We start from the raw sequence: 72,089 nt of genomic DNA on the forward strand, positions 1-72,089 counted from the left end.
GCTGGGCAGAATAGATGCCACGAGAATACGAAATCTGGGCAGATTGGGACTAGCAACAATAACACACAACTGACCAGAAATTGACGCGACCAAAAGACAAGAACTAACGGACAGAAATCTTTTTTTTTTTTTTTTTGACAAGCGACGCAAACAGAATTTTGTGACTAACAAAGGCGCAACAAGAACAAGAACTACGGACAGATTAGGCACAACTTTGACCAAGAATTGGTCACAACAATGACGTACTAAACAGCAGACAGATTTGCAACACAAGAAAACACACGAACAGAATTTTTTTTTTTTTGAGACAAGTGCAGCGGAAATAAGGAAAACTAAGACAAACTACGGATATAACGGAAGATACCTCCACCAAAGCTCTGAAGCCAACTGATACGTTCCTCGATCAACTTGTTTCGAGACACGTAGCACGTTTGCCCAAGGATCTAGCAAGGTTGTCCAACGCTTGGATTGCGGGACCTAGAATCAAACGGACGACACGATTTGATTTAGGTGGTAGACGACACTCCGATGAAGGTGAATACTCCAGGGGAATAGGTCGGATGAACAATCGAGGACAGGACGCAAGATTGCTCAATAACCCTTGCCAAAGCAAGTTAAAGTGCTCGAACTCTCTTCTTGGAAGAAGGAACGAATTAAACCAATTTTATTGATAAAACGACTACCCTAAAACCTTACAAAGCAAGCCTATTTATAGGCCAAAGTGACTAAGAAAACCTAAGGAAACAATGGCAAAGAGTTCGGCCATCTTGGTGTCCAAGATGGGCCGGCCCAATAAGCTATGAAGACAAATTAATCCAATCTATCAAATACTAAGGCTAAGGCCCTATAGGGCCGGTCCTCTTGAAGGCCCACTTGAGTCTTCGTGGGCTTGGATCATGGTGCAAATGGCTTGATTGTCTCTCTCTAAGCCCTCAATATCTTTGTGAACTCCATGTTGGTCTTGGACGACTCGAACCAGGGCTTGGAGTGATTCTTTGAAGAGCTTGGCCCGTACACGTGTGACTGGGCCCAATGGAACTCGGACTGGGTCATTGCGTGGGCCGAGACTCGTGCACACATCACCATCCGTTTGAGGATGACTAGAAGTAGAAAATAGCAGTTTGGTCCCCAACCTACCCCACAAGTCCTAGGTATGCCACAAATGAATAACTTTTTTAAAGAATAAATCAGCAATGTGCAAAGTATCATCCGTTTTATGACATGCAATAAAGTGACCCATCTTGGAGAATCTATCTACTACAATGAATATAGAATCATGTCCACGTTTAGATCGGGGTAAATCAAGTACAAAATCTATTGAGATGTCGACCCAAGGTTGGTTAGGCATGGGTAAGGGAGCATACAAACTATTTGGGATAACCCGTGACTTAGCCTTGTGGCACACTTCACATCTTCCAACAATCCGCTCCACGTCCCTATGCATGTGTGGCCAATAGAAGTGTTCCTGCAGCACAGCTAATGTCTTGGTGACACCAAAGTGTCCCATTAAACCACCACTATGTGACTCGTGAACTAGTAAGTCACGTATAGAATCTCGGAGAATGCATAACTTGGTAAGATAAAACAGGAAACCATCATGCATATAGAATTTTTCAAAGTCAGACTTTCCACAACTCATATAAGCATTCAAAAAATCCAAGTCATCTTCATACAACTCTTTTATAAGCTCAAATCCTAGCAGTTTAGCATCTAAGGCAGTAACCAAGGTATGTCTGTGAGATAAAGCATCAACCACTACATTAGACTTGTTTGTCTTGTATTTGATGACGTAGGAAAAGGACTCGATAAAGGCTACCCATCTGGCATGCCTTTTGCTCAATTTGTGTTGCCTCTTGAGGTGCTTGAAAGATTCGTGGTCCGTCTTGATGACAAACTCCCGCGCTCGCAGGTAGTGTTGTCATGTCTCCAATGCGCGCACTAAGGCATACATCTCCTTGTCATAGGTAGAGTAGTTGAGAGCTGCACCGTTTAACTTCTCACTAAATATGCGAGTAGTTTTCCTTCTTGCATAAGCACGGCTCCCACTCCTGCACTTGATACATCACATTCCACTTCAAAAGTGAGATCAAAGTTAGGTATTGCAAGAAGTGGTGTGTGTGTGAGTTTGTGTTTGAGCAATTGGAAGGCCTTATCTTGTGCTTCCCCCCAAAAGAATTTCTCATTCTTCTTCATGACCGCGGTGAGGGGTGCTGCGATGGTGCTAAAATCCTTCACAAAACGGCGGTAGAAGCTTGCTAATCCATGGAAGCTGCGTACATCACTAACAGAGGTAGGTGTCGGTCATTCTTGGATGGCTTTAACCTTCTCTTCATCTACATGAATACCCTGCGCACTAACAACATAACCTAGGAACACCACACGGTCAGTGCAAAAAGTGCACTTCTTAAGGTTAGCATATAGCCTCTCCCTTCGAAGTAATTCAAAAACAGATTTGAGGTGTTCAAGGTGCTCCTCTAAGCTTCTACTATAGAACAAAATATCGTCAAAATAAACCACAACAAATTTTTCAAGGAAAGGTCTCAAAACATGGTTGATTAAGCGCATAAAGGTACTAGGTGCATTAGTTAAACCAAAAGACATTACTAACCACTCATATAAACTATGTTTAATTTTGAAAGCGGTTTTCCACTCATCTCCTTCTTTCATTCTTATTTGGGGGTAACCACTTTTCAAGTCAATTTTGGTAAAAATAATGGTACCATGCAGTTCATCTAACATATCATCTAACCTAGGGATAAGGTGACGATATTTTACCGTAATAGCATTGACTGCCCTACAGTCGGTGCACATTCTCCAAGCTCCATCCTTCTTTGGCACGAGAATCACGGATACAACACATGGACTTAGACTTTCTCGAGCCCAGCCTTTCCTTAGCAATTCCTCCACTTGCCTTTGCAATTCCTTTGTTTCCTCAGGTCCTATCCGATAGGCGGGTTTGTTAGGTAGTGGGGCTCTCGGATTGAGGTCAATTTGGTGCTCAATTCCCCTTGAGGGTGGTAGTCCATTGGGCACGTCCTCCAGGAATATGACCCTCAAACTCCTGCAAGAGAGATAAAATATTGAAAGACAGAGAGTTAGTGGGTATGGATGAAACGACCAACTCTTCCTTACACACAAGTACGAGTAAGAGTTGGTTGGAAGACAAAACTCGCTTTACATCTTTGGCTTTTGCTAGCAAGCTCATCTTCCTTTTGTTGTCTTCTTTCATGGCCGACCCATTTGTTGCCTTTTTCTTCCCTAGGGGTTCGACCCTCTCCCTTTTCTTCCTCACTTTTCTCTCATTTTGTCCTCTCTAGTTCTAGCTCATACTCCTTTTGGAGTCTCATTTGATTTCTGTACACTTGTTTTGGGGTGAGAAGTACAAGAGTTACTTTTCTAATACAATGCATAAAGACATATTTGTTAGCTCTCCCTTTGAACTCGACGTCTCGATCATATTGCCACGGTCGCCCAAGGATAGGATGACTTGCTTGCATTGGCACAACATCGCGAGTGACTTCATCTTCATACTTGCCAATTCGAAAGGGAATCTTTACTTGCCGAAATACACGGACTTCCCCTTCGTTGTTCAACCATTGAAGGCGATAAGATTTTGGATGTTTGACAACTGAAAACCCTAGCTTTTCTACCATGAGTAAACTAGCTACATTGGCACAACTTCCACTATCGATAACAACATTACAGACCTTATCCTTGATATGATACCTTATGTAGAAAAGGTTGTCTCGTTACACCTCTATTTCCTCCTCCTTGGCTCACGCAGTAAGCACCTTTCGAACCACCAAACAACCGATCTCTTCATGCGTAGGTAACTCCTCACCTGAATCATCATCTTCCTCCTCAAGAGGCGGCATCCCTTTATACTCCTCCTCATCCGACACAAGCTTCCCATTCGGCAACAAGAGCATAGTTCGTTGGTTGGGGCATTGAGCGGCGATATGACCAAAGCCTTGACACTTAAAGCATTTAGTGTCTCGGCTTCGTGGCTTGGAAGTTTCATTGTGAGCCTTTGGTTCGGCCATTGCCTTCACCTTTGGAGGAAAGGCACTCGGCCTTTGAGGGTTAGAGGAAGCCGTAGCTTTCTCCTCCTTTTTTGGTTGAGAAGTGCGCCAACTTCCAGCTTGCTATGTAGTACCTTGTCGTGCACTACCCCTCCTCTTGAGACGCCGTTCCACAGTCACAGCCTTCTCCAGCATCTCATTCATATCGAGGTAGTGTTGGAACTCCACTACTTTGGCAATTTCAGGCCTCAGGCCATGCAAAAATCGAGCCATAGTGGCTTCTCCATCGTCACGTAAATCCGCCTTCATAATGACCATCTCCATTTCCTTGTAATAGTCCTCGACTGACATGGACCTTTGAGTGAGAGCTTGTAGCCGTTGGTGTAAATCTCAGCTATAGTAGCTTGGCATGAACTTTTTTCTCATTAGGCTCCTCATCTCTTCCCAAGTCTTCACGGGTCTCTCACGGTTTCTTCTTTGGCTAAGTCGAAGTTGGTCCCACCAAATAAAGGCGTAGTCTGTGAACTCCATGGCTGCAAGTTTCGCCTTTTTCTCCTCCGTGTAAGTGTGGCACTCGTAGACCAACTCGATCTTCCTTTCCCATTCCAAGTAAGTCTCGGGATCCGACTTGCCTTGGAAGGAAGGAATTTTGAGTTTGACATCCTTAATGACATCATCTCTTCGCCTTTATGTACGTTGATCAGTTTGGTATCTCCCCTCAAACGCTTCCTCCTCATCATTTGAGTATGCTGATTCTCTCCCCTTGCTCGAATTAGGTGGTAGCCTAGAGTTCTCCAATTGGTCAATCCTTTCATGCAAAGGTTCAATGGAACTCTTAAACATTCGCTTGAATTCCCCCATCATGGCCTCCATGTGTAGTTTAAGGTATATTGTAAATGGTCACCAACTCTGATGTGTGCACAGATGGCGAGATGGATGGCGGCCTTGACTCAAAACTTTAGGCTTGAAGGATGTTAATCAAGTTGCCTACACTTTGATTCAAGTCAATGAAGTTTAATGGAGTTGGCCGAATCGTTAGTCCTTTAGTCCTTTAGTCGTTTGTTATTAGTTGTTTGTTAGTTGGGCTTATCGAGTCATTAGTTGAATTGCTGGCTTAATTAGTAGTTTCATTTGGTTGTGCAAGTCGGCCCACTCTTGTCAAATTGTGGCCCGAATCTCCTTTTCTAGATTAAGTAGATGGGCCGCCAATCCTTGACCAAGATGGATTAGGTCCCTAGGTTTCTAGCCTATAAAAATGCTCATTTTGTACGAACTAAGGGTAGCCGTTTTATGATAATAAACACAGTTTTTGTTTCTCTTACATTTGAGAGTACAATTCCATTACTTGCATTGGCAAGGGTTCTAGAGCAATCCCATGATCGTCCTTGATTGTTCATCCGACCTATCCACTTGAGTATTCACCTCGATTGGAGTCGTCGTTCTACCACCTTCAACCAATTCATGTCATCCGTTTTGGTTTTTGGTCCCGCAATCTAAGCGTTGGACAACCTCGCTAGATCCTTGAGCAAACGTGCTAAGTGTCTCGAAAGGGTGTTGATCAAGGAGCGTATCAGTTGGTTTCAGAGCTTAGGTGGAGGTATCTTCCGTTATATCCATTGTCTTGTCTTTGTTGTCGTCTAGAAATTCCTTGTTTCCGCTGCCTTGTTTAAAGAAAAAAAAATTCTGTCCATTAGTTGTTTATTGTTGTCGCATAGTAATCTGTCCAAGTCGTGTTGCTTTCTTGTTGAAAATTCTGTCCGCACCTTTGTGTCCTTTGTTGCGTCCAATTTTTGGTCATAGTTGTGTCCCCAATCTATCCGTAGTTATTGTGTATTGTTGTCCGAAGTATTCTGTCCGCGTAGCCCTCTTTTGTTGTGTCAAATTTCTGGCCGTTTTGCATCACATCGTTGCTTCTAAATCTGTCTGTGTTTGTGTTGCTTGTTTTGGGTCACATCTGTCCGAAGTCTTGTTCCCTATTTTCGTGTCAATTCTGCCCGCGTTTGTGTGCACTTGTGGCGTGTGAAATTCTGTTAGAAGTCAACCAATCTGTCTCGCTAGTTGGGTGTCGTTTGGGCAGCAAGAAAGGTGACTTGGCGGCTGCTAGGGTTTCATTATTCCGCTAGGGTTTCTCGAGTTACAATCTGTCCAAGCTTGTTTGTGAGTCGTCCAAGTTGTTTGCTTGTCTTCCAAATCTGTTCAATCTCGTTCTTGAGTTATCCAACTTGTTTACTTGGTTTTCAAATCTGAATTTTGGTGAAACTTGTTGGCAATTTGTGAATCTTGGGAGAACCTACAAAAATCTTGAGATTCTTGAATTTCTTGACCACAATCTTGAAGTTCTTGAAGGTGTCTTGTGCGATTGAATTGGCCGAACATAAATCAGAAAAAATAATCCATTCGGTCAAAGCTTTGTGTTGTGTTTGTTAGTTATAAGTGAAAAAAAAGGGAACAAAACAGAAACAAAAAAAAAAGAGAAGGAATAATCGGTTGGCAAAACAAAACAAGAGAAAAAAAAAAGGAAGGCAACCGAATTGTGAAAAGGAAATTCTGATTTGCGCAATACTACTTGGAGTAGAATTTGGAACCTTCTAAAAGTTGTTGCAAGAAGGAAAGGGATTTTTTCCAAAAGGTTTCCTAAACCAATCAGATTTGCGCAATCCTTCTTGAAGGGAATTTGGAAGTTACTAAAAGTTGTTACAAGAAGAAAAAGGTTTTCTAAAGGTTTCCAAAAACTAACTTGTTTCCAAAATCAATTAGGAAACTAAGTGGACAGCTTGGGTAACTCTTTTATTTCCACTTGGACACATTCCTTCATTTTAGGAAGCTAGGGTTTCATTCTTCCTTTGTTCACACTAGCGCCTCTTCCATTGCTGCCCAGGGTTAAAAACCTTCTAAAATCGTGCATTACTCCACTCTTTTCGCATCCTCATTTGTGTCTTTACCTCTTGATTACTCTTGTGGAAAGTGTGGTGACAATTACTGGATTTTTGCGGCATTTCTCAATTACTCGGTCCAACTGGTAAGGAATTTTGGTAAGCTTATTTGAGTGCTTTGAGTGATACACGAGTGATGAGCACATACACGTGAGCTTGTGTGTCGTGAGGAATCTCTTTTTCTTTGCTAACCCTTTTGGCAGGTCACGTAATCATGCCTAGGGGAGTTGCCCCTTACTCATACAACCAAGAATTCCTGGTGAATGAGTCTCTCAAGAGGAGGGGTTCCAAGCGGCCTACTCCCAAGCACTCTAGTACCATGGACTCTAGTTCACAACATGAGTTTCGTTCACTCCGGGAAGAAATGGAACGTTACCGTGCTTCGTATGTATATGAAAGGTATAAACGAGATTGTGATGAGTATGAGAAGGAGCAAAGAAGTTTGCGCGGAGCATCTAAATCGAGGTCAACCGCAAGCAAACGAGATTCATCAAAGAAATACCTTGACAATCAAGACAAGGAGTTCGAGAATTCTCGAATTGAGTCAAAGCTTCGTGAAGCAAAGGATGAATTCCGAAGTCGGACTAAAGCATTGGTTGATTCTATGATGGAAAGACTTAGCCAAGTGTGGGATTCCCACTTGGAGCAACTTAATCATGTGTCGACCGGTGGTAATAAAGGGAAAATTCATCCTAGTCCCTCATTGATTGAAGAGCCATATATGAATGAGTTGCAGCCGCGCCATGCACATGAGCTAGACAATGAAAATCCGAACTCAAGTCCAATGAATGAACAAATGTCCAAGAAGAATGAAGTGGAAAAAGGCAAGAATAATTTGGCCTTATTGATGAGTAAAGAGGAGGATTTGGCAATGTTCGCAAAAGTTGAAAGTGTGGACGTTTTGTTTGCTAACAAGCTAACATGTGTTTTGTTTAGTACCTCTTCTTTTGTGCAGATTAAATAAAGTCAAGTAGAGTTGGTCATGGCATGTTCCATTCCCAAGTCACTTGGACACTTTGCGAGTTTCCATGGAGTTCGTCTTCTAGGAGCTAAATCTCTTTGGTCTCAATTCATGGAGCCATGTCAACTCAAACCTGTCCACACCATTGGAGGATTGATTCGAGCTCATCTTAAAAGAGAAATTCCAGATTCTACTGCTTGTTCTCTACCTATGGTTCATTCCTCACCTTTGCCGTATTTTGAGCATGTTACTAGCACTAACTCTTGTTGCTCTCATGTAGGTGTTGATGAGAAGTGTAAAGGACTAGCACTGGAATCTCAAGTTGAATCAATTGGTGGAAGGAATATTGAAGTGTCAAAGGGAGTTTTCTCATTTAAATCTTGTTCTACACCTTCTTACCATCTAGCTAATAATGTCCCGTTAGTTCTTTACCCGATTTCTGAATTGTTTCAAGTTAAAGGCTATTTTGTTTTTGTAAGTTGTAACGCTGTCCAAAATTTTCCAACTGTGATTAAAAACTTGCAACCCGATTTCGTGCTTATTCCTGCTAAAAGTGGTGCACGCTCGTGCTTCTTCACATGCCCAAAAGCTTATCACCACGAGCTTACTTTACCAACTCCAACTTGCACAAATTCATGCGATTCGTATGGAGTGCGTTTCACTTCATTGCTGCCACTTATGTCGGGTGATGCCCAGAAATGTGTCAATCAAGATCCGAATATTGGTCTTACCTCGCTGGTTCGTGCTTCTAGGGAAGTGCAACCCGATTGGTTCAATGTTCCACGTTCAGATAGGCAAGTTGTGCCACATCAGCGACAACAAAGTGACAATATGACAATCCATGGCCGAAGGCTGATTAGAGAGCTTTGGATTGCTACTTGGAATTTTCACGAGCCTTACACAAGCTCTTTCCTATCTTGGCGCATGTCCTTGTTTGACAGCCTCATGAAGCTGACCAAACAACATTTAACTTGGCTCGTGACCTTTCATTTGTTCCCAACGTGGCTGACCTCCAAGCGCACTGTCGATTTGAAGTGTCATACTACTAACTCTTGTTAGTATCATTCATCTCCATCCAGATTTGAGGACAAATCCTTGTCAAGAGGAGGGGACTGATGTGTGCACGGATGGCGAGATGGATGGCGGCCTTGACTCAAAACTTTAGGCTGAAGGACGTTAATCAAGTTGCCTACACTTTGTTTTAAGTCAATGAAGTTTAATGGAGTTGGCCGAATCGTTAGTCCTTTAGTCGTTTGTTATTAGTTGTTTGTTAGTTGGGCTTATCGAGTCATTAGTTGAATTGCTAGCTTAATTAGTAGTTTCATTTGGTTGTGCAAGTCGGCCCACTTTTGCCAAATTGTGGCCCGAATCTCCTTTTCTAGATTAAGTAGATGGGCCGCCAATCCGTGACCGAGATAGATTTGGTCCCTAGGTTTCTAGCCTATAAAAGGCTCCTTTTGTACGAACTAAGGGTAGTCGTTTTATGATAATAAACATAGTTTTTGTTTCTCTTACATTTGAGAGTACAATTCCATTACTTGCATTGGCAAGGGTTCTTGAGCAATCCCGTGATCGTCCTTGATTGTTCATCCGACCTATCCACTTGAGTATTCACCTCGATTGGAATCGTCGTTCTACCACCTTCAACCAATTCGTGTCATCCGTTTTGGCTTTTGGTCCTGCAATCCAAGCGTTGGACAACCTCGCTAGATCCTTGGGCAAACGTGTTACGTGTCTGGAAACGTGTTGATCGAGGAGTGTATCAAACTCCACTTGGCATGCTAAGTAAACCTGCAAAAAAACAAATAAAAGCAACTACCTCTCTTTTTTTTATCCAATATATAGATCACTCACGCTCGTGTTTAACTCACGCTCGCTGCTCTCTAATAATCTCACAAAGCAATTCCTTGGCTTGCTAGTTACTCGGGTTGAACAAACTAGGCGTCACCGTAAGGATAGTTCTTGACTAGTCAACAAGTGACACAAGATGGCAGCAATGAGTGGACAAGTATGAGGTGAACACGCTAACCAAGACTTAAATATTAAGACTAACGAACTGGACACAAGATGGACTAGCAACTCACGGCTGAAATTTTAAGAAAACCTAGACAAGACTCTAAGAAAGAGCGACTTATTGCTGGAAATCTGAGCTACGGTTTTCTTGATGTTTTTGGTCAAGACTTGCTGGGTTTTTGGTACTTTATGGTTGCTGTTTTGGTGTATAGGTCAGCCCTTAAAATTCAGTCAAATCGGATCACAATGCGCTGCTCAACCGATTCAAGAATACGGGCTGTTTTGGCTCACAAGGTGTGGCGGTTGGCTTTGGGTTTTGGAAACGGATTTGGGGTACAAGGTAGGCTGTTTTAGGTCGGTTGGAAGGGAACTTGGGCCTTTGGCCGATGGGTTCTTGGCTGCTTTTAATCCCAAAAGAATTAGGATTAGTTGGAGTCAAGGTGGAACTTGGTTCACAATTAGGAAACTAGAGCCAATATCTTTCTTTCCCTTTTTTCTGTCTTTTCTTTTTCATTTCTTTTCTTTCCCTTTTTTTTTTGGCTCAACAGATTCTTTCAAGTAATGTAATTCCAGTCCCAAAAGCTCCTTGAATTCGGATCTAAATTCAAGATTTGCCAAGACAAGATTGAAGATTGTTTCAAGTATCAAGAACCCCCACGGTTTGGAAGGAAGGTTTCAAGAACTGCCCCAAGGCAGTCTTTGGTGGTCCAAGAACTTCAAGAAATTCGTTCAAGAAACTCAAGAACTTCCCCAAATATGTTTTGGTGTTCAAGTTTTGGCAAGATGCAACACAAAAGTCCGAGAACAAGGACAAAACAGGTTCGGCAGTCCCAAAAACAATTTCCAGCAAACGACTCAAGGACAATGAGGTATGTGACACTTTTTTTTTTGACTTTTGTGGGGCTGTTTTCATGACCCAAACAACAACAATAATCAACAAGAATTATACCACAATCTAGACAAAACTAGCAGCAATTGATGAACAAGAAAATCTGGACAAATTGCAACACAAGAACAAATCAATCTTAAGGTGCGACAAGAAGAGGCCAAAACCCTAGTTGCCGCAATATTTTTTTTTTTGTTTTGTTTTGCAACTCCACAACTCTAACACAACTAGACCAGATTCATGGATGAACTGTGGACAGAATACTTGTGCAAACACGATTAAAGAAGCGGACAGCAACTAAGAAAACAAACACGACAACGACAATAAGCAAAACAGATTTCGGACTTGACAACAAGAAACCAACGACCCAACACAAACCCTAACACTGTAGCTACAAATTTTGGAGGACAAAAACATATGCAAAAACAAGAAAAAGGGATATACGTGATACCTCTAACTAGCTCTGATTACTAACTGATGTGATCCTTGATCTACAGGAACCAAGGAGACGACGCGCGGAAGCAAACCTTAGACCTTGGAGGACACGTTGCGAAGTTGATGGAATCGAACCCAAACTTGGACCACTCGAGAGCGGACTTGACGGTAGAGGATGCCACAATTAAGTGTGTGTGCATGATTGATAAGTCAAGAAACAACCTAGGATCAACTCTAGGGTGTTCAACTTAGCTTTCACAAGTTAAAGGAAAATTGCTTCAAGGAAGACAAAATTCTGGAATTTCGTTTATTCAATGTGAAAAACTGGATGTAAACATCAACTTGAGGCTATTTATAGCCTTGTCTAAACCGAATAAAACTTGGAAACTACTAAGGGAAACTCGGCCAGCCCTTGTTCTTTCCTTTGGTCGAAACTAACCTCCTTAACTAACAATTAACGGACTAACTAACGCATAATTTGGAACTAAGGCCCACATGGCCCACATGGCCGGCCCTATAAGCTCAACATGAGCTAAATAATCTCGGCCCAATTGTCAATTGAAGCTTGATCACTTGCACCTTCAATTGTAAGCAACATCTTGGTAGTCTTGCAAGGATCCTCCATGTCAATTCCGTCGATGCATGGTTTCTCTTGAGCTTGAACAACATGAACTAATGCTTGAAGCGACTCTTTGAACCTCTTAGCTCGTGCACGTGTCACTGGGCCTTGAGGGACCTTCACAGGGTCTACTTGAACACCATAGGAAACTTGCTCATTCACATCAAAACATCTTGTCAAAACTAGACAAAGAAAGTACAGGTGCGTGTGTGAGTTTATGTTTAAGTAATTGAAACGCCTTATCTTGGTCAGCTCCCCAATGAAATGCACCATTCTTCTTGATTACTGCAGTTAATGGGGCAGCAATTATGCTAAAATCTAGCACAAATGTCCTATAAAAGCTGGCTAACCCATGAAAGCTCCTTACCTCACTCATAGTTCTTGGTGTAGGCTATTCTTGGATGGCTTTCACCTTGCTTTCATCTACCTGTATTCCCTGTGCACTAATACAAATCCTAGAAAAACTAATAATTAGTGCAAAAAGAACATTTTTGCAAGTTAGCATACAAGTTTGCTTGGCGCAAGGCACATAAAACAGAACATAAATGCTCCACATGCTCGTCAAGATTTTTACTATAGACCAAAATGTCATCAAAATAAACTACCACAAATTTACCAAGAAAAAGGCATAAAACATGATTCATTAGCCTCATGAATGTACCAGGGGCGTTAGATAAACCAAAGGGCATAACTAACCATTCATACAATCCATAGGTTGTGTTAAAAGTTGTTTTCCATTCATCACCCTCTTTCATGCGAATTTGATGGTATCCACTTTTTAAGTCAATCTTTGTGAAATTACAGCTCCATTTAGTTCATCTAGCATGTCATCTAACCTAGGTATAGGATGACGATACTTTACCGTTATAAAGTTGATGGCTCTGCAATCCACACACATGCGCGAGCTTCCATCCTTCTTTGGCATCAAGATCACGGAGACTGCACAAGGACTTAAGCTCTTACGTGCCCAACCCTTCTTAAGCAATTCGTCCACTTGTCTCTGAAGTTTCTTGGTTTCTTCTAGACTCATGCGATAAGCAGCCTTGTTGGGTAATGGTGCATCTGGAATGAGGTCTATCTAATGTTCAATGCCACGGATTGGAGGCAGTCCATCCGGGATTTCCTCAGGTAACACGTTCTCAAATTTCTGCAACAAAGACATAACACAGGGATGTAAAGAGTTAGTAGAATCATTAGAAGTGAACATAACCTCTTTGCATACTAACACAAGTAGAGGTTGGTGAGAAAGTAAGACTCTCTTCACATCATGACTTTTGCAAACATGCTTTGTTTTCTCTCATTTTTTCCTCTAGGGCTGAATCATCTAATGCCTTTTTTTCCTCATTTTTCTCGACCCTCTTCACCTTATTTTGTTCCTCACTTTCTTGTTGCAATCTAATTTGGTCTTCATGCACTTGTTTAGGAGTGAGAGGAACAAGTGTGACTTTCCTATTACATTGCAAGAAAGTATATTTATTGGTGAAATCATCATGGCTAGTTCTTTTGTCATATTGACATGGTCTCCCCAATAGTACATGAGTAGCTTGCATTGGCACCAAGTCACAGAGGACTTCATCCTCATACCGACCAATGCAGAAGGGGATCACTACTTGCTTCGTGACTCGCGCATCTCTACTGTCATTCAATCATTGGAGCCTATACGGACGTGGATGCTTGATTGTAGGAAGTGAAGCCTTTTCCACTAGCGTTACATAGGCCACATTTGTACAACTCCCGGGATCAATTATAAGACTACACACCTTGTCTTTTATATGACAACGCATGTAGAAAATATTTTCCCTTTGTTAGCCATCTTTCTCCTTGATTTGAGTAGCTAACACTCTTCGAACCACCAATCCAAGCTGCTCATTTGTTAGTAGCTCTTCACTAGAGTCAACTTCCTCCTCTTCCAAAGGGGGCATCCCTTCATAGCCATCTTCGTCATCTGTGACCACTTCACCATTTTCAAGCAAGAGCATGGTTCGTCGGTTTAGACATTGAGAAGCAATGTGGCCGAACCCTTGACATTTGAAGCACTTGATCTCACGGTTACGGGCCTTAGAGGTGTCAGTCATGGCCTTGGTTTCCTTTTTGAAGCCCTCGGCCTTAGCTTCAATCCGCGAAGCTCCCATAGTTGGTTTCTCCTCTTTCTTGGGTGGGTATGATCTCCAATTGGAACTAACTGGTGTACTAGTTAGTCGTGTAGTATCCTTCCTCTTGAGGTGGAGTTCCACCTTTGAAGTTTTATCTACCATGTCTGTGATCTCCACGTAGTGGTGTAATTCAACCACCTCAACAATCTCTGGTCTCAATCCACTTAGAAATCTAGCCATTGTCGCTTCCCCGTCCTCCACAACATCCGCATATAGCATGGCTATTTCCATCTCCTTGAAATAATCATCTACACTTCGAGAACCTTGATTCAAGTTTTGCAACTTCTGATAAAGGTCTCGGTGGTAGTGACTTGGGATGAATCTTTTTCTCATCAACCTGCGAAGTTCATTCCATGTTGTCACAGCTGGTTCTCCACATCTCCTTCAGCTAAGTTGCACTTGGTCCCACCAAATGATAGCATAATCGGTGAATTCAAGAGTGGCAAGTTTCACCTTTTGGTCATCCCTATAATCTTGACATTCGAAGACCATCTCAATGCGCTTTTCGCACTCCAAGTATGCATCCGAGTCGGATTTCCCTTGGAATGAAGGGATTTTGATTTTGATCCCTTTGAGGGCATCATCATCTCTCATTTGGTCCTTTTGAGCATACCTAGGCCGTCGGTCATACTCCTCTCCCTCATGAGTAGGTCCGGATTCATCCCTATTACTTCCCCCATGAACCGAATTACTCCTTAGTTGATGGTTCTCAAGTTGATCTATACGTTCATGTACTAATTCAAAGGAAATGTCCAGCCTCCGTTGGAACTCACTCATCAAGGCCTCCATGTTGAGTTTATTGTCAAAAGTGTGAGAATCCATGCTAGGGTAACCTGCAAAAGAAGTTAGCAAAGAAACAAGAATATATTCCCTTTCACACTCCCTTATGTGTTTACGCTTAACACTCGTGTTTCACTCAAAAATTATTCACTCTAATGCTTTCACAAATAGCTCTTATTGGCCTTTGTTTGTTCCTCTTGAAGAAATCAGAAAATTTCCTCCAAGAAGCTTCAATGTCAACGTTCAATCACAAATCAAACAAGAATGAAGCAAGGGTAAAACTGGAACAAATTCAGGTTTATGACACACTTGAGATGCTATTTTATGACTCAAATATTGTAGGAAACAACTCTAAGATGATCGACACAAGAGACAACACAAGACTCAAAAGCTGAAATTCAGAATCCTAGAAATACTCTACCCGAAACTGGAACTTTTGAGCTGTTGTTTTGCTGAGTTGCTGGTAAGTATTTGGAGGATGAATGGTGCTTTTAGGGTGTTCAAATGATGTGACAATCAGTCCTCAAATTTCAGTCAATTCGGTTTGCAAAAACTAGCTCAACAAATTTTGGAAACTCAAGAATTCAAAGGCGGTTTGGCTAAGGTGTTTGTGGCAGTTTAGGTTTGGTTTTGGAAACTGATTTGGGTGCTATTGGGGCTGGCTAGGTCGGTTGGGGTCTTTGGAAATCAATCAAGATTTGGAGACTCAAGATTTGGAAACCAACCAAGATTTGGAAATTTGATTTCCTTTGTGTGAGAGCCGATTCCTTCTCTTCTTTTTTTGTTTTTTTTCTTTTTCGTTTCTTTCTTTGTTCTTTGTTCAAGATTTGGCTCTTCAAGGAACACAAATTTAGGTCAAGCCAACAAGATCAAAGAACGGATGAAAGGTTATGCAAGTTTCAAGAAAACCCTAGTTCTTGATTTATTGTTTTAAGAACTTTCAAACAAGTCTTGGTGGTCCAAGAACTTCAAGAATCTTGTTCAAGAAGCTCAAGAACTTCCACAAATTATGTTGTGGTGTCCAAGGTTTGCAAGAACAACGACCAAACTCAAGAAATAGGCAAAACAGAATTCAGTAATACTCAATAGAAAATTCCAGCAACTTGAACACTAAAAAAAGGTACATGACTTTTTTTTTTTTTTTGGACTCTAACGATTCAAACACAAAACTAACAGAATCAAGAATGAAATTTGGGCAGAAAAAACACACAAAAATGCTGAAACAATTCTGGAAAAATTCGGACAGCACACACCAACATGAACAAAAATTCAGACTTCACAAAAAACCTTTCCCACGATTTGACACAAAACCCTAATGACCTAGCAGCGAATATTAGGGATAAAAACTGACTCAAAACAATAAAAAGGATATAACGTAATACCTCTTTAACTAGCTCTGATTACCAACTGATACAAACGTCGCCAACTTGTGACGAAACCCGTAAGAGACAAGCTCACAGGATCTAGAGGAATCGGAACATGCTTGGGGTGGTTGAACCTTGACCCGTTAATCACGTGGCTAACAAACCGTGTTATGGGGTAGATGACGCCACAATCTAGTGTGATTCTAGATTGATAAGCCTAACTTGAAGATCCTAGGGAATTAGTCTAAGATATTCCAGAGAAGCTCACAAGAAGCCAATGAGAGAACTCTCAAGTTTTTGTTTATTCGCAATCTGCCAAATAATATAAGTAATAGCCCTATTTATACTACTACTAGGCGCAAGACAATCAAGAGGGATTAGGCTTCACGTGAGGCCCTTATCCCTAGCTAATCTCGGCCCAAACTAGCAAGACTAAGTCGAACATCCTAAGCTCACAAACGAGCTCTTGGTTCGGCCCTATGCTCAACATGAGCTTATTGATCTAGTCCAACAACTACTACTAATTAAATACTCAAACCCTAAATAACTAGGCTATTAACCACACGACTTAATGGGGTCTGTGGCCTTCAAGCATGACTTCCTTCATCGAACAAGGCCTCTAACAAGATGATTTGTCTTTCATTCTCACACGCAAGGCCTTCTATACACTTAGGCCTCCCGACTTGCTCTTGGACAGCTTTAATTAGAAGTTGAAGCACATCCTGCAGTCTCTTGGCACGTGCTCATGTGACGGGACCTAGAGGCACTCTCAATTGTTCTACTTGCATGGTTTGAGCTGCACTTCCATTCGCATCATAGTGTGAAACTTGGTGAAAAGTTTGATTGAATCTCATTGAGAAAATTCTGATTTCTTCAAGAGAGGCAATCAAGTGACTTGAGAAGTGATTGGAGAGATTATTAGAGTGTGTAAAATTTGAGTGATACACGAGTGACAAGTGCATACACGTGAGCTTGTGTGTTATGAGGAATTTCTTTTCTTTGCTAACCAATTTTGCAGGTCACTTAACCATGCCTCGTGGAGCTGTATCAACAAGAATTCTTGGAGTACGAACCTTTCAAGAGGAGGGGTTTTGATCACTCTAGGTCCAAAACTTCTTCAAGATTGTCACATTCACAACATGAGTTTCGTTCACTTCGGGAGGAAATGGATCATTTCCGTGCTTTGTCTGTATATAAAAGGCATAAGCGTACTTGTGATGAGTATGAAGAGGAGCAAAGCAGTTTGCATCGAGTATCTAATTCGAGGTCATCAAGCAAACGAAATTCATCTAAGGAGTTGTCATGACAATCGAGCCATGGAGCCTAAGAATTCTCGGATTGAGTCAAAGCCTCATGAACCAAAGGATGATTTCCAAAGTTGGACTAAAAACTAGGTTGATTCTATGAAGGAGGAAATTAGCCAAGTGCTGAATTCATACTTTGAGCAACTCAATCATGTGTCAATTGATGGTAATAAAGGAGATGTTCCTTCTAGTCCGCCATTGATTAAAGAAGTATCTATGAATGCTAGCAATGAACTTGAGCTTGAAAACCTTGAAATTCCATCTATACAAGTTAGTTGTCATGAGCTAGTTGAGAAGGAAGAAAAGGGAGAAAGTGCACTAACTTTGGGCAAAAATGCAAGGGCTTATTTACCTAACGAACTTACCTTTACTTTGTTTAGTGTTTCTTTTTTTATGCAGATCAAGCAAAGTCAAGTAGAGTTGATATTGATGTGTTCCATTCCAAAGTCAATTGTACACTTTGCAAGTTTCCATGGAGTTTGTCTTCTAGGAGTTAAATTCCTTTAGTATCAATTCATGGAACAATATCAACTCAAATCTGTCCATACCAATGGACAGTTAATTCGAGCTCATTTTGAAGGGAACATTCCAAATTTTGGGGCTATTTGTGTATCAAGTCGTTTAAACAATGAGTTCCTCAATGATCATTGCCACTACAATTATCGTCTTGCCCTTAGTCCACGTGAAGCTCCAACTCCAACAAAGCTGCCTTGGTGTCTTGCAAGTGTATTCGAGCATGAGTTCGGTTTCATGAGATACACGTCACACCATTTTGACGATCCTTACCTCATGATCACAAGCGATCAAGTTGAGCATACATTGAAGCTACTTCGTGAGATTCAAGGTTCAACAAGGGTTGTTTTTCAACTTAGCAAGTGGTTTTTGCATTGGATGAAATTTGCAATCATCATAACAAGATTGACTCGAAGGCATGTAACTCTTCTTGTCATCATTCGTGCTTCAATTTGTAGGCAAATTGCTTTCAAGAGTAGGGGAATGATGAGAACATGAAGATCCAAATCCCCATTCAAACACATGAAGAGTTAGAAGCAAATTAGTCTACTTAAGTTATTTCCTTAGTAGTTGTGTCGTTTGATTAAAATAGTGATAGCAAAGGTTTAAGTGCTGATTTATTTGCTGTTTTAATTAGTTTATCTATGTAACTAAATTCGGCCAGCTTAGTCTCTCAAGTGAGCCGAATTCCTAGTTGCTAGTTTTAGGAAAATAAGTGATTCCAAATCACATTAGGATTTCTAGACAATTCTAAAGCACATTAGGAGCTGATACGAACCCGCCTGAAGGTATGAACTCGTATCCCACCAAACCCTGGATCTAAACGAAAATATCAAGTTGGGGTGCGGAATAACACTTGACCCCTCTAAACCACGAAACTATGAACCAAGAAGAATTCTTGACCCACAACCTAATAATTTAGTGAACCAAAAGTGTAGGTAGGAGAATGCCACAACCAAGGTGTATATTTGATTGATAAGTTCGAATTGAATAATTCAAGAAAAACTCTCAAGTATTCAAAGAAAACTCTCTTGGACAAAAGAAAGTGAATAACTCACAATTTTTGTTATTTTCTCATTAGTTAAAAACATTTGGAAGGACTAGGCTATTTGTAGCCTTACATGGATTTAAAACCCTAATGTGTTTTGGAATTGTCTAGAAATCCTAATGTGATTTGGAATCACTTATTTTCCTAAAACTAGTAACTAGGAATTCGGCTCACTTGAGAGACTAAGCTGGCCGAATTTAGCTTCAAGCGGGTTCGTATCACTTAACATTCCAACCTCTAGTGTCCTTACAAAAGTAAAATATAAATTAAAGAATAAATCTTGTATATACTGACAGGGCATACACTATCATGATTAGCTGAATGTCGCCACATAGGTAAAATTTAGACTTGAAATTCAAATTTAGCATATATGGCATTCATCCAAGTATGACAGTGTATACACTCTTAGTGTATAGAAAATTAATCATAAATTGAAATAAAAGTATGCAAAAGGGAAATACAATCAACATGAAAAGTCAAAACATCATTGTAAAAAACACAATTTAAAGCATCATTGTAACAAACACGAAATTTGAGAGAATCTTGTTTTCAACTATTGGTCTTTAGACTCCTACTCCAAGTCATGTTTTATAATTTTTTCTCTAGGAATTATTGGATTGTATTTTTTGTGACAGCGCCACCTCCCCCTAAGGCGAACCAAAGGGTTCGGCGGGCCGCCTGCCCAGCTCTCGCCGGGACTCAGTCGTTCACTCACACAAATCAGAAATAGAACCACAAGAAAGAGCAAAATGAGGATCCAAAACTTACAACAAAGATTATATACATTGCTATCTCAGAAAGAAGTACAACCGTCGAGAATACAAAAGTTCTCAAGTCACCATACAACCAGCCCGTGCCAAGCACTAGGGCGAGAACCAAAACAAAACCAAAACTAGACCCAGCCAGTCGGTACAGAGCTCTCGCCCTTGCTCGCCTTCCCCTGTTAAGGAAAACAAAACTAAAGGGATGAGCTAAAAGCTCAGTGAGGTTCCGAACATAGAATCAAGTCATAAATCAAACGATAAGTCAAGAAACAGTTACAACATTTACAATAAACCATACATGAAAAGGATACGTTCGTTCGTTCATTCGTTCGTTCGTTCGTTCTCCTGTCATTCCCCTTTCCTTCATTCATTTGAAAATGCATTTTTCGTTCATACATAAAACTCTCGTTCGTTCGTTCGTTCGTTCGTTTCATTCACCCTTTCCTGGACATTGGCCAGGCTCCACCAACCTCCACCAACCTATAAGGTAATACTCGAGTATACCAAACGTTCACCCATGTCACCATATCGCCCGACCGAGTCCGCTTCTGGCTCGAGTCGATCGGTAACAAGGGGCAGTGGCCAGTTCAGCCAAAAGGCTTACATTCATGCACAAGTAGCATTTCAATCGTTCAATCATTGAAAAGTTCACAATCATTTAGGCTGAGTGCGATAAAGTACACACTCGCCTAGAAAACTCGTTTTAGCTAATCATTGAAAGCGTTTAACATGTTATCAGTCATATATACAAGCCATATAATCAAGAAACATAACAAACAAGGAACACTCACCGAATTATGCTAAATAACGTCCAAAATGTCCTATCGGATTTTACCCTCGGTCACCGAGAAAACCTATGATTCAACGAAAAAGAATATTACAATTCATCTAGCAAAACAAGTAAGTGGAATCAAGGAACTCGACTAGTTACGAGTACAACGGATAAAAGTGACTTTAAAGTGAAAAACAACCATGTGGATCTGTGGACGGAAATAACTAGGGTGTCATAAACCAAACTCAAAGGGTTATAACAGTTCCAATGGAAAACACTTGAATCAAAGTCAAGTCGGAATCCAACTAGATAGGCTCAGAAATATTATTTTTCGGAATCGTGTATGTGGTTCAAAATCGATATACATTCCAGTAGGTATTATGGCCTACACGTCTTGACTGAGAAAACCTTAGGTCATACCTCGATATTTTGGTATGAAGTAGTAAATAAACATTTGAAGGTCCAAATGGAAAAGGTATCATGTTTTAAGATGGAAAACGGGCATAGTATTTGCCAAACGAAAAATAGACAAGTTGAAATAGAAACTTAGCCCTCGAGCGAAAATTTGGGCAGCACGCCCTTTGTATTTTCCTATTTCCAGCCATTTATGGCTTCATTATTTTTCTCATCCAGTCCCAAAGTCACACACAAAATAAGTTCATTCAATAGCCGTTCAGTAAGTTCCAAGTAGTACAAGTACAATTCAAGTTAGGGAAAAGTCCGGAAATGAAAGTTAAGCTCTAACCATAAAAATAGTTTTTGACATCATTTTGCGGTTTTGGCACCATTGGCACTACGATTATCGGATGGAGGTGAAAGATACACCGTTTCAAAGCTAAGAGATAGGGCTACAATGTTGAAGAAGGCCACTCAGTCCAGTTTGTAGTGCAACTAGGTCAAAATTGAAATATAAGAAACCAGAATCTCACAAACAGGTTGGCTAACCGCACAATTGTTAAACAGAAACAACTCAGGCTACCGAAGTCCGATTGAAGTGTATCTTATGGTGTTTCGAAGCTAAAACACAACCCTACATTTCTTATAAAGACCTCCAAGGCCAAATCATGCATTTTCATGATCAAAAATGGAAAACTACACGAAAACAGAATTCTGGGCGCGAAACAGGTTTCATGGACAGTCAAGGGTATTTTGGTTATTTCACATGATACAGTAGTCGGATCAAGCTGAAATTTTGTAGGCAACTATTTTATACTATTGGATAAAATTTTCATGTTTTGGGCAAAATCTAATTCGGTAAGGATCATGGTGAAAAGTCACGGTTCGATTGGGTAAAATGACAACCCTGTTCGCTGAACTCCTACCTAGACCAGTCTGGGTATTTCCGTCTTATCTCAGGTTACCAAGCTCGGATTGGGCTGAAAATTTACAGACATCTATAAAACATCATTCTATACAACTTTCATGTTTTGTACTAAGGCCAATTCAGCCTCTAACCTGGTCGAACAGAAACGGGCAGAACAGGGGTTAGTGAAACCCTAATCTGGATTCATGCATTCAAGTGCTAATCTTCCACAAAACAACATCTAAAACAACTAAAAACCACTAATAAGCAATTAATTGAAGTAAAGAGGATGTTCTTAGCAAAATACCTTAAAATCACAAGAAAGGTAGGAGCTTAGGCTTTGTCCTGCAAAAATCCTTCCATTCAAGTTCCTAATCTTCCTTAACTAGCACTTTGTATGGAGTAATTTGAGTTTCCAATGGTTGGAACTTAAGATTTGGCTTGGATTTGAAGTTGAAGATGAAACTTTTCCTCTCTTTCTCTCTCAAGTGTTCAGCCAAGAAGGAAGAAGAAATGGGATATTTTTGGTCAAATTTTGGTATTTAGTAAAGGTAAGAAAGTTAGTCAAAATCCAACTCCAATCGGGCCGCGACACCTAGCACCTTTTAATTGTAACACTTATCCTTTTGTCTCTCCATCATTAACCATCTAAGCAACCTCTAATTATCTCTTAACATCTAGCAAATTAATCCCAGTACACAAAACTTAACCAATTGGCCCAATTTTACCGAATTTACTGCACTAGCGGGTCTCACGCCCGCTATACGCTCCAAAAATCTCATGAACTAAATTATACTAGACAAATAATTTAAAAACCCTATTTGGTCATAAAAATTATCTAGAAAATTTTTCAAATAAAGAAAAGGCATAAGAAGCGTGCAAATAAATAAAATAAAGCCTAGAAAATAAGAACTTTGACGGGTTCTCACACTCTCTCCCCCTTAAGAAATTTCGCCCTCGAAATTTTTACCTTCATTTGCCTCAGACGAGTCCGGAATTGTTTGGGTGCCTAACGCATAAGCTTTTGCTGGCCCACTAGTTCGGTTCCCTCTTTCATTTGCTTGTTTTGTTTTAGCTCCCTCCAATTGCGGAATACTACCTCCGCGTGACTGTTTCCTCGGACAGTTGCTAACTTGGTGCTCACCACTCCCACAAATCAAACACTTCCGCTCCTTCCGCCAACAATCGTTTTCGGTATGATTGGCCTTTCCGCAATAACCACAAGTCAAGTAGGAAGCCCTCTTTCGGCTTTCTGGAGAAGTCTCCCCATATCCGGTTTGGCTTCCTTTGGTAGACCTTTCATTTCCCGCCCCTACTGTCCATGGCGGGTAGGACAAAAAGTTCACTTTCTGCATTTTAGAATGTGCTATTGATTCACTAGGAGGTTCTTCAATCACACTACCAACTGCACCTCTTTTCCGAGTTTGGGAGGCTTTTACTTGTGCCTTTGCATTCTCGATTCGTTGAGCCTTCTCAAGGGCCTCCGTAAAAGTATTCACTTGGATGTCCAAATTCAGTCCCTGTATAAACCGTCTTACTCCTCGCCGTTCAGTGGCTACCAGTTCAGAAGCAAACTTGGATAATCTTGTAAATTTTGTTTCATATTCGGCCACACTTAACGTTCCCTGGCGTAACCCAATAAACTCATCCTCCCTCCTTTCTTGGACTAAAGGTGGGAGGTACTTCTCGTTAAATTCTCTTATGAAGTTCGCCCATGTCCAGATGGTCTGTTCTCTTTCCCACTTTGCTCTAATTACGTTCCACCATGATCGGGCCGGTCCCTCAAATTGAAATACTGCAAAGTTCACTTGCCTTTGCTCAGTGTAGTTTAGGGCTGTGAAGATATTAACCATGGTTTCTATCCATTGTTCAGCCACGTCCGGATCGGGCCCTCCAAGGAATTTTGGCGGAGCAAATTTTTGGAACCTTTCAAGAGCCTTATCCTCGCCCATCTCAGGGTTCCGATTTTGGTTTACGGGTATTTGGCCTTGTTGATCCACCAGTCTTGCCAAGATATCCGTCATTTGTTGCGTTGCCGTTGCCATTTGGTTTCCAGTCGCAGCTCTTGATCCCTGCCCTTGCTCGGCTGACGTTTCCCTTTCTCCTCTTGATTCCGGGGTCCGCTCAGTTTCCCGGCCTCGACCACGTCCACGACTACGTCTCCCGTCCATAGATATATTTTTCCCTTTCTCTTTTCTTTTCTTTTCTCCAAAAGGTATTTTAGTGAATAAACACATTAAATTAACTAAGCACCAATTCCAACATACCAAATACACAAGTAAACATATACGCACATAACACGCCAGATCAAGGAAGCAGATAATCAAATACACAAATACATATCAAGTTTGACAGATAAATGAATTCACATGCTAACGTCCTGTAGTAGCCATATATGGGTGCATCAAAAGAGAAGGGATACGTTGCCCCACACCCTGTTAACACCGTCCGGTCTCTCACGTCATTTTCTATCCAACTAGATGTCCATTGGCCTCTTGAAATCATTCTAGCCAGACCAAGCCTGTTCATTTCCCAAAATGCGAATCTCAAATACTGAGCATCGCCTCAACGCCAGAGTACTCGGGCACGAGAATCCGAAATAAGACAATTCACATCTCGAGCTGGCCAGTCCCAAGAGTAAACTATCTACAATCGAAATTCCTACCCGACATATCTATCTATGGTCCTCAGATACCATGAGAGTGGTTTAAGGCCTATAACATTCGCAATTCATAGCTTATGCTCAAATGAACACTTAGTCCTTTATACTCATTCACCACTTAGTCCAGGCTCACTCCGCGCAGAGACCACGCGAAGCAGGCTCTGATACCAACTGTGACAGCCCCACCTCCCCCTAAGGCGAACCAAAGGGTTCGGCGGGCCGCCTGCCCAGCTCTCGCCGGGACTCAGTCGTTCACTCACACAAATCAGAAATAGAACCACAAGAAATAGCAAAACGAGGATCCAAAACTTACAACAAAGCTTATATACATTGCTATCTCAGAAAGAAGTACAACCGTCGAGAATACAAAAGTTCTCAAGTCACCATACAACCAGCCCGTGCCAAGCACTAGGGCGAGAACCAAAACAAAACCAAAACTAGACCCAGCCAGTCGATATAGAGCTCTCGCCCTTACTCGTCTTCCCCTGTTAAGGAAAACAAAACTAAAGGGATGAGCTAAAAGCTCAGTGAGGTTCCGAACATAGAATCAAGCCATAAATCAAACAATAAGTCAAGAAACATTTACAACATGTACAATAAACCATACATGAAAAGGATACGTTCGTTCGTTCATTCGTTCGTTCGTTCGTTCTCCTGTCATTCCCCTTTCCTTCATTCATTTGAAAATGCACTTTTCGTTTATACATAAAACCCTCGTTCGTTCGTTCGTTCGTTCATTTCATTCACCCTCTCCTGGACATTGGCCAGGCTCCACCAACCTACAAGGTAATACTCGAGTATACCAATCGTTCACCCAGGTCACCATATCGCCCGACCGAGTCCGCTTCTGGCTCGAGTCGATCGGTAACAAGGGGCAGTGGCTAGTTCAGCGAAAAGGCTTATATTCATGCACAAGTAGCATTTCAATCGTTCAATCATTGAAAAGTTCACAATCATTTAGGCTGAGTGCGATAAAGTACACACTCGCCTAGAAAACTCGTTTTAGCTAATCATTGAAAGCGTTTAACATGTTATCAGTCATATATACAAGCCATATAATCAAGAAACATAACAAACAAGGAACACTCACCGAATTATGCTAAATAACGTCCAAAATGTCCTATCGGATTTTACCCTCTGTCACCGAGAAAACCTATGATTCAACGAGAAAGAATATTACAATTCATCTAGCAAAACAAGTAAGTGGAATCAAGGAACTCGACTAGTTACGAGTACAACGGATAAAAGTGACTTTAAAGTGAAAAACAACCATGTGGATCTGTGGACGGAAATAACTAGGGTGTCATAAACCAAACTCAAAGGGTTATAACAGTTCCAATGGAAAACACTTGAATCAAAGTCAAGTCGGAATCCAACTAGATAGGCTCAGAAATATTATTTTTCGGAATCGTGTATGTGGTTCAAAATCGATATACATTCCAGTAGGTATTATGGCCTACACGTCTTGACTGAGAAAACCTTAGGTCATACCTCGATATTTTGGTATGAAGTAGTAAATAAACATTTGAAGGTTCAAATGGAAAAGGTATCATGTTTTAAGATGGAAAACGGGCATAGTATTTGCCAAACGAAAAATAGACAAGTTGAAATAGAAACTTAGCCCTCGAGCGAAAATTTGGGCAGCACGCCCTTTGTATTTTCCTATTTCTAGCCATTTATGGCTTCATTATTTTTCTCATCCAGTCCCAAAGTCACACACAAAATAAGTTCATTCAATAGCCGTTCAGTAAGCTCCAAGTAGTACAAGTACAATTCAAGTTAGGGAAAAGTCCGGAAATGAAAGTTAAGCTCTAACCATAAAAACAGTTTTTGACATCATTTTGCGGTTTTGGCACCATTGGAACTACGATTATCGGATGGAGGTGCAAGATACACCGTTTCAAAGCTAAGAGATAGGGCTACAATGTTGAAGAAGGCCACTCAGTCCAGTTTGTAGTGCAACTAGGTCAAAATTGAAATATAAGAAACCAGAATCTCACAAACAGGTTGGCTAACCGCACAATTGTTAAACAGCAACAACTCAGGCTACCGAAGTCCGATTGAAGTGTATCTTATGGTGTTTCGAAGCTAAAACACAACCCTACATTTATTATAAAGACCTCCAAGGCCAAATCATGCATTTTAATGATCAAAAATGGAAAACTACACGAAAACAGAATTCTGGGCGCGAAACAGGTTTCATGGACAGTCAAGGGTATTTTGGTCATTTCACATGCTACAGTGGTCGGATCAAGCTGAAATTTTGTAGGCAACTATTTTATACTATTGGATACAATTTTCATGTTTTGTCCAAAATCTAATTCGGTAAGGATCATGGTGAAAAGTCACGGTCCGATTGGGTAAAATGACAACCCTGTTCGCTGAACTCCTACCTAGACCAGTCTGGATATTTCCGTCTTATCTCATGTTACCGAGGTCGGATTGGGCTGAAAATTTACAGACAACTAGAAAACATCATTCTCTACAACTTTGATGTTTTGTACTAAGGCTAATTCCACCTCTAACCTGGTCGAACAGAAATGGGCAGAACAGGGGTTAGTGAAACCCTAATCTGGATTCATGCATTCAAGTGCTAATCTTCCACAAAACAACATCTAAAACAACTAAAAACCACTAATAAGCAATTAATTGAAGTAAAGAGGATGTTCTTAGCAAAATACCTTAAAACCACAAGAAAGGTAGGAGCTTAGGCTTTGTCCTCCAAAAATCCTTCCATTCAAGTTCCTAATCTTCCTTAACTAGCACTTTGTATGGAGTAATTTGAGTTTCCAATGGTTGGAACTTAAGATTTGGCTTGGATTTGAAGTTGAAGATGAAACTTTTCCTCTCTTTCTCTCTCAAGTGTTCAGCCAAGAAGGAAGAAGAAATGGGATATTTTTGGTCAAATTTTGGTATTTAGTAAAGGTAAGAAAGTTAGTCAAAATCCAACTCCAATCGGGTCGCGACACCTAGCACCTTTTAATCGTAACACTTATCCTTTTGTCTCTCCATCATTAACCATCTAAGCAACCTCTAATTATCTCTTAACATCTAGCAAATTAATCCCAGTACACAAAACTTAACCTAATTGGCCCAATTTTATCGAACTTACTGCACTAGCGGGTCCCACGCCCGGTATACGCTCCAAAAATCTCATGAACTAAATTATACTAGACAAATAATTTAAAAACCCTATTTGGTGATAAAAATTATCTAGAAAATTTTTCAAATAAAGAAAAGGCATAAGAAGCGTGCAAATAAATAAAATAAAGCCTAGAAAATAAGAACTTTGACGGGTTCTCACATTTTTAATCATTAACTATTAGTTCTTTAAATAATTATCCTTTATCTGAATTGATTATTCTTCTTTACATCTAATTTTGATGGAATACAATATATTGAATAGTTTAATTTATTATGTTATTGTAACAATGAACCAAGCTTAATTTGCTTGAAATCTACAATTTTTTTTAACAAAAAGTAAAACCATGTAATAAAATAGAATTGTTTAAGAAATTGATATTGATTCAATCATACATAATCTATCAGACTAAATGGAGTGTCAAGCACAATTTTCAATGCTTGGCAAGGCTAAGAAAAAAAGAAGAATGGTAGAGATTTTAATTTTTTATATTTAAAATTAGACTTTGTCGCGTGCTATTGGTCCATTTGCGTACTAGTTATAGTATTGTAAATTTGAAACCATATTTGTTATTACTTCTTTGCTGCATTGTTTTATATTATTATTATATACTCAATATTCACTTCCTTCTTGAAGTAAAAATCTTGGTTTTGTATATAATTGTTAGACGATGGTAAATACACTACCACCTAGTATAGTGGCTGAGGTATATGTTGTGTATATAGTGTTTTATTTGGTTAAATTTTGCTAACACTATATTAATTGAACTCTTTTAAGCGGAACAAATATGAGAGGGCAAATATTTTGTACATTTGACGGTAACAAGGTGTGCCTATATGAAATAACATTCAGTGTACATCTATTGCAGATTTGCAAGATTTGTAAGTTGTAGCAATAGATTAATACTACGTTAGAGGTGCAATATATCAAAGTTATTGTAGTTTCGGGTGCAAAGTGGAAATTGATAAGAAGTTAGGGGTGCAAAGTTAAAATCGACCTACCATCTAATAGGCGCCTCGTGTGCACGCTTAGAATCCGCTTAGTCACCAACGGATATTGATGTAAGTGAAAGAGGTTTGCATCCCTTAACCATGAACTCTCGGGTTCGAAACCTATTGGAACAGGAAGGACAATGTTAGGAGAGTTTCCCCCCGCAAGGGACCCGACTCGACTCGAACAAGATTAATCGTAAATTGTAAAATTGATGCGGACACTTGTGGGTTATACAAAAAAAAATGAAATCCGTTTAGTCCACATGACCCCGTCAACCATTGAATAAAATGGGGCGAAACTAAAAATTTAGGATAGAATATGTTTGGAATTGCTATTCTTATTGTATGGTGAGAATCATTCACAAATTAGTGGATGCAATGCGGAATTTGTCCTTCTAGAGTTACCAGCTGTAAGCTACATGTAACAATCAGTATCCCTTATTCTTTTTTTTTTTGGTTGCTAATTTCTTTTTGAAAGTCACAATATATTTAGTAAGGCAATAAGTTTTTGTGCATATATTGACCAAAAAAAGAGTGTTTCTGCACGTAGAAACATCACGCATGTGGGCTAAATTGGGGGAAAAATCATGTGGCTCTTATTACTTAAGAATAATTTCAGAAACCTCCCCTAAGTTTTTTGATAATTTTACTAGTTTGCCTTGATGTTTGCAAAATTTCCCTGAGGTTAAGGTTTTGATAATAAAATTAATCGAATTAGTAAAAGTAATATTAAAAAAATATTTAAGGAGAGAGATGAAACTTTTATTTCATAATTACCACTTATGCATGTATTTAAGTTGTATTAGTAAAAAAAGTTAAAAATAATTAATACACACATTTCACCACTCAAAAAGTTAACATTTAATAAATTAAATAACACAAATAAGCAACAAAACTATACTAATGATCACAAGATTTAACAAAATAGACTAGGGATCTCTTTTGACATGATATTTGCTATAATTATTGTGATTTTGAACAGAAAAATTTTTCGAATTTTGCTTTTCTTTTTCCTCAATTCTCCTTTACTAATATCTAATGATTAAGTAATTAAAGCACTAATTAACTATTAGTAACTAATTAATGAAAATAACTATTGAAGATTTCTATAATGATGAACGATGACTTGTATTTACGAAATAATATCAATTGATATACCTAATGGCGGAAGGAGGAAAAAGAAAGGTAAAATTCAAAAAAATTTCTATTACAAGAATTATAACAAATATCATGTCGAAAGAGATGACTATTCTATTTGTTGAATCTTGTGATCATAAGTGTAGTTTGTTGTTTATTTGTGTTATCTAATTTATGAAATATGAACTTTTTGAGTGGTGAAATGTGTGTATTAACTGTTTCTAACTTTTAATTATTTTTATTCTTTTACTAATACAACTTATATATATGCATAAGAGATATTTATGAAATAAAAGTTTCATCTCTCTCATTAAAGTACTTTTAATGTTACTTTTTCTAATTGGACTAATTTTGTTATCAGATCCTAACTTCAGAGGAGGTTTATATAATTTTACAAATTTTAGGAAAAACTAGTGAAATTGTCAGAAACCTCAGGGAGATTTCTGAAATTATCCCTATTATTTATCCATTCAAGAAATTTTGTTTTGCGGACAACAAAGCAAAATATATAAGGAAATGTTAGTTGCACTCCACTTTTTCTCAATTATACTCTTATCATTTGTTTTTTCACATAATCTAATAAATGAAAATCATATGATAAAAATAATAATAAAAGTCCGATTAATAAAAAGAAAGTGTAATTAAGATTTCTGACAATCAACACCTCAAAAAAGGATTTCTGAAAATATATTAGGGATAATTTCACAAACCTCCCTTGAGGTTTTTGACAATTTCACTCGACTCCCTTCAAGTTTAAGAAATTACATTAACCTCCCTTGGTGTGATAATATGACTATAATGTCTTTCACTTAATAAATAATTCACAATATGATGTAAAGGTTAAATAAAACCAAGAAAAAGAAAAAAGAAAAAGAAACCCTACCTCTTCTATTCTCTACCAACAGCCATTTTTTCTTTCTTCCTTTCTTTCACTCTTGTAAACAACGATTCTTTTTTCCTTTCTCTTATTGTTTCTTTGTCTTTTCTTTCCTCTTACCTTTTCTCTATATCAACATTTCTATTTATCTTAATGATGACCTACCATAACATAACCATTTCTATTTATTTGATGAATATGACACTATTTTACTTGCAGGAGTAGATTTCATTGTCAACTAAAGAGAAATGAGTATGTTTGTAGTGATGATAAAAAAAATAAAAAATGCAATTGATAACTAAGAAGCATGGAAGATAAGGATTGTTGGGTTGATTATTATCCTGAAAACTTGTATAGGATGTTAATAAATGTATTTTATTTTCTTTACTTGATTAATACTGTTGGTTCTGGTTTTGTTATGAATGGTTTTACTCTGTTTTACAATGTTAATATATATTTCTGTGGAGGTTGGAGTATTATTCTACTGGTGGTGGTCGGTTAGATTATTATTTGTTTTGCGACAATGCTGGGTATTGAATTAAAGTTTAGGGTGTGAGTTTAGTTGTTGGTTGTCAAGGGAGAATTGATTTTTCAAAAACATTTAAGTTGGGATGAAATTACAAGACAGATTTTGGGATTTTTGGAACCGCTAAAATTCTTGAACTGTTCAAACTATTTGCTTAGTAGGTTTGTCGCATATTTGAAAATAATTAGATTTGACGTTGAAGTTTGAAGTGTTTGCTTGGTGGTGGTGCTATTGCAAATTTGGAAGAAAGTGTTGAGGAAACTAGTTTTCTTTTGTTTATTATAGAACAAGGGTGATTTAGGATATTTGAGGAAAAATCTAGCCCGATGGACCTATTTTGTTACCTAAATAGTAAAATCAAGGGAACTAGGTGTAATTTCTAAAAATTGAGAGGAACTCTCCGTAATTGTCATATACTTTGGGGAAGGTTTGTGAAATTATCCCAATATATTATACATGTGAGACACGAAATCCATCGTCACACTGCCCAAACAACGAAGCCATAAATGCTAGGGATAATTTCATAAACCTCCCCTGAGGTTTTATGAAATATCATCTAGCTCTCTTGAGGTTTTCAAAATCTCACTTAACACCTTTTGAATTGACATTTTGGTAACATTGGAAGCCCTTCTAACCAAAAGTAATATTAAAAAGTTCATGTTTGAGAAGAGAGATTATTTTAGTGCCTTTAATACCCTTAGTCTATAAAAAAATGAATATTTTACAAACCAAGGAAAAAAAGTACTAAATTGGAACAATCTTAAAAGTGAGGAGATGAAAATTGGTAAGATTTTATGTTACAACCAATAGTCACTTCTACAGTGGGAAGAGATAGTAAAAACAAATACTATTTTTTAAACCATTTCTATAAATAGAACCCTTCATAGTGTTGAAGGTAATTAGCATGTAAAATCATACATTTGAGCAAAAAAAACTTAGTAATAGATGAAATTTAACTTCAATATCATACAAAATATTTACTCAAAATAGACAGACTTTTTTATGGGTGTGAAATATGAAAATTTTATTATAGAAAAAGTCAGAATTTGAAAAACTATTTGGAGTTTCAATTACTTTATTTCTCTTGCGCTTTACATGAATAGGAATAAATAAATAGATAAATAAAGTTGTGAAACACCAAAAAAGGGACAAAATAAAAAGAACCTGCAACTATTCTTCTCCAAATGCATTGAATATTTCATTGATTAAATCCTATATTTCATTAACATTTGCAATTTAATTATACATACATATGTATATATATAGGTATGTATGTATGTATGTTTGTATAGACATTGTTAAACAAAAGTAGGAAATTAGAGAAAGAAAAATAAGTTTAGAAAATTTGAATATGAGGGTATTATTGACAATTCATCACATTTGATATTAGTATATGGCCCTACTATCACTTCAAGGGTACTAAGTGAGAATTTAAAAAGTTTAGAGGAGCTAGGTGATATTTCATGAAACCTCAAGGGAGGTTTCTGAAATTATCCCTAAATGCTATTAACTCCCTTGAAAGCTTCCTAAACCACCAGCTCAACTGCTCAAGACTTCCCCTGCCGTTCAACTAGTGCAGATCCCTTTTCCCCTTTCTTTTTCTCCAATCACTCCTGGAGCCTGCTTTTCAACAGCTACACCGCTGCATCTCCTGAGTTTCCTGAGTTTTGGTCTGAACTGCCTCTTCACTCTTTTCTCTCTGGTCAGTTTGAAAAGGACTCTACTTTATCTTCTTGCTCTTTTTTTTTTTTGGTTAGTTTCCTTTGTTTATAAAGACAGATTGATGATGGACCGATGGCTTTAGTACGTGTTGATGTTTGTTGATCGTTGGCAAGTTTGGCAAATAAGTCACTTTTCAATAAAGCTGTGCAAAACGTACTTCTGGAACTTTTAATCCATTTTTCTGGAAATTTCAATCTCCCTTCATGAATATCATCTCATATCGCTGCCTGTATTGAATCTAAGTTGGTGTAAATTATCGTAAATTTTGCATATGTTATACTGAATTACTAAGTGTACTCTTATCAACATGGTTTTTTTTAAAAAAAAAAAAAAAAAATCTCTCGACCCTCTCCGCACCGGTCATATCCCTAACTGTGAGGCATAAACGTGGAACGCTAGAGGCTGGTGCTTTTTGATTAGATTACTTGAAAGCTCTTTTTTCATATTACTATTATCTTACAAGATTAGTCTTTTTTTTTTTTGATTTTTTGAGGGAAGATAGTGGGTTTGTTTGGATAGGGGATTATTTGTCAAAATTTATTTGTTTACATAATCATTACAATTTTTAACGCATTTTTTTATCTTCTCAATTATTTTTTTATATCACATATATCACATCACAAAAAATGATACAGTAAAAATATCTCAAATAATTTACAACTCAAATAGAGCAAGTATTTTTTTTTTTCCATTCTCAACTTTCTACAACTACTCCATATATATTACACGGGAGGAAACTAATTTACCTCGAAAGTAGACGAGTGCGTTACGGCGCCTATTAGATTTGAGAAAAAAAAATTCTGGACGTTTGATACTGGTAAGGAAATTTAATCTCCGAGCGAACACCATAAAAAGGACTTAGGTCCTGTTTGGATTATAATTTTCTCAAATTTTTATAGAAAATGTATTATAATGATTTAATATAAATGATGTCAAAAATAATTGAAAAATATGATTACAAAATACGTATATTCTCTCTGTCTCATATATTAGTCATATTTGAAAGTATGTGCCTTTTATGCATAATACATTTCATCAAAAAGTTTTTTTTTTGTTCTATCATAGCGATTTGATATATATATGATACAAAATAATTGAAAAATGTATTGATGAAAACAGGTGTTTGAATTGAGATGATTTGAGATAAAATAATTTATTTTACAAATTTTAATTATTTTATTATTTTTTTTAATTATTTTATTATTTTATATACTTCGTATCATAAAAAATATTATAGTAATTATTTCAAATAAATTATCCAAATAAATTTCTATCCAAACAATAAATTTTTTTGATGAAAGATGACTTTCCAAATAAGGCCTAGAGTTCCTCCTAATTGCCACCGAACCAACCGTCGTTAGTCCGGTGGCTGGGGGAGTAGATTTTCTTAATTGTCAGTCAATGGATGTTGAAAGCTGAGGCACTCCTTGTCGTTCTATTTGCATGTCCCGAGGCCAAGAAAGGCCCGGGAAGCGTGTCAATTTTTGTTTCACACCACCCCTATTAAAGGCACCTCCGAGAAACGTGTCAACTTTTGTTGTTGCAGCGTTTGTCGTTTTATGTTTAAAATTGTACTACAATTTGAAAGTTTGAGACTGACCCTTTTTTGGCTAGACAATTAGTTTTGACCCTTTTCGAACCATAACGTCTAAAACGATGATGGAATAACTTTATCGGTATTGCACTTAATGTATTGGTAGTGCACAATTTTAAAAACATTATTATTCAACATTTGAGAAAAGTTATTGGCACTAAATTTTGTTTTATATTAGATGTGTTCACATTTTAACGTAGACAATGTACATGTTTAATTGTAATTAATAAAAATGAAAATGGTAAAGTTTGATAACAATATTCTTTATTAGTGCCGTTGCATATAAATTTTTGGAAAGCAAAATATTATGTTCCTAAATTTTTTTTAAATGTAAAATGGATGTATTTGGAGAGAGTGTTATTTGAAATATTATGTAAAATAATTATTATATCATTTTTTATAATGTGATACATGTGAGATAAAAAGATGGTGAGAAAGATTAAAAAAATGATTCAAAAACGTGTTTGCGATGCAAGTACAAATATTGTTTTCAATAATCACATGTCAACACACTCAAAATTTATTATTTACATATCTACTTCAATTTGCTTGAATTAAAATAATGTGGCGATCCATTTATGTTTGTCATTTATTGTCACCCCTGTTTTATGTATGAATCTCGAAAAATGTGGTTCCATGATTTTTTGGTAAAATGTGTCAACAGAAACTTTTTGATGCCAACTTTGCAAATTTAACATAGCTTATGTCTTTCCTGTTTCTTATCATTTCTTGATAAAATTGCTAAGAAAAAAGAAAAATTTTTAAATTTTTATCATCTCTTTCTTGTATATAAGATAAAAATACTGCATTGATTTCGTTCTTTAATTATGGAAAAGAATTTATCTTTTTTAAGTAAAGTTACATTTTTTATATTACTAGCTAGCCCAAACATGTCAACTAATTAACTTAATAATGTCAATTCCCAAACTTTTGTTGTAGTTGAGATTGTCTTTATATGCTGTTAAAAATAGTTTAAGGATTGGCTCTCTGCATCTTTGAAAAAAATAATATTTGAAGATGTTCTTAAAAATAGGCTTGAAAATAAATTTTGTATCAGTTATTTAAAACTAAATTAAGTTTTATTCTAAATGAATACATAAACTATTTTATACACTCGTGCAAAGCACTTGATAAGTTTACTCGTGCGGTTTGCAACAGTGTAGTCAGAAGAGGCGGCAAGATTAATTACTAGACTTGCTAAATAGTTGGTTTGCATTGAGATAAAAGTTTCCTGTCATCAGTCATATGCACTTGTATTTTATTGTTATTATTTTTGTTTACAAGTTTAACAATGTAGTAAATGATTGTTGTCCATTAAACGGAGGCTGCCTTTTAAAGAAAAAAGGTAAAACTCCTGTTAGGGTTTCTTTTAAAAAAAATAATGTAAACAGAGGCCACCTTTTTTCTCAATAAAGGAACAGGCTCCAATAAGCATTCTCTAAGAGGTGTCTCAAGTGATACTTTTTAAAAGAGCAAGTATAAGTCGAGAAATTACATAAATTTAATGTGGCCCAATAAATGTGAGTGCCTGAATTTAAATTAAGTGTAAATATACTAATAAGCATCCATTGGAACTCATTAAAAAAATCTTAAGAAACATTAAGACTAACTGTTGTTAGACAAGTTTTTAACAGAAAGTACTTGTGGCAACAAAGGCACTATATTCATTATTTTTTTTAAGGGAATACCACCTGTTTTGGCTTTTTTTTGGGGGGGGGGGGGGGTGTTGGGGGGGTGGGGTGGTTGCATAACTGACATGATTTCTTATGTATGATATTTTCTAAAACTATGATAATCATACTCAAAGAATCATAGGCATTAAATCACATTTAGCTGCTATAAATCCTACTTAACTAGCCATTATCCATTTTGTTGTATATTCCTTTCTTTTTCTTCTAGTAGATGAGATAGCAGAAAAGGTAACATCAACTTGATAACGAGAACTTAAGAATTTATTACTGGGAATGCTTATAGCTTAGATTCTGTACAGATAATTTCTGTTTTAGGTGGACAGTTCGTTCTTAATTGGTTTATGCCAATGAAACATTTCCATTTTATTCAATTGGAAAGAAATCTTTGTAACCTATTAACTGCTGCAATGTAGGTATTGACTTAAAATCTGAACAAATGGATTCAACATTTTTACATTGTTAGTATAAAGATATTTGACATGGGTCTAAATGCAGGATATATAACCTTTATTCAAATTCTAAATTTTCTTTTTTCATATGTGACTTGCATGTACACTTGCTGGCATTAATAAAATGGGCACTGGCAAAGTAAGAAAGCTTAATCCTTGTTCAATTGCTACCGAGAATAGGGTCTGCTTGAGTTATATAATTGTTAGGTGCAGGTAACAAAATCATCTTGATGTGGTGTTTCTTCTTTGGGAGGGTGTTAAATCGGCAGGCCTTGCACCTAATCATTATGGAGTAAGTTGGAGTCATTGTCTTCTCTGCGTTCCAGTTAAAAAATCTAATTACTTGTGTTCAAGAACGACTTACTTAGGTAGGACATGTTTACTACGCACTGTTAGACATTCTTACATGGGGCCTTCACTTCAACAACTGTCATTGCTGCCCGTCAAGCCTCCTGATAGCAGTCCACAGGCCAGGAATGTTGACTAATTTGAGATGCAATAATCCCAGTAGCACTATCAGCAGAAAGTCAATTGCTTTTCTTAATTTCGAGTAGCTAATTTTCTTTGTTTTAATGCATGTGGCAGAGACATAACTAAAATGTCTGAAGATGTCAGCAAGAAATTGTTGACAGAAGTTAGCCATGGTGAAGAACATCTTAACGAGGAAGAGAAACTCAAGGACCGGATATGGAGTGAATCGAAAAAAATGTGGGTTGTTGCAGCTCCAGCAATATTTACCAGATTTTCAACATTTGGGACTAGTGTCATCACCCAGGCATTTGTTGGTCATATTGGAGCTACACAGCTGGCTGCTTACTCTTTGGTCCAGACTGTCCTTTTGAGGTTTGCCAATGGCATCCTGGTAACTATTTTTAACATCTTTCTATGTTGTCATATTTACAAGCATTTTTCCTTAGTTTCTGATTTCGAGTTATTCTCCATCTTGTTACAAAAATTTGGCAAATGGCAGTACAAATTAGCAAACTTGACCCTGTGGAGAGCAAGCCACTATTCTGCCTGTATACCAACATTAATATTTTTCACACATTTACATAGATGACCAACAATTAATACTTGTACTATCAGTTTAAGCTTTCTTTGGATCCATAAAGAGTCGAGAAGGTTTCCACTTCATTGATCTATTTAGGAGCTTGATAGTTTGGTATTACCAGATAGTTTCTGGCCTATTAAGTGGAAGAGCAGCTTATGCAGAGAAGAGATCCTGTAAAATCTTACTCTATTTTAGGAAAAGCATAGCTATTATGCTTGTCAATGTTTACTAGAATTTTTCTCCTTTTTTTTTTATTTATAATGAATTTATACAAATATGAATAATTTAAATACAAAAATTAATAACAATACTACATGTTCGTTCATATTAACTTTAAAAAATTAATGCATTCTAAATGTTCAATTATTTACTAATTTTTAAAATTTTGTTTACATACTTTCACAATAATATGATAGTATACCTCAAATAATGTATCTCATATCAAAAATTTCGTAGATATTTTTTTTTATAAATATTCTTTTAGATAATTTAAATTTTTATAATGACCATAAACTTAGAACTATATATTCACATTTAATTAAGTAGAAAAAATCCAGCAATGTGCTTTTTTCATCAATAAATATTTAGTTTCAAGCAATATTGGTAAATCTGTCGATGTAATAGTATATTCTTTGTTTTGCACTAAGTTAATTCAAAATTAGGGGAAGAGATGATGAACAATTTAAATACTAATTAATGATATGGTGATGAAAGGAAGTAATTTATGGAATATGTAACATTTCAATAATTTGTGATTTGAAAAAGGTTTTACTATAGTTCTTTATGTAATAATTTGATAGAAAATAGAATCATTAAAATAAAATTAGTTGATTTTTAAAGCAATATCATTAAGATAACATTAATTATTTTTTAAAGTTATTTTAAAATTAGAGATAATTTTTAAACATATAATATAATCCAAATAGGATTCAATATAGGTAAAACCCAAGTGACCCATAACCCATTAATTCTCTTCAATTAGGTATGTGATGTAGGAGTGAGAAACAACTCTGATTAAAATAGCTACTTTCATATATATATATATATATATATATATATATATATATAAATGAGCTTTAGCCAAATATGATTATTAAGTTCCTATGAATGCTATACTACAAATGGGCAGTAGGAACAAAATATGAGGTAGACAGTATTTAACACGTCAAATCAGTGTATTTGGCGTAGTATTAGACATCTCAAATTGATTCTAGTTTTCTATATTTTTCATGATATTTTGCATTCCCTTACGCATTTGGCATAAAAGAAAGGGATAATTTCATAAACCTCTCCTAAGGTTTCTGACAATTGCAGCTACCTCCTTTGAGGTATGAAAAATTACACTTACCTCCCTTGGTGCTATGAAAAGACTATAATAGCCTTAACAACTTTACAAATCCTAAGTGAAAAGTGGGTGTAAGAAGAAAAGAAAATCACATTTTGCAAATAATTATTTATTCAAAAGCCTAACTTCATCTCACTTAATACATTATATTCCATTCCTGGATCATTTAAATGGACTTCTTGCTTAGTTTTATAAATAGCCAACTAGTAGGGATGCATTTGTTAAAAACAATTTCTTCACAACTTACTTAGTAAAAGAAAAAAAAAAGAAATCCAAACGTTAAAAAATAATGCCTTAAAACATGGCCTAAATTTTACTATAAAGAACCACCTTAAAATTTTTTACTTAGCAAGTAATGCTGATATTTTATTTCTTTTATCATTCAATTTATTTTGTAAATCAAATAGGGGCAATATAGGAGATATTTTGTGCTTACATCACCATTTGTTATTAAAACTTACTTTTCAGGGGAGGTTTCTGTAATTTTTCAGATCTCAAGGGTGGTGATTGCAATTGCCAAAAATCTTAAGGGACGTTTCTGTATTATTCCTAAAAGAAAAGGCATATGACCTGATATTATTCTCATATGTGGTGATTGATGTAGAACGATAGTGTTCACGCTGTGGTTGGTGCCGCGACTTTCAGACCTTGATCATAGAAACTGAATATTATACTAGGCTCTTTTTCTTTGACCTATCTTAGCATAGATGGTGGATCTTCTTTTATCATTGTTCATGCAACTTCCTTGTGTTATCAAATCGAAAAACATACCCTGATGAATGCAGTAGTGAAATACCCAACAGGTTGTCGGTCAGCTCACTGTATGACATTCTTGTGCAATCTGCAGCATCCAAAAATTCTACCAAAAAGATAAAGGAGATAAATTTATGTCTATGGAGAGGCAATTTATATACATACACAAATATGTGGGAGAAAGGGGAATGAATATCAATAATATATCAATAATTATATATAATAACAAGACTCTCAAATTTCACTCTTCTCAATTGATAACAATAAGACTCCTTAAAATTAGATGACTTGGCAAACAAACCTTACAACTACAAGAAATTTTCTAATAAAATATTAATTTTTAAATAATAAAACTATTATAACTTGACTCTAACAAAACTAGTAAAAAACTTGATTTGATTAAAACACTGTTAAATAACAATATAGAAACTTCTATTTTTAGACTTGATTTAAAATGCCAACATTGGTCCTTTAAATCGAGTTCTCTCTAGGATTAGATTTGATACAATCACGAACATTAATCTTCCTTGCAAATTCAGTCAATGTCACTTTATACTAGTTTTTCATTTACTTTTTTTCGTTGCAGTAATCCATGCACCTGAATAGACTGTTTTTCTTGACACAATTTGATGTCAATTTATTGACAGCTCATCACTTTGTAATTTTTGTAATTACAATTCAACTGACAAGACTTTTCTCCGATCTCTGTCTTCATATAACAATCAATCTAACAATTTTTGAATCAATCTTATGGTCCAATTTTCACAATTGGTTAATCCCTGACCAAATTTATGGTCTAACTCAATCAACTGACTTCTTCTAATATAACCTTGTGCCCCATCTCTCTTATAGCAAAACGTGTAGGATTAATTTCGTAATCAGGCCAATTCTTCAATATTCATAGGCACTCCATAATCAATTTCTTGAATCTAGGGCTCTGATCCTAGATGTAGAACCCAAAAAAATTCCACCAAAAAGCTATAGGAGATAAATTTCATAGAATCAATATATATGGGGAGACAATTTACGCACATACAAGAGAGGAATAAATATCAATAATATACCATTGTAACTTGGCTCTCAAATTTTACTATTCTCAACTAACAATAATAAAACTCCCTATTTATACATTAGATGACTTGACAAACAAGTCTTGCAACCATAAGAATTTCCTAATAAAATACCAATTTCTAAATAATAAAACCACTGCCCCTAGCGGATAGTTCAACTGGTTCCGTAGCCTAGTAGTTACCAACAGGTCCTGTGTGTGCTACCTCACTGTGTATCCTTAGGGTAAAACTCTATACAGACTTGGAGGATTAGTCTGGCCGAGAGGTTGGGATACCTCTAAATGAAATAATAATAATAATAATAAAACTACTATAACTTACCTCTGACAAAACTATTAAAAACTTGATTTGACTAAAACACTGCTAAATAAGAATACAAAAACTTCTATTTTTTAGGCTTAATTTAATATGTCAACACAATCCCCTTCCTAAAAAAATTTTGAATTTTTGCATATCAAAACCATTGTTTATTGTTCAGTATGCACCTTTTTACGCATTTCTAAGGTGGTGGTTTTGGTGATATTGTAAAATTCAAATTGAGCAGTGGAGTTTCCATAGATCAGGCTAGTGCAATACTTTGGAACATGTAAACTGAAGTGGTCTTTAAGGTTTCTTTTCTTCTGTATGCCAAATTTGAATATACAGTTGGGCATGGCTAGTGGATTGGAAACTCTTTGTGGGCAAGCCTATGGTGGAAAGCAATATCATATGCTTGGAGTCTATCTGCAAAGGTCGTGGATTGTCTTATCTGTGACATCAACTGTGCTTCTACCAATTTTCATTTTCACTGCCCCAATTTTAAGAGCTTTAGGACAGGAAGAAGCTATTTCAGAAGCGGCAGGAACTATTGCTGACTGGTTAATTCCTGTGCTCTATGCATTCGGTGTATCATTTACCTGCCAAATGTTCCTCCAAGCACAAAGCAAGAACATGATTATTGCATATGTGGCAGCCTTTTCTCTATCAATCCACGTGCTTCTCTCATGGCTTTTAACAGTGAAATACAAATATGGAATTCCTGGTGCCATGATTTCTACAATCTTGGCTTTTTGGCTTCCCAATGTTGGCCAACTTCTGTTTGTTCTTTGCGGAGGCTGCCGGGAAACATGGAAAGGTCTTTCATCCTTGGCTTTCAAAGATCTCTTGCCAATTATTAAGCTTTCATTATCATCTGGTGCAATGGTATGGTAAGATAATTCTTTGGTTACACTCTTAAAAACTCTAGTATCTTGGAAGATTTGCACCTACTGTGACAACGAAAGAAAGTGGTGCCAATGCTTTAAAAAAAAAAAAAGAGCTCTTTATTAAATCATTGCTTGAGGAATCTCTTTGGGAAATTTCAACCTTGTTTAAAGAAGCAAAATTTTTGTGTGGAAGAATAATAAATCTGTTCATGATGTGTCACATCGGTAATCAAGCAGTGTAAGCCAAGCTTGTTGCTTGCCATTTTGGATGGTAATAAACTTTTGTTATTGCCTCACCATGTGAAGCAAAGTTGTGTTGCAAAATCTGCATCATTAAAGTACCAATTGAGCAGATTTTATATGAGTGGATCTAGTTGGGGAAACGATTATTCCTCATTTTCATCTTCCATCTGTTTTTATGTGAAAATATTGGAAACACGGTAATCTTTCTTATAACAGGGTGAAAGTTTTAATCCAGTGTGCAAACTATTCTTATGCGAACATGAAAAATACCTTCTTTCGTAATTGACATATAGGTATTTCCTTCTTAGACGTTTTACTTGTATAATTTTTGGACCTTCTATGCAGTCTCGAGCTGTGGTACAACACCATATTGATTCTTCTTACTGGAAACATGAAGAATGCAGAGGTTGCAATTGATGCTCTTTCTATTTGGTATTGATTTCTTCCTCTTTCTTAAAATTCTCTCCTTTCCGTACTTGCGTCAAGTTCTAGTTTATCAAACCAGCAAAAAATGTTTTCCTTTTGCAGCCTAAATATTAGTGGCTGGGAGATGATGATTTCTCTTGGCTTCATGGCTGCAGCAAGGTAATTCCGCTACAAGTTCGCATATGCATTGAGCTCTTTTCTTTCAACATTAAATAAGTCATAAAAGTGAAATGATTTGCTAAAGCCTAAGCGGGCTTTCACAATGCCTGTAACTTGCAGCACTTTTTTGACTTATTTTGTTTCTCTTGATGATGAATCACATAATGTTCCATTCTGTTCTCCGTAACAGTACATCCTAAAGACTACTAATCATTTACCCTCCTCACATATATAGTGTACGAGTTGCGAATGAACTTGGAAGGGGGAGCGCTAAAGCAGCAAAGTTCTCCATATGGTTTTCAGTTCTGACATCTTTGGCCATTGGATTTGTGCTATTCATATTCTTTCTCTTCTTTCGAGAACGTGTAGCTTACATATTCACCACAAGTCCTGATGTGGCTGTAGCAGTTGGTCAGTTATCGCCATTGTTAGCATTTTCCATACTTCTGAACAGTGTTCAACCGGTTCTTTCTGGTAAGCTTGTTTTTTTTATCTGTCATATTGATGGTTGTTATCAGTTATAGAAAGAGTAAAATGAAAAAATCAAGATGGTTCTGGTTCCACCAGATTGCTCTAAAGATGTTGTGACCTTGTGAATTTTAAGTTTTAACATCTCAAAAGAAATTACCAAAAAAGAAAAAGCAAGTTTTCTATTTTTTTTGTTATAAATGATACTATATGAAATAATTCTTCCTTTTTCAAGGGGTTGCTGTGGGGGCTGGATGGCAGGGAACTGTGGCATGGGTCAACGTGGGTTGCTATTATTTGCTAGGCATACCCATTGGAGTGGTGCTTGGTTACGTTATTAAATTGCAAGTACAAGTAAGTTCTATTTTGGTACCCATTCTTAGTTACAGCACTAGATAAATGGAAGGATCAGTTTGTTGATTTTTGGTTTGTTTCTTGTATTCTTTTACAACAATGAGTGGAGTATAAAGGACAAGCTTACAAGTAGTGGGATACATTCAAGGGATAATTTTAGAAACCTCCCTTGAGGTTTTTGACAATTTCACTAGTTTCCCCTGAAGTTTGCAAAATTACACAAATCTGTCATGAGATTAAGGTTTTGCTAACAAAATTAGTTCAATTAGAAAAAGTAACATTAAAAAAGTACTTTAAGAAGAGATATGAACTTTTATTTCATAAATGCCCCTTAGGCATATATATAAGTTGTATTAGTAAAAAAATAAAAATAATTAAAAATTAGAAACAATTGATACAAACATTTTACCGTTCAAAAAGTTCATATTTAATATATTAGACAATACAAATAAGTAATAAAATTATACTAATGATCACAAAATTTAACAAAGCAGACTAGGCATCTCTTTTTACATGATGTTTGTTATGATTCTTGTGATTTTGAATAGAAAAATTTTTAAATTTTGCCTTTCTTTTCCCTCTTTCCTCCTTTACTTCCACGAAATTATTTTACAACTGTCACAATTTTAAGAGTTTCAAAGAAAATATCCTCATGAACAATCTTGTTTTGCCCTATATTTTTTTCTTCTACCAAAATTCTTCTTTCCACATTGTGTACAACTGATTTTTTGGTCATTGTCAAATTCTATCTATAACAAAATAGTATCAATTGATGTTATTTTGTAATTACTAGTCATCGTTCATCATTAAAGAAATTTTTAACAGTTATTTTCATTAATTCGTTATTAATAATTAATTAGTGCTCTAATTACTTAATCGTTAGATATTAATAAAGGATAAAGGAGGGAAAAGAAAGGTAAATTTTGAAAAAAAATTTCTGTTCAAAATCACAAGAATCATAGTAAACATCATATTAAAAGATATGACTAGTCTGTTTTGCTGAATTTTGTGATGATTAATATAGTTTTGTTGCTTATTTATGTTGTCTAATTTATTGAATGTGAACTTTTTGAGTGGTGAAATGTGTATATTAGTTGTTTTTAATTTTTAATTATTTTTATTCTGTTACTAATACAACTTGTATACATGCATAAGGGTATTTATGAAATAAAATTTCATCTCTTTTCTTAAAATATTTTTTTAATGTTACTTTTTCTGATTGGACTAATTTTGTTATCAAAACCTTAATCTCAGGGGAGGTTTGTGTAATTTTGTAAACTTCAAGGGAGGCTAGTGAAATGTTAGAAACCTCATAGGAGGTTTCTAAAGTTATCCCTACATTCAAAATAATCTTAGACAGGCAATCCCCATTTTTAATAAGTGCATTAAATTACATTGAATGAAACTAAGAAGGTGAGTACCATTCGTGCTGTTGCATCAATCGCTAAATCTTGTCATTGGATCAAGGTCTCAAAATATTAGGGGTCTCTAATTTTTTTCACTCTGAATTAGAATCTACTCGACTTATACACCCAATAAAATTTCTAAATAAAAAAGAACCAGATAAGTAAAAGCAATTGTTTTTGCTAAACACTTTCGTGTTGTCCACCTTTTTGCTTCGCTGTTTCTTCCTCACCTGTTTAAACGAATGTGACAAATTGAAGTTTATTTTGTAGGGTGTTTGGATTGGAATGCTAATTGGTACGCTAGTCCAAACCATTGTACTTGTTGTAATCACATTGAGGACAGATTGGGATCGACAGGTATTTCATTGTCCAATTTGTTCCTTTTTAATTCTCCACTTTTGATAGTTAGTTTAATAAAATTCTTACTTTGGTTTGCAGGTATTGATTGCACAACAACGAATCAATAGGTGGTTTATACCATCTGAAAATGACAATAGATCCGAATCTCTCTGATATATTTGATGTTTTCGTCTTTTACTTTGTCATTAAAACTAAATTAAATGCTTAATTGCAGCACAACAATAATTAACTCTACATTATTCTGTAGAATGCAAATGATTGAAAAAGGAAGAATTATTATAAATATGTTTACTAGACTATTTTGATCCTTCTGATGCCTAGATAACACTGATTAAGCATCTTAGACATAAAAATAAATCGACAAGAGCCAAAGTAGAGTGTTCAATTGATGGAGACAAATATGCTATTCATTTATTACATGATTTGGATTTCAATAAGATTGTTCTAGAAGAAGATGGACAAAAGGTCATCAAAATGCTGGATCATTTAGAATTTGATGATTCATCATGTCTCGTTTGTTGATTGATGATGTCATTTTCTTATGTCAAGATTTCGTGTGCTAGTAAGCATCATGGATTCTTAGATCTTTTAATGTTTCTGATCATCACCTTGCTAAGCATGCTATTAATCTTTTAGATTCTTGCATATATAGAAATTCTTCTCTATCTGTTATTAGTTCTGCACTTCTTGTGATACGAATCCCGTCGAAAGCGAAACTTGTATTCACAAGCCCCAGACCTAGACGATTGATACCCGACGGTTTGGCAGCGGAAAATTTGACCCTAATTAACTTTAGAAGTCACGAACAATATTGATACTATCTCAACCCGTAACTAATCGAATTAATGAACCAAAGTTGTAAGATAGAGGAACGCCACAATCAAGGAGGATATTTGATTGATAAGTTCAGTTGAATACTTTCAAGAATCTCAAGTATTCAAGAAAGGCGCTCTTGGAGAGAGAAAGTGAATAAATTCACACAATTTGTATAAAATTCTCATTAACTAAAAACATTGGAAAAGACTAAGTTATTTATAGTCTTACAATGACTCAAATCCTAATGCTATTTGGACTTGACTAACCCTAAAATAATTAACTATAATTCGGCTTACTTAAAGAGTAATCTTGCTGAATATTAACTTAATAATTAAACCACTAAAACAACAATTAAGTTGACAATTAAACCTTAACTAAACTAACTTGCTTCTATTTTTTATGAACGACAAGAAGTTGTAGTAAAGTAAAACCACCAATTCAGCATTGAATAATCTTTATAGATTGAGAAGGGAGCCGGTTCTTCATGTTTGCATCATTTCCCTCATCTTGAAAACAACTTGTCCACAAATCGATGGTGCGCTTAGAGGACAACAATGTTGGAAATAGATGAAGGATCATGAGCCAAGCTATATGTCCAAAACCAGCTTGTGTATAACTTGTGGACATTCCATGTTGCACTCCATAGCTCTCTAATCAGCCTTTGGTCATGAATTTTCACATTGGGACTTTGATTGTGCAAAGGTGTAAAACCCATTAGTAGTTGACATTGATTTGGATCATCTCGCATGGCCAAAACAGGAGCAACTTGTTGCATGGATGCGGCACTAAACAACTCGTGGCTTTGGGATTTTGCGTGACACACAAGTTCTTATCTTCCAACATATGAGGCAGCAAACAATTGAATTCCACTTCATGAAGGTTAATCAAACTAGTACAAGTTGAAGTTGACAAATTGAGCACTTGGCCACCAGCTTTTGAACATGTGAATAAGCATGAAAGATCACCACTTTTAGTTGGAATAAGCACGAAATCGGCTTGCAAGTCTTTAATCAAGGTTGGAAAATTTTGGATAGCTTTACAACCTACAAAAACAAAATAACCTTCAACTTGGAACAAATCAGAAATTGGATAAAGAAACAATGGGACATCATTAGCTAAATGATAAGAAGGTATAGAACAAGATTTAAAAGTGAAAACTCCCGTTGACACTTCATTATCCCTTCCATTAACTATGAGAACCCTCACTTAAAAATATAAATTCTCCTAAATTACTTGCATTGCCCTAAAACTAAATAAATTATAACATTTCCTTGCATTGCATTCTACATGATTTGTAACATCTCCTTGAAGTGGTACCATTTTATTTCGCTTTATGCATTAGGACCAAATACCTTTTAATTGTGTTTGAGACCTTATGTCAGAGTTTAAGGGTGTTAATTAGACATTTGTAACACTTGGAGGGAAAAAACCTTATTTGGCAAAGTTTAGAGGAAGAATGGCCAAGATTGAGACAAGTGGCAATGCCCTAACCATTCAACTTATTTGACCAAGGAAATTAGTAAAAATTTAAACCTTGTTGGCTCCATTTTTCTCCTCCTATGGCCGAACCTCTTGAACTTCCAAGAGAAGAAGAAAAACTTCATTTTCTTGCTTGAAAATTCTAGCTTGAACTTTGAGCAAAAACCAAAAGAGAAGGAACCCAAGTTAGTTGAGTGAACTGTCTTCAAGGCTTGTGTGTGATTCAAACTTGGAGCTCTTGTTTGGTGGACTTTTGGGTGATTCAAGTTTCACTTAAGAAAGGTGAATGATCCATAAATCTTAGCTTTATTGTGTTATATCAAGTGTTTGAGGTTTTGATGATAAATTAGAAGTTGAGTTGATGTTATTTGTGATTAAACTCCTTGAGCTAAACAAGTGGAAGTAAGGTTGGTTGTATGGCATGCCATGTGTTTGATTCTTTGTCTATGCTTTGTTTATGGTTTTCCTTAATGTATTAACATGTTATTTAAGTTAAGTTAAACAAGTGCAATGTTGTTTAAGTTAACAATAATGAAAGGATGGAGGTTGGAGTTGAATGTGAACTTGGGGACTGTTTTCTTTCTCTTTGCTGTCCAGCCATGGAGTGGAGGTTTTGCCTTGATCTTTGTGACTTATTGAACCTTAATTAAGTTTAAGAAAACTTGGTTAAATATTGGTCTAAGCTTATGTGTGAGTTGAGGTGAAATAGAGCAAGTAAAGTAGTTGTTTTGGACAAGATAGCGGACTGTTTTGGTTCTTCATTGTTGGCTGGATTGTCTTGGTTCATTTCCTCATTTTGTGTGTTGAATTTAAAGCTTAAATGGTGCTATTTAACTTGACCCCTGTATTATAAACTTTAAAGGATTGAATTGGATGAATTTGAGCCAAAATGAATGAGATTAGAAAGGAGAAATGGGGTAAATTTTGTCAATGTATTGAGCTGATCAGAGTAGAAAAATCAGTCAACTTCCCCGAACTTCTGGTATTGATAGGAGAGGAACTAGAGTTTGCATTTTCTACAGTGAGATATGGCCGTTTTTCCGAGATTGCGCGACTGTTTACCCGCAAAGACGCTTTTGAACTTGAATAAGACTTTTCTTTTGCTCAACTTTCTTGCACTTGTCAAACTCCTTTTCTTATGACTTTTTCTTACATTTTGGGCCTAACTTGCATGGTAAATTGAGTCAATTAACAATTCACTTGGTCACCTAATGAACTTACGTTTGGGTTGACAAATGAACCTAGATTTCTCACTCCAATCACTACCAAAACACCTTATAAAACCTCAATTGCAACATATAAGCATCATGCAACAAATTAGGCAGAATTTCCCCAAACCCTAGTTCATGAAATAAAAAGGGGAAAACTACTAAAACATGATAATCATCCATGATTCCACCACTAAATCAAGTTGCTAAGCTTAATTTAACAAGATTAAAAGTAAAACTTAGAGAGATAAGCTTTCTTACCTTGTCTAGAGGTCACTAAGAGTAGCCCAAGCTTTCTCCTTCAAAAAACTCACCACAACTCACTAACTAGTCACTCAAGAACAAGTTTAATCGGTTTATTTTGTTTGATTCCTCACTAAGTTGTTGGATTGAAGATGAAATGAAATGTTTTCCTTTGGTGTTTTCCCTCTTCTCTCTCTCGGCCAGCAGCAACAAAATGAAGAGGAAAAATGCTAAGTTTTGGAGTTAAATGGATGGTCTTGGTCTTGGGTCAAGAAGCCTTGAGGTGGCGACAAGTGTCGCCACCACTACCTTTCTTTTTTTCTCTTTCTTTCTTGTTATTTCCTAACCTCAAATTCGGTCAAGCTTGCTGCCAAGAGAGAAGATATTTTGCTCAAGTTCAATAAATTTGTTTGGTAAGGAAATGGTGGTCAAGTGGTGCGTTCAATCGGTAGTGCGCGGGACCCGCCGGTTCGCGCCGTTTTTCTTAAAAACACACGTACTAGGGTTTTTAATTTCTTTTCACTAACTTTTATTCATTGCTTCTAATCACATATTATTTCTCACTTAAAAGTCACTTTTAATCACCAAATTGAATCCTTACTCTGTACCGAAAATTCATCCGGCGAAAAAATGGCGAAAACCCTAATTTTGCTCCAAACTTGAAACCGAAGCGTAAAACCCTATTTTCTAGGTTTACTTACACTTATTGTGAAATAATTGGGTAGTGGGCTTTGATAAATAATAATTTTCAAATAAAAGGGTATTTTTGAGAAAAATACAAGAAATTTGCGAGTCCTCACAAAATATTCTTTATTTGTGGTTGGGACTTTATATGATAGTTTAGAGTTGTTAAATAGACATTGGAACATTTGGAGTGTAGAAACTTTATTAGTCAAAGATTAAGGGAAGAAAGGGCCAAGATTGGGCCATGTGGCAAAACCCTAACCATCCACCTTGTCTGACCAAAGGATTAGAGGAAATTTAAACCATCTTAGAGCCATTATTTCCCTATCTTGGCCGACCCTCTTGAAGCTTCCAAGGGAAGGAAGAAAACTCCATCTTCTTGCTTTTTAAATCCTAACTTGATCTTGAACAAAAATCAAAAGAGAAAAGGCTTGAGTTAGTGGAGTGAACAACCTTCAACCCTAGTGTGTGTTTCAAGCTTGGAGCTTTGGTTTTGGTGGTTTGTTTTGGTGGTTCAAGATTCACATAAGAGAGGTATATGGCTCTTAAATCCTAGCTTTCTTGTGTTATATCATGTGTTTTGAGTTTTGATGGTAAACTAGGAGTTGAAAGGATGTTGTTTGTGGTTAAAATTCTTGAACTAAACAAGTGATAGTAGGGTTGGTTGTTTTGCATGCCATGTGTTTGATGAATTGCTTGAGCTTTTTTCATAGCTTTCCTTCATGTATTCACATGTTTTGGACCCTTTTTGAGTTAAAGATAACATTTGGTATGATGTTTAAATTAACTACAATGAAAGGATGAATGTTGGTGATATAAGTGAACTAGTGGACTGTTTTGTTTACTCTTGGCTGACCGGTTTTGTAGGAGAGGTTTCTCCTTGATTTTGTGGTTCATTTGCACCTTATTTAAGCCTAAAAAACATGAATAAACATTGGTTTAAGGTTTGGTGTGAGTTAAAATGGAAATTAAGTAAGAAAAGTGGTTGTTTTGAGCAAGTAGTGGACTGTTTTGGTTCCTTTGATTGGCTAGACTGTTTTGGCTCTTTTAATCCATTATGCGTGTTGCATTTTGAGCTCCAATGTTACTAGGTAACTTGCTTCCCTGTATATGAACCCTAGGAGATTGATTTGGATGAATTTGAATCAAAACAAGTGAAGTTAGCATCAAGAACTAATGTAACTTTGCTAAGAACTAATGTAACTTTGCTAGGGTTTTAGAGCTGATTAGAACTTGAAAATCAGCCAACTTCCCTGGATCACTGGTACTGATAGGAGACGAACTAGAGTGTGAATTTGGTACTGTTGGAAAGCCCTTTGAGTCTAGTTTCCTACACTGCTAACGACACCTGATTCCGACCTTCCTATAGTGAGATATGGTCATTTTTCCAAGACTGCGCGGACACGACTGTTTTACCCGCAAAGACCATCTTGAACTTAAATGAGATTTTGCTTTTGCTCAACTTTCTTGCACTTATCAAACTTGTTTTCTCATGACCTTTTACTGCATTTTGGGCCTAACTTGCATGGTGAATCGAGTGAATTTAACCACTCACTTGGTCACCTAATGAACTCATATGTGGGTTGGAAATGAACCTAGATTGTTAACGATTTCACTCGTTGCCCTAGGATTGGGAAACGGAGGTGAACGTAACCAAGGAACTTGACGTTTGATCACTACATTGCTTGACGTTTGTGGTAAGCATGTACTTTATTGCACTTGACCTCCCTCGTTTCCACTGAAGCTCTGTATACTGCTATTATGAGATGTGATTTCTTTATATGTGACTGTGTTTGAGTTGTTTGGGTGATACCCCATCAACGATTGTTACTGTTTGGGTACCCAACCTCATAGGTGAGTCGATTGTATCGAACCAGCAAGGGCTTGGTCGAGAAGGCCGGCAAACCTTAAGAACTGTTGATGCGAACCCGAATCCCCAAGCTCCCCCTCTTGAAGAAACGAATTGCACAGGCAGCGGAAGGATCTATCTTGATTAGGCTATGGACAAAATTGGTGGATTCTAAACCAATCAAGGACAACTCGAGATTGATTAGAAGGGTAGAATGCGTCACAATTCAACATGGTCTTGAATTGATAAGACGGTTTGAATCCTCGAGACCAACTCTAAGGTATTCAAAGTCGCTTCAAAGAAGCCAAGAGAAAACTCTCAATTTTTAATTCATCAAATGTCCCCTTATTAATGAAAATTGATGCCTATTTATAGGCTTACAAGACTCAACTCCTAACCTAATTAGAATAAGGAAACTAACAAGGCTTTGCAAACAACTTGGAAACACACGGCCCTTATCTCTTGAGGCTGGCCAAATACCTAAGCTAAAGACTAGCTAATGGATCTACTAAATAATCAAGGATCACATGAATAACAAACTAATGACCGAATTAATCATATGCTCAACATGAGCTAATCACATGACTCATGAACAAGTCATAAAATCAGCTACTTAACCAACTAATGACTTGAACAATTAAAGATGCAAAGTAGCAAACTAATAGACATGAACTCGGTTCTCTCAAAGAATTTAAACATTGGATTTGCAACATGAATTCCTTGTTTTTGACCCTATTCATTGGCCCCCAATGAATCGTTGTTGGATCTAGAAATAGGGCATGAACACCTCCTAGGATTCGTATCATTCCCCTCCTCTTAAATAGATTTGTCCTCAAATCGTCGAACCGCTTAAATTGCAATAATGATGGAAACACGTGGATGATCACAATCCTAGTGGCAGGGTGTTTGGATAACCTCTTGATGCTCACGAACTCTAATGAGGCATAAAACTCAACTTTCGGTGGTAGCAATATGATGGAGTCAGCAATCGTATCTTTATGTAAACAAGGAAACGATGGCAACAAAGCATTTAAGAGCATCGATTGGTCGCAAACCATGGAGGACTGGAAACTGAAAAAGTCGTGGACTGCTGCTAGTTGTGGGACATCAAACTTGGCTGGAACAAGCACAAAATCTGGTTGTACTCCTTTAATCAATGCTGGAAAATTTCAGACAGCTTTGCAACCTACTAAAATGAAATAAGTTTCAGCTTGTTTCGAACCAGCAATTGGATAAAGAAGCAATGGAACAGCATTAGCTAAATGGTAAGAAGGTATAGAACAAGATTTAAATGTGAAAACTCCCTTTGGCACTACATTTTCCCTTCCTTCAACCATAGGTATAGAATGGGAAGTAAAATCTGGAATTCCCCCGTTAAGATAAACTCGAGTCAATCCTCCAATGGTGCAGACAGATTTGCAGTGACATTGTTCCATGAATTGACACCAAAGAGATTTAACTCCTAGATGACAAACTCCATGGAAGCTCGGAAAGTGTCCAAGTGACTTTGGAATGGAACATGCGATGACCAACTCTACTTGACTTTGTTTAATTTGCACCAAAGAAGAAATACTAAACAAGACACCTGTTAGTTTGTTAGAAAACAAAACGTTCACACTCTTGACTTTTGCAAACATGGCCAACTCTCCCTCTTTATTCTTCACTAAGGCCGAATTACTCCTGCCGTTTTCCACTCTATTACCACTGATTGACACTTGATTAAATTGCTCAAAGTATGAATTCATCACTTCCCTGATTTCTCCCATCATAGAATCAACCAATTCTTTAGTCTGACTCCGAAAATCTTTCTTTGGTTCACGAGGCTTGGTCTCAATCCGAGAACTCTTAGATTCCTTGACTCGTTTGTCATGACACCCCTTAGATGAATCTCGTTTGCTTGAGGATGACCTTGACTTAGATGCTCGGCGCAAACTTCTTTGGTCCTCCTCATACTCATCACAAGTACGCTTATATCTTTCATATACACACAAAGCACGGTCACGTTCTATCTCCTCCCGAAGTGAACGAAACTCATGTTGTGAACTAGATTGCATGGAACTAGAGTACTTGGAAGTATCTCGCTTGGAACCCCTTCTCTTAAGAGGCTCATTCTCCAAGAATTCTTGATTATATGAGCGAGATATAACTCCACTAAGCATGATTACGTGACCTGCAAAAATGGTTAGCAAAGAAAAGGATTTCCTCACAACACACAAGCTCACGTATGTACACTCAACCCTCGTGTATCATTCAAGTGTATAACACTCTAATGGTCTCACCAAATTTCTCAAGGCCTCTTATTCATGTTCCTTGAACAAATTAGAATTTACTCAAGGATCGCAACCAACTAGTCAATTAAAAATCACAAAAGTAGCAATGAAGTTCATGGATTTTGAAGGATAATAGCAAACTGACTTAGAAAGATTTAAATGACTCAAGTACTGTTGGAAACAACCCTAGATGATCGACAAAATAGACAACTCACAACTTAAAAGCTGAAATTTTGGAAGCCTAGAAAGACTCTACCCGACAAACTGGAATTTTGAGCTGCTATTGTGCCGAGTTCTGGTCAGTGTTTTGGTAGGTAAATGGTGCTTTTAAGGTGCTTAGATTAGGTACAAATCAGTCCTCAAATTTCAGTCAAATCAGTTTGCAAGACTTGCTCAACCGATTGTAATGACTCAAGGACCCAAAGGCGGTTTGGTTTGGATTTGGGAATCTGACTTGGTTAGTATGTGGGCGGTGGAGGTCGGTCAAGGCTTTGGGGAATGGTTTGGGGTTTGGCCGAATGGGAAACTGAATTTGGGAAACTGAAGGGCGGTTGGCTTGGCTGGGCGTGTAGGTCGGTTGGCAGGGTTTTGGGAAACTGATTTGGGACACTTGGGTTGCTCCAAATTGGACCCCTTGGAATTCGGTCAGACTTAGAAGTCCGAACTATTCAAACTTCGGCTCTTAGGGTGATCAGATTTGGAACCTGGAGTTTGATCAAAATTAGGAAACCTGGAATTTCTTGTAGAGCCGATTGCCTTTTCCTTTCTTTCCCTTCTTTTTTTTTTCGTTTCTTTCTTTCTTTTTGTGGCTCACCAAGTTGCATTTCAAGAAATCAGATTCAGTTCCAGGTATTTGAAGTTTCGGATCAAGTTCCAGATTTGCAAACAAGACCGAAAGTCCTTTCAAGTTTCAAGAATCCCGTGACTTTGTCATTCAAGAATTGCCAAATTAGATTTGGTGGATCCAAGAACTTCAAGAATTTAGATCAAAAAGCTCAAGAACTTCCCAACTTATGCTTTGGTATCCAAGATTAGCAAGGCACAACACAAAAGCTCAAGGTTCAAAGCAAAATAGGTTCGGCAGCCCCCACAAAGTAAATTCCAGCAACGACACAATAAGGTATGTGACTCTCTTTCCTTTTTTTTTTTTGACTTTTGCTGAGGTGTTTACACGACCCAAGCAACACAACAACAAATCAGAATCAGACCACAATCTGGACAGAAACTAGAGGCAACTAATGACTGAAATTTTTGGGACAGATTGCACACAAACATAAACACAAAAGAAAATCCTAGTTGCGGCAAGAAGAGAAAGAACCCTAGTTGCGGCTATAATTTTTTTTTTGTTTCTGGTCAAGACACAAGACACGGCTACCCAACAGAATTTCGAACACAAAACAGAATTTAGACACAAAACACTACGACAAATCTGGATAGAATTTAACGAAAAACACCAAACAGAATTTCGGCAAAGCACCAAAACTAGTGACTCAAGATTTTTTTTTTGTGCAACTTGGACACGACTAACACACTGATTTGACAATATAATTGCTGGACACAAACAATGGAAACAATAGCAATAAGACACGGACAGATTTGGTACAAGAAACAAATACGATGAGCAACAAGAAACTAGACACAAATAAAGCTATGGAGATTCAAACCCTAAAGTGCAATTTTTTTTAATTGGGTAGGGTTTGGTAGAAGAACAATGAGTAAAACAAGAAAAGAAAAGGGGTATTAACCTGGATCAAGAGCCGAAACTCTGATACCAACTGATGCGAACCCGAATCCCCAAGCTCCCACTCTTGAAGAAACGAATTGCACAGGCAGCGGAAGGATCTATCTTGATCAGACTATGGACAAAATTGGTGGATTCTAAACCAATCAAGGACAACTCAAGATTGATTAGAAGGGTCGAAGGCGCAACAATTCAACATGGTCTTGAATTGATAAGCCGGTTTGAATCCTCGAGACCAACTCTAAGGTATTCAAAGTCGCTTCAAAGAAGCCAAGAGAAAACTCTCAATTTTGAATTCATCAAATGTCCCCTTATTAATGAAAATTGATGCCTATTTATAGGCTTACAAGACTCAATTCCTAACCTAATTAGAATAAGGAAACTAACAAGGCTTTGTAAACAACTTGGAAACCCACGGCCCTTATCTCTTGAGGCTGGCCGAATACCTAAGCTAAAGACTAGCTAATGGATCTACTAACTAATCAAAGATCACATGAATAACAAACTAATGACCGAATTAATCATATGCTCAACATGAGCTAATCACATGACTCATGAACAAGTCATAAAGTCAGCTACTTAACCAACTAATGACTTGAACAATTAAAGATGCAAAGTAGCAAACTAATAGACATGAACTCGGTTCTCTCAAGGAATTTGAACATTGGATTTGCAACATGAATTCCTTGTTTTTGACCCTATTCATTGGCCCCCAATGAATCTTTGTTGGATCTAGAAATAGGGCATGAACACCTCCTAGGATTCGTATCAACTGTATACTGAAAACTGGAAACCGGTATACTCGAGTATTACCTACTTACTGTTTGAGGAGTTCGGGCCCGGTAAGGGGGTTGATTGGTGGATGGGATTTGGAGGAAAGTGGTGTTCTACGGAGATTGTATTCTTTAAATGCAAACATTGACGGAGAGTCAACGGATTCTTGTATGATCAAGTTCAAGGGGATTTGGCTTTTGGAAACCACTCGTATCCTTGAATTGAACTGTGATTAAATTGTATAGCACAATATTGTGTTTACTTGTTTACATTACGTCTTTATTTGGCTATGTGCTTACATGTTTATTTGGAACCTCGTTGAGCTTTAGCTCACCCCACTCCTTTTGTTTTCCTTAACAGATCTGGGATGGACCTATGGTCAAGCGCTTTTATAGCTTTATCTTTTATTTTGAACTTGTACTTTGGATTGTACCCTTTTGTTTAGAAAACCTTACTTTTGACTCTTGTGAGCTTGAATTCGTAAGTTCAACGTATGTATGTAAACTAAGTGTGGAATGGTAAGTTTGATACTTAGCTCGATATTCTAAGTTTGGAAAGTTGGCGTGGCGATTATAATTCCATTAGGGTTTGTATTCCTTTTCTTGAAGATATCATATTAGTTATATTAAGTTTATAGTTCTTTAATCGACCGAGCCCCGGCGAGAGTTGGGCAGGTAGTCCGCTGATACCTTGGGGTTCGCCCTAGGGAGAGGTAGGGCTGTCACACTGTATACTGCTATTATAAGATGTGATTTCTCTATATTTGACTATATGTGTGTTGTTTGGGTGATATCCCATCAGTTACTGTGACTGTTTGGGTACCCAACCTCATAGGTGAGTCGGTTGTATCGAGCCAGCAAGAGCTTCGAGAAGGCCGATGAATCCTAAGGACTGTTCACTGAAATTTGGAATCTGGTATAATCGAGTATTATCTAATTATACTGTTTGAGGTGTTCCGGGTCCGGTAAGGGGGTTGACTGGTGGACAAAAATTGGAGTAAGTGGTGTTCTACGGACATTAAATCCTTGGATGCAAACGTTGACCGAGAGTCAACGGATTTTCGATATGATCAAACTTAAGTGGATTTGGCTTTTGGAAGCCACCCGTATCCTTGAATTGAATTGTGATTAACTTGTTCTAGTATTGTACTGCGTTCACTCATTTATATTACGTCTCTAATTGGTTATGTGCTTACATGTTTATTTAGAACCTCACTGAGTTTTAGCTCACCCCACTCCTTTTGTTTTCCTTAGCAGACCTGGGATGGAACTGTGGTCAAGAACTTTCATAGCCTTAACTTTCATCGTGAACTTGTACTTTGGATTGTAACCTTTGTTTAGAAGACTTTACCTTTGACTCTTGTAAGCTTGAATTTGTAAGTTTGCCGCATACTATGTAAATTAAGTTTGGAGTTATAAGTTTGACTTTGAGCTCTATATTCTAAGTTTGATAAACTGGCGTGTCGATTATATTTTCATTATGGTTTGTACCCTTTACTTCGAAGATATTTCGTTAGTTTTCTTGGGTTGCTAGTTCATTAGTCGACTGAGTCTCAGCGAGAGTTGGGCAGACAGTTCACTAATCTTTAGGGTTTGCCCTGAGGAGAGGTGGGGCTGTCACATCAACCAATTCAACTAGATGAGTCATTGCTGGCTCTTTACACTTTTCATCAAAATTTACATAAAAATGACAAGAATTAGGACTAGTAACATGCTCAAAATAAGACAAAATTGATGAATAAACCATAGGTAAAGGACAAGAAGTAAAATCTGAAATTCCTCTTTTAAGATGAACTCGAGTCAATCTTCCAATGGTGTGGACAAGTTTGAATTGACATTGTTCCATGAATTGATACCAAAGAGATTTAGCTCCTAGAAGACAAACTCCATGGAAACTCGCAAAGTGTCCAAGTGACTTCGGAATGGAACATACCATGAACAACTCTGCTTGACTTTTTTTAACCTGCACAAAAGAAGAGATATTAAACAAAACACATGTTAGCTGGTTAGAAAACAAAATGTTCACACTTTCAACTTTTGCAAACATGGCCAACTCTTTCTCTTTACTCTTCACTAAGGCCAAATTATTCCTGCCTTTTCCCACTCCATTCTTCTTGGCCCATTTTTCACTCATTGCACTTGAGTTTTGATTTTCTTTGTCTAGCTCATGTTCATGGCTTGGCTGCAACTCATTCATATGTGGCACTTCAATCAACGAGGGACTGGAATGAATTTTTCCTTCATTACCACCGGTTGACACTTGATTAAGTTGCTCAAAGTATGAATTCATCACTTTTCTAATTTCTCCCATCATAGAATCAACCAATTCTTTAGTCTGACTTCGAAAATCATCCTTTGGTTCATAAGGCTTTGACTCAATCGGAGAACTCTTAGACTCCTTGACTTGATTGTCAAGACACTCCTTAGATGAATCTCGTTTGCTTGAGGATGACCTAGATTTAGATGTTCGATGCAAACTTCTTTGCTCCTTCTAATACCCATCACAAGCACGTTTATACCTTTCATATGCACACAAGCACGGTAATGTTCCATCTCCTCCCGGAGTGAACGAAACTCATGTTGTGAACTAGATTGCATGGAACTAGAGTACTTGGAAGTAGTTCGCTTGGAACCCCTCCTCTTGAGAGGCTCATTCTCCAAGCATTTTTGATTGTATGAGCAAGATGCAACTCCACTAGGCATGATTACGTGACCTGCAAAGACGGTTAGCAGAGAAAAGAATTTTCCTCACAACACACAAGCTTACGTATGTACACTCTACTCTCATGTATCACTCAAGCTTATGACACTCTAATTGTCTCACCAATCACTTCTCAAGTCACTTGATTGCCTCTCTTGAAGAAATCAGAATTTTCTCAATGAGATTCAATCAAACTTTCACCAAGTTTTCACACAAGATGGTGGCAAATGAATGCTGGAATTTTGGAGTGAAATTGGACCAAAATAAAGGCTCAAAAGAACTATTAACTATGCTGGAAAATTACCAGATTCTGTCTGCACAAAAGTGACTCAAATTTTGGAAACTTGGACTTCGACTAGAGACTCACATTAGTAAACTATCAACTAACTAAATCTTAGACTGATTTGGACCTTTTATGGGTACTTTTAAGCACGAAAACAACCTGATACGAACAAGAGGAGCTACTGGAGTAAAGCCATGAGTTTTTCTTGGCTGGTTGTGAGCATTTTTCAAACTAACCAAGAAACATGTAAGTCAATGTGTGGTGGCGTTCGATTTGAGGATTCATACTACCAACCCTTGTTCATGTCATTCATTTCCATCCAGATTTGAGGACAAATCCTTCTCAAGTGGAGGGGACTGATGTGCGCATGGAGCTTAGCCCAAGTAATGACCCAGTCCGAGTTCCATCACGTGCACGAGCCAAGCTCTTCAAAGAATCCCTCCAAACCCTTGTTCGAATTATCCAAGACCAACATAGAGTCCATGAAGGCTTGGAATGAGACAATCAAGTTATCTACGCCATGATCCAAGCCCATGAAGACTCAAGTGGGCCTCCAAGAGAATCGGCCGAGTAGGGCCTTAGTCTTTGATATTTATTAGATTGGATTAGTTTGCTTAATAGAATGGGCCGGCCCATCTTTACACCAAGATGGCCGACCACCCCTTTAGGGTTTCCTTAGGGTTTCTTTTATTGTTACCTCTAGCCTATAAATAGGCTTGCTTTGTAAGGTTTAAGGGTAGACGTTTTATCAATAAAGTTTTGCATATTTTCGATTCTTCTTGAGAGAGAGACTCGACCCCTTTACTTGCTTTGGCAAGGGTTTTGAGCAGTCTTGCGTCTCGTCCTAGATTGTTCTACCGACCTATCCCGTGGAGTATCCACCTTCATTGGAGTCGTCGTCCTACCGTCTTGAATCAAATCGTGTCGTCCGTTTGGTTCTAGATCTCGCAATTCCAAGCGTTGGACATCCTCGCTAGATCCTTGGGCAAACGTGCTACGTGTCTCGAAACGTGTTGATTGAGAAACGTATCAGTTGGCTTCAGAGCTTTGGTAGAGGCACTGTTCACCGTTACTGTTCACAGATACTGTTCACGTTACTGTTTATCGAATCCAATTTCTGTCCATTCGTCCGTAGTTGTTGTGACCAATCTGTCCGCAAGTTGTTTCGTGGTATTAAGTCGTTTGTTGCATCGAAATTTCTGGTCATTGGTGTTCCAACATTGCTATCAAATTCTGTCCAAATCGTTAGTCATAGCCGAAGCAACAAGAAAACAAGAGGGCGACGGCTAGGGTTTCCTTGTGACGGCTACTAGGGTTTCTTTATCTTGCTAGGGTTTCCTTCTCTTGCTAGGGTTATCCTTGCGGCTAGGGTTTTCTACTTGCGGCTAGGATGTCTACTTGCGGCTAGGGTTTCTTTGTTTCACTTGGACACTCTCCTATATTCTCTCCTATATTTTGGGGCACTCTCCTACATTCTCTCCTACATTTTAGGAACACTCTCCTAAATTATCTCCTACATTTTAGGAACACTCTCCTATATTCTCTCATCCATTTTAGGAAACTCTCTTATATTCTCTCATCCATTTTAGGAAACTCTCCTATATTCTCTCATCCATTCTAGGAAACTCTCCTATAATCTCTCTTCCATTTTAGGAAACTCTCCTATAATCTCTCATCCATTTTAGGAAACTCTCCTATAATCTCTCATCCATTCTAGGAAACTTTCCTATATTCTCTCATCCATTTTTGGAAACTCTCCTATATTCTCTCATCCATTTTTAGGAAACTTTCCTCCATTCTAGGAAACTCTCCTATATTCTCTCATCCATTTTCGGAAACTACTCCTACACTTTAGAACGCTAGGGTTTCCTTTTGTTTGTGACGCACATACCATTGCTGACCACCACCAACATCCCTTCCAAATTCGTCCATTTCACTTCATTTTGCACCCATATTTGTGTCTTACCTTCTTGGGTACTCTTATGGCAAAGGTGGTGACAATTATTGGACTTGAGTGGCATTTCTCAATACTTAAACCAACAGGTAAAGGTATTTGGTAAGTCCCTTAGAGTGTTTTATTTGAGTGATACACACGAGGATGAGTGATACACGAGAGTAGAGGTAGAGTGTACATACGTGAGCTTGTGTGTGGGAGGAAAATTCCTTTTCGTTACTAACTTTTTGCAGGCTCCCTCATACATCATGGCGAGTACAAGACGCATAAAAGCTAACTCACAACATTGTCTTCTTGATCCTAAGGGAGTCAAAGAAGTGGCGTTACGTGGCTTAGATGAGCAATTGGACATCGTCACATCGCAATCACTTGGTTGGTTTTATACTCGTTGCGGTGTCAAAGATAAAATTTGTAGCTTGGCCATTGATGAGAGTTGTGAAGTCAATCTTGCAAGTGCTATCATGGTTGAGAAATTAAATCTTCCAACCATTGATCATCTTCAACCGTACAAGTTGACGAGCCCTCATGGTGATGTCTGGGTTACTAAGCACACACTTGTACCTATTCAAATCGGCAAATATGTGGATGAGGTGTTGTGTGATGTAGTCCCAATTCAAGTGACACACGTGTTGTTGGGCAAAGCATGGATGTCGAGGCGAGAATTTAAAATTGACGGACATACTAATAAGTATTCCTTCTTATTTAATAGTCGTCGTCTTGCACTTGTATCACTTACTTATGACCAACTTTGTATTGATCTAGCATGCATGAAAAGTGAGCTTGAGCGTTATAGAATGGAGAAAAAAGCTAGATGAGGGAATTGTGCCTGCAGAGGTAAAACCCGAGGAAGTTGAAAGTAATGAGATGAAAGGGTCAGCTGTTGAACTAGAAAAAGAGATGAAAAAATCTAATGAGATGGGTGGTAAAAAGGAAGAAAAGAGAGAAAGTGGGCTGATCTTGAGCAACCCGGTGAAGGCCTATTATTTTCTTAACAAACTTACCTTTGCTTTGTTTAGTGTTTCTTCTTTTATACAGATCAAACAAAGGCAAGTTGAGCTGATCTTGGTGTGTTCCATTCCAAAATCAATTGTAGACGTTGCAAGCCTCCATGGAGTTGGTACTCCAAGAGTTAAACCCCGTTGGTATCCATTCATGGAACAATGCCAACTCAAATCAGTCCACACCAAAGGGGAGTTGATTCGAGCTCATCTTGAAGGGAACACTCCACATTTTAGGGATGGTTGTGTACCAAGGGTTCGTTTAAAGAAGAAGTACCTCAATGACCATTATGATTTTCGTCTTGCTCTTAGTCCACATGAAGCTCCAACATCATCAAATCCGCCTTGGTGCCTTGCAAGTGTGTTCGAGCAGGAGTTCGATTTCACGGGATACACTTCATACCACTTTGAGGACCCTTACCTCATGACCACAAACAATAAAGTTGAGCATACATTGAAGATGGTTTGTGAGATTCAAGGTTCGACGAGGGTTATTTTCTAACTTAGCACATGGGCTTTGCATTGGATGCCATCTGTAGCCATCATAACAAGATTGAGTCGAAGGCATGTTACTCGTCTTGTCACTATTCGTGCTTCAATTTGTGGGCAAATTGCTTTCAAGAGGAGGGGAATGATACGAACAAGAGGAGCTACTGGAGTAAAGCCATGAGTTTTTCTTGGCTGGTTGTGAGCATTTTTCAAACTAACCAAGAAACATGTAAGTCAATGTGTGGTGGCGTTCGATTTGAGGATTCATACTACCAACCCTTGTTCATGTCATTCATTTCCATCCAGATTTGAGGACAAATCCTTCTCAAGTGGAGGGGACTGATGTGCGCACGGTGCTTAGCCCAAGTAATGACCCAGTCCGAGTTCCATCACGTGCACGAGCCAAGCTCTTCAAAGAATCCCTCCAAACCCTTGTTCGAATTATCCAAGACCAACATAGAGTCCATGAAGGCTTGGAATGAGACAATCAAGTTATCTACGCCATGATCCAAGCCCATGAAGACTCAAGTGGGCCTCCAAGAGAATCGGCCGAGTAGGGCCTTAGTCTTTGATATTTATTAGATTGGATTAGTTCGCTTAATAGAATGGGCCGGCCCATCTTTACACCAAGATGGCCGACCACCCCTTTAGGGTTTCCTTAGGGTTTCTTTTATTGTTACCTCTAGCCTATAAATAGGCTTGCTTTGTAAGGTTTAAGGGTAGACGTTTTATCAATAAAGTTTTGCAAATTTTCGATTCTTCTTGAGAGAGAGACTCGACCCCTTTACTTGCTTTGGCAAGGGTTTTGAGCAGTCTTGCGTCTCGTCCTAGATTGTTCTACCGACCTATCCCGTGGAGTATCCACCTTCATTGGAGTCGTCGTCCTACCGTCTTGAATCAAATCGTGTCGTCCGTTTGGTTCTAGATCCCGCAATTCCAAGCGTTGGACATCCTCGCTAGATCCTTGGGCAAACGTGCTACGTGTCTCGAAACGTGTTGATCGAGAAACGTATCACAACCTGGAAAAAATACCCAAAGACATGAATTTATATGGCTGGACAGATTATAGAATGCAACAAACAAGAACAAGAATGGCAAAAATTTTTGGAACCTAGAATAACTCTGTGAGGACCCGTACTTTTCTTAATTGCACGTTTTCTGCATTTTCTTTATTAGAAAATTTTTCTAGATCAATTTTATGAGTAAATATAGTTTTTAAATGATTTTTCTAGTATCGGTTAGTTTTTGAGAAATTAAGAGCGTATATCGGACGTGGGACCCGCTAGTGCGAAAAATTCGGAAAATTTCGGCCAGTTAGGTTAAGTTTTGGATACTGGGTTTAATTTATCGGGTGTTATGAGATATTTAGAGGTACCAAGTGGATAGGTGTGAGAAAGACAAAAAAAGTTAGGCATGACATTAATGAGAGGGACAAGTGTCATGAAACCATTGGATGGGGACTTTGACTAACTTTTCTTAACTTTACTAAACATCCATTTTGACCAAATGTTTCTTCATTTTTCACCTTGTTGGCTGAAATTTTGAGGAGAGAAAAGAGAGGAAATCCTTCATCTTGTACTTCAATCCCTTGCTCCAATCTTGATTTCTAACCATTAAAAGTGAAGATTACTCCATCAAAGTTACTTATTAAGGAAGATTAAAGCTTCTAGTGGAGTTGTTTTGGAAGAAAAATTCCTAAGTCATCACCTTTCTTGATATTTGAAGGTATCATGTCTAGCCATCCTTCCTTTGTTCTTGATTATGTTAAATTAATGACTTGTGATAGATAAAGAGATGTTTTAGTGGAAAATTTCTGACTTGAATGCAAAAATTTCCAGTTAAGGTTTCATTTCCTCAATTCTGCCCGTTTCTGTTTGACGCCGGTTAGAGGCCGAATTAGCCTTAGAACAAAACATGAAAGTTGTAGAGAATGATGTTTTCTAGTTACCTGTAAATTTTCAGCTCAATCTGAGCTCGGTAGCCTGTGAAAATACCGAAATACCCCTGCTACACTGTTTCTATCCGAGAATAATAATCAGCTTTGGTAATTGGGTAGTTTGACTGGGAATACTACCGATTTGGTTGTTGATGTCTTCTTAATAATCATAGCCTTGTATCTTATCTTTCAAATGGCTTTGGAATCACTGGAATTGGAGTTGTATATGCTGAGATAATTCGGAAATACCCAGACTGGTCTAGGTAGGAGTTCAGCGAACAGGGTTGTCTTTTCACCCAATCTGACCGTGACTTTTCACCATGATCCTTACCGAATTAGATTTTTCTCAAAACATGAAAGTTGTATCCAATGGTATAAAATAGTATCCTGTAAAATTTCAGCTTGATCCGACCACTGTAGCATGTGAAATGACCGAAATACCATTGACTGTCCATGAAACCTGTTTCGCGCCCAGAATTCTGTTTTTGTGTAGTTTTCCATTTTTGATCATGAAAATGCAGGATTTGGCCATGGAGGTCTTCATAAGAAATGTAGGGTTGTGTCTTAGCTTCGAAACACCATAAGATACACTTCAATCGGACTTCGGTAGCCTGAATTATTGCTGTTTAACAATTGTGCGGTTAGCCAACCTGTTTGTGAGTTTCTGGTTTCATATATGTCAATTTTGACCTAGTTTCACTACAAACTGGACTGAGTGGCCTTCTTCAACATTTTATCCCTATTTGTTAGCTTCGAAACGGTGTGTCTTGCACCTTCATCCGATAATCGTAGCGCCAATGGTGCCAAAACCGCAAAATGGTGTCAAAAACTGTTTTTATCCGGACATGTTTCTAGCTTGATTTTTGTATTTATTTTTGTATTTACATGACTTTAAGCCTAGTGAATGGCTTTTGGACATGAGATTATTCTATATGAGATGTTGGGACTATTTTGAGGAAAATAATGAAGCCATTAATGGCTGGAAAATAGGTAAACACAAAGGACATGCCGTCCGTTTATCTTCTTGTAATGTGAGCAAGTTAAAGTAATTTTTGCGAATGTATTTTGTGACAAATTGGACGTATTTACTGAAAATGTTATCGGCTCTTTCAAAAGGTGGCCGAGGGCTAAATTTCTATTTGAACCTGTATATTTTCGCTTGGCAAATAAAATGATCATTTTACTATTCTAAAACCTAATATCTCTTTGGGTTGCAATTCCAAATGTTTACTTACTGTTTACCAAAATATAGAGGTTGACCTAGGGTTCTCTCGGCCACAAGTGAATAACTTTTAAGTGAAGTTTTAAGAGTGAAAGGGAGATAGTTTTGCCACATTTTCATGATTTTCATCAAGGCATAGAGTCTATTGATTTTGAGCTACATAAACGATTCCGGAAACAACACTTCTTAGCTTACCTTATTGGATTTTGATTTGTCGTTGGTTAAAGTGTTTTCTGCCGGAAATTTCATAACCTTTTTGTGTTTGGTTTCGCGGTTGGTTTATGAACCCTAGTAATTTCCGTCCACGGATCCATATGCTCTTTGGCCACTTTAAAAGTCATTTTATACGTTTACTCGCGAGTAGTCGGGTAATCCTTGATTTCATCCAAATCATGCTAGATGGATTGTAATGTGTTCTTTGTTTACTTTTAGGTTTCATTGGTGATTGAGAAGTGGGCGTTATTTTGCGTGTATAGGTGAGTGTTCCCTATTTGATATGTTTCATGATTTTATGGCTGGTATGAATGATTGATAACATGTTATATGCTTTCAATGATTGTTAAAACGAGTTTTCTAGGCAAGTGTGTACTTTATCGCACTCGGCCTAAACGATTGTGAAATTTTCAATGATTGAATGATTGAAATGTTATTTGTGCATGAATGTAAGCCTTTTGGCTGAACTGGCCATTGCCCCTTGTTACCGGTCGTCTCGAGCTAGCAGCGGACTCGGTCGGGCGATTAGGGACCTGGGTGAACGTTTTGGTATACTCGAGTATTACCTTGTAGGTTGGTGGAGGTTGGTGGAGCCTGGTGAATGAATGAATGAACGAATGAATGAATGAGGGTTTTACTTATATACAAATGCATTTTCAAATGATTGAAGGTATAAGGGAACGAAGGGAGAATGAATGAACGAATGAATGAACGAATGGCTCCTTGTGAGCACGTATCCTTTTAATGAAGGTGTTTATCGCTTTCTTTTGTATTTGAATTATTGGTAACATGTAATGAGTGCATTGAACTTCTTGTTGCCTATGTGTTCGGAACCTCACTGAGCTTAAAGCTCACCCCTTTAGTTTGTTTTCCTTAACAGGGGAAGGCGAGCAAGGATGAGAGCCTGTATAGACTAGCTGGGTCTAGTTCTTGGTTTTCTTTTGTAACGGTTCTCGCTCTAGTGCTTAGCATGGGCTGGTTGTATGGTGAATTGAGAACCTCTGTTTATTGACGGTTGTACTTCCTTCTGAGATATCTATGTATATAAGTTTTGTTTTAAATTTTGGATCCTCGTTTTGTTTTTTTTTTCTTGTGGTTCTATTTCTGATTTGTGTAAGTGAACGACTGAGTCCCGGCGAGAGCTGGGCAGGTGGTCTGCCGAACCCTTTGGTTCGCCTTAGGGGGAGGTGGGGCTGTCACAGTTGGTATCAGAGCCTGCTTCGCGTGGTCCTTGCATCAGTAGGCCAAGCAAGATCTCTCCAATAGATCAAGCTTATCATGTTATTCTCATGGCTCACTGAGGTTCCCGACCAAGCCCATGCCGGCTCGAGTCCCAAGGTTGGCTTATGAGTTTGGGCGTCCCCATGTAACATTTGTGAGTCGAGGAGATTCACTCCACGACGTATGCAGCCATAGCATACTATTTCATGTCATTCAAGCATTCAATACATTCAATCATTCATTTCATTTCAAGCAAGTCATTCATGAGTTATTCATTTCAAATTAGAACGAGTGTGGTAAAGTACACACTCGACTCCATTTTCAAAATTTCCAATCGACAATAACAATTGAACATGTATCACGTTCCCATAATTTCAACTATTCATGCACTTGACACTCACCAAGTAACTCAAGAAGTAAAGTACACTTGAGGGTTCAGGCGTCCACCGTGGGATCCTCTCGAAGGTCCTCTAGAGTGCCTGAGCAAATGATAATAACTATTACACATTATCGCTTAAGACCCCTAATTATCGAAGAAGATTGTACTAGTGTACAATCTAAGAAGATATCACGAAAATGAGCCTTAATTACTCGTAAATCGAGACTCAAAAGTGAGCTTTTAAAACACAAGCGAAATCTGATTTTTATCTTTGAAATCGAGTGCAAAACGGTCAAGTGGTATCGAAGGAAAAATGGAGAGTTCTGAAAACTCAATTTCCTTTAAGTTTGAAAATTTCAGATTTGACATGCAATCTTTGAAAAATCGTAACTCACACTCTGTAAGTCCAAAATTGGAAAACTTACTACCGTTGGAAACTACTTCCAAAGTACTAAAAGTTCCTAGAAGGTACTTTTCGATGATTCCAAATGGAAGACATTCAAATTTTGGGTCCAAGATGCTGTTTTGGAATACCAAGACAGATTTGTGTTGATTTTTGGCAAAGTTTGGAAATTCGGCAGAATTCACACAATGCGAACTAGTCTATGAAATTTGGAACTCAATTAGAGTTACAATCAAAGTTTAAAATACAACAAGTGGAACAAGAATCGGAGTTTCGAGCACCAAGATATAGTGGCTCAAAATTACTGAAATTTCCTCACCAAACAAGGGTTTTCCAGATTTAAAATGGGAAATTTAAGACTTTGGTTGAGCATCGAAATGGACCTGGAAGGGCATCAAATTTGGTAGTATTACCCTACCATATGAGGGCTATTCCTCTGTCAATTTTCATGTAAAAATTCGCACGGAAAGTTGGGTAACAAAGTCACTAAATTTCCATGATTTCCTAAGGCAAATCTGTCTTGCACTTTCGTTTTTCTTTTCTCAATCATTTGGCCAATGAAATCTTTTCAAACATGGTCCATTTCTGAAGACAATGTCTAAGAGAGCTCAAAAAATGTGTTTGATAGGTGATTAACACCAAGAGTTTCAAAATAACAACTCCCAATCAAGATTAGCCATTGACCAGCCCAAATTTACGGTTTCCAAGCAAAAAGGCAGGTTTGAAATTCGGCCATAACTCACTCAATTCAACTTGGAATTGAGCGTGGTTGTTGGTGTTGAAAACTACATTCATAAGGCTACAATTTCACGGAAGGAATCATTTTAAAATTCTGTCCACAACTAGCTCATATTTGAGCATCAAGTTGCAGCTCATAACATGCACTCCAGTAAATCCGTGAAACAGGACAGGCATCTTCAAATGATTGGTATGGTTTACTCAGGTAGAATCAGGGGATGTATTTTATACCAATGGAAAAATGGAAATGTCTAGTTTCTATTTCCACAAATGGCACTCGATTTTGATGTCGGAGCAAAAATTTATGGTCGATACAAAATCACTGCCAGAGAGACTCTGGTCACGTTTTCCAGTTTTGGTGAAATTTCGAAATCTCAACTTTTACCCAACCAAATCAAGTAATATATTGAGGAAACTTTCTACACAACCTATATTACACATTTACATCAAAATCAAGTCAATTGGACCACCAAAATTGCACTAAAGGGGCACGGCAAAACAGGGGCAGAACCGTCCCTTTTTCTCATTTCACTCCCTTTGAGTTTTCTTCCACAATACAACTTATATCCACTAGATTAAGCACTAATCCAACATAAATAACACCCAATATCATCAAAACAGCTCATCAAGTCCATTGTGGGATTTCATAGAGCCCACTCACAAGATTTCCAACAATATAGAGCTACCCACATGTATCTATAAGCTTACAAGTGCAATATAACTTATATAAGCCAAGATTCAAGAGGTTGATCATTTGTTACCTCCTTAGATGACTAAAGCAGAAATTTTCGATCCTTTGAAGCTCAAGAAAACCGTGCAAATGAACCTCCTTTCCTAGCTTGAGTTGATCTCCAAGTGGTTTGCAAGGTGTAGTAAAATTTTGGAGTGATTTGGACAAGAAATGAAGCAAGAAAATGAAGAGCTTTTGGTCTTGTTTCTTCCTTGGGGTGGCCGGCCAGCAAGAACAAAGAGAGAGAGTGTGTGTTTGACTGATGATGAAGCTTCCTTGAGAAACTTAAGTGTGTGGCCAAAAAGTGCTCCAAAAGTCAACTAGGAATAGTGCGCGTTCGCGCGCGTTTCATGCTCGTTTCCTCTCGGGTTTGTTTCACTTGTGCACTAAACCTCTAATGCACTTCCATCCATACTATTATTATTCACTCTAAATAGTCTAAAAATAAAGGTCTAAAGTCCCTCGATTAATCGCACGCGCGAAAAAGCGTACTTCCGATTTGTGCGCGATAGAGCGAAATTTCTAAGGAATTCTTGTAACGATAGTATTACTAACTAATACTTGAGTATTTAAATATAAAATTAACTATTTTGAGACTAATGTATGAGTCTTCACTCTCCAAACTCACTGTATTCTCAAATAGTTTATTGTCTCCAAACGCGTATTCACTATTCTCACTTAACGAGCTTTCAAAAATTAAATTTTGAAACGAGTCATTTTAAAAATATAAGTAAGTCATAGTTCCATGTAATTGGGTCTAAAATGGTTGAAATAAAATATTCGGAGTAAACGGACAATTAAATATTTAAATAAGCTAGTAATAGAAATTTAAAACAAGTAAATTTTCGAGTCCTCACACCTTGACTCAAGGCTTTCATAGAGATATTGAAGGCTTGAAGGATGTTAATCAAGTTGTCTATACGTTGATCCAAGCCAAGGAGGCTTGGCCGATTGTTAGTTGTTAGTTTGTTAGTTGGTTTGATTGTTATTGAGTCCTTCGTGCTGGTTAGTTTGTTAGTCGTGTTTTAATTAATAGTTTATTAGTTATTGGAGCCAAATAATCGGCCCACCCATGTTCAAGAGTGGACCGAATCTCTAGTTTAAGTAGATGGGCCGCATTACGCTCCTAGGTTTCTAGCCTATAAAAAGGCTCCTTGTGCACGATTTGAGGTTGGACACTTGATAATTAAATTTTCAACATTGTTTTCTCTTACATTTGAGAGTTACAATTCCATTACTTGCCTGGCAAGGGTTATTGAGCAATCTCGCGATTGTCATTGATTGTTCAACCGGCCTATCTACTTGAGTAACCACCTCCATTAGAGTCGCCGTTCTACCGCCTTCAATCAAGTTGTGTCGTCCCTCTTGATTCCAGGATTTGCAAATCCAAACGGTTGGAAATCTCGCTAGATCCGTGGGCAAACGTGCTACGTGTCTCGGAACGTGTTGACCGAGGAGCGTATCAGTACTTGTGCAATGAAATATTATAGTCGTATTATTATTTTGGCATTTTAAAGGTAATCATTGGAATTGGTCTTTTTTTTCATTTGAGGATTGTAGTGAGTCTCGGCGAGAGTTGGGCAGGCGGTCTGCCGAACCCTTTGGTTCGCCTTAGGGGGAGGTGGGGTCGTCACACTTTGGCCTCAATCATGTTTTGAATTTTATGCTTAAGTGCCCAACAATTGGCAGTAGAATGTCCAGGAACTCCAGAATGATAAGCACAAAAAGATTGAGGATCATAACCAAGGGGAAATCCTCTAGGATAGACTTTAGGAGGTATTGTATCAATTTTTCCTGCGGCTTTGAGCTGTTCATATAACTGATCAATGGGCCGACCTAGATTGGTGAAAGTTCTGTGTAGGGTTGGGTTTTGGGTGTCATTGGTTTGATGATAATTGTAATTCTAGTTGGCTGGTGAAGCAGGTCTTGGATTATAAGGAGGGCGAGGTCTAGTTTGAAAATTAGGTGAAGAAATATAATATGGTGTTGTGGGTGTGTTTGGGTAATTTGGTTGGAGTCGAGAATGGTTAATGGTGGTATGATAAACACGTCGAGGGCGTGGATGGTATAGGTAACGGGATGAATAGGTGGATATTGTTGGTATTGAGGTCAGGAAGAAAGGTCTTGGTCCCAAACAAATGCAGCTTCCTCCTCTTTCTTTTTGAACTGAGGTTTCTTGCTATTGTTGTTTTGATTTTGCAAAGCTTCTAATTGCGATCTCAGAGCAGACACATTAACAATCTTTCCCGCTCTTACGAACTCATCATACTCCTCCAAT

The 72,089-nt window shown here is 37.6% G+C and overlaps 1 protein-coding gene across 3 annotated transcripts; it reads left to right on the forward strand.

The window, feature by feature from the left end:
* The first annotated feature begins 32,734 nt into the window (after window positions 1-32,734).
* Window positions 32,735-45,788, forward strand: LOC113703929 (protein DETOXIFICATION 21). 3 transcript variants are annotated; one of them, XM_027225453.2, is made up of 10 exons: window positions 32,735-32,908; window positions 36,870-36,954; window positions 37,248-37,524; window positions 41,527-42,068; window positions 42,654-42,740; window positions 42,837-42,893; window positions 43,129-43,367; window positions 43,597-43,715; window positions 45,392-45,478; window positions 45,560-45,788. In XM_027225453.2, the coding sequence occupies exons 2-10, from the start codon at window positions 36,893-36,895 to the stop codon at window positions 45,632-45,634; spliced, it is 1,545 nt and encodes a 514-aa protein (XP_027081254.1). In that variant the 5' UTR covers window positions 32,735-32,908; window positions 36,870-36,892; the 3' UTR covers window positions 45,635-45,788. The 3 variants fall into 3 exon arrangements, with proteins under 3 accessions (XP_027081254.1, XP_027081253.1, XP_027081256.1); XM_027225452.2 differs by having other exon boundaries at window positions 36,876-36,954; XM_027225455.2 differs by lacking the exon at window positions 36,870-36,954 and having other exon boundaries at window positions 32,736-32,908.
* Window positions 45,789-72,089: the final 26,301 nt, after the last annotated feature.

This window comes from Coffea arabica, chromosome 6e (genome assembly GCF_036785885.1).
Source record: "Coffea arabica cultivar ET-39 chromosome 6e, Coffea Arabica ET-39 HiFi, whole genome shotgun sequence".
In the NCBI taxonomy this organism is placed as follows: Eukaryota; Viridiplantae; Streptophyta; class Magnoliopsida; order Gentianales; family Rubiaceae; genus Coffea; species Coffea arabica.

What these genes read in the sequence shown, in the direction of transcription:
- LOC113703929 (XM_027225453.2), top strand. Translation starts at nt 36,893, where the DNA reads ATGTGGTGTTTCTTCTTTGGGAGGGTGTTAAATCGGCAGGCCTTGCAC. An exon ending in GGTTTGCCAATGGCATCCTG is followed by an intron (nt 37,525 to 41,526) that starts GTAACTATTTTT and finishes TTGAATATACAG; the next exon opens with TTGGGCATGGCTAGTGGATT. An exon ending in ATTGATGCTCTTTCTATTTG is followed by an intron (nt 42,741 to 42,836) that starts GTATTGATTTCT and finishes TTCCTTTTGCAG; the next exon opens with CCTAAATATTAGTGGCTGGG.